The sequence below is a fragment of the Marmota flaviventris genome, chromosome 2 (assembly GCF_047511675.1).
Source record: "Marmota flaviventris isolate mMarFla1 chromosome 2, mMarFla1.hap1, whole genome shotgun sequence".
Classification (NCBI taxonomy): Eukaryota; Metazoa; Chordata; class Mammalia; order Rodentia; family Sciuridae; genus Marmota; species Marmota flaviventris.
In genome coordinates, this window is record NC_092499.1 from 20,222,635 (window position 1) to 20,294,723 (window position 72,089).

Genomic DNA, 72,089 nt, shown 5'->3' on the forward strand with positions numbered 1-72,089 from the left:
ATATGAATACTGTCCAAGAAAACCTGTAGATTTTTTGTTCTTTATCCCTCATATTTCTCTCATATTTCTTTATGTTCTAAAGCAAACTTTTTTTTTTTTTTTTGGCTGGTGTTGAAGATGGAACCCAGGGTTTCATACATGCTATCTTTGAGACAATTGTTGCTATACTCACACAAAGAATACCATTAACTGCATGCACTGTGGTTTGGATATGGTTGAACTATGTCCCTCAAAGGTTCATGTGCTGCAAGATTGGTACCCAGTGTGGAAATGTTGAGATGGAGTGGAACCCTGAAGAGGTGGGGTCTAATGGAAGATGGTGAGGTCACTCTGGGTGTTACCCTCAAAAGGATTTATTCAGTCCTTGCAGGACTCTGGATAGCTCTCATGAGAGCACTTCTTATAAAAGGAACTAGTCTGGCTATGAATCTCTCTGCCTTCCTGTTTCACAATGTGATCTCATCTGCATGTACTGTTCACCACTCTCATGCATTCTAACAATTGTGATATTATCTGCCATGAAACCTTCACCAGAATGAGCAAATGTTGGTACCATGTGCTTGAACTTCCAGAACTGTAAGATAAATAACTCTCTTTTTTTATTAAGTTACTTGCCTCTGGCATTTTGTGATAGCAATGAAAAATGAACCAATAATGCATGTTTATCAGTTACTGCATCATTGTGGGTATATACAGTTTCTATAACCTTTGGGGATCTGGACTATATTACTTAGAATGTGGAAGCAAAACAATTCTTCTCCACTCTTATGCCCCTTTTGCTCTACAGTTTCTAGATCACATTGTATGTTCAGGTTTACATTGTATAAGTTGTAATTATGTGAGATTTTTATATGGACAGTTTTGCAGCAGTAATCTCAGAACATTTTGCATTTGTTTGGTTTAAATTGTTTTTCTCTTTATCTTAGTTTTAATTAGTCTCCAAATAGATTAAAAATAGTTCCATATTATTATATTAAAACTTCTATATGCAGTCTTGGCTGGAATTAATAGTTTATAATATTTTAAGAACAGGAAATATAAACTTCCTAAACTTTTGACAAAAAGCTCCCCATCCTTATACGTTCTTTTCAGAAATAACTTCACTATACTTCAAGACAAAAGTATTTTAGATTCTTAATTAGATCCACCTTGTGTGTGCTATCCCAAATCCAAGTCTTTCTTCAGATGCTTTCTTTACACAAAAAGAATCTTTTTACTCTTTTGAAGCTGCTAACACAATAGTTGACTATTTCTTTCTCAGAGTATTTACAAAGGATATGCATTACAAAATAAAGGGCCATATGTTGATTGGTACCATTCCTAGTTTTTTGTTACATAGTAAATGCTCAATAAAATTGTTTGACTTGCACCAAGTTCCTCTTTACACAAACATAGCTGTTTGATTAGGTGCATGTCTTACCTTTAGAGCCCACAATGCAGATGCTTAGTAAATATTCAGTAAATAACAGTGGTTACTTTTGTCTGCCCTGAAGGTATACACATTTATAGAGAATTAGATCCTATCTTATTCATGGTGTATACTCAGACAATATTTATTCAGCAAGTGAATTCAGCCTAAGCATTCTTTTCAAGCATGTGCTTAAATCCAAGTCTAAAGTTTTATATCCTGTACAGAATTCTTTTATACTATATAATTTATATTTAATTAGGAATCATATTTCTAGAAGTGCTTTGGAAACAAGGGGCAAATATTCCAAAAGGCCTATCCAAACACAATAAATTTGAAATACATTTGAAGAGAATATAAAGAATCCCCCCTCCCCTCAAAAACCCTTGTCTATAATGAAGAACTTAATGTTCCTACCAGATAACTAAAAAATGTGCTGAATCCAAGGAAAGAATTTATGTGTGGCTATCTGAACTTCAAGAAATAATTGCTCTGCTAAGATTTATCTTTCCTACAATTGGGTTAATAGAAGGCTGCATTTTGGTATGCAAAGAATCCTTTTTTAAATAAAAAAAAATTACAACCTCTACGACGCATATCCCTCTAATCTGACAAAAAAGTTGCCCTCACATATAATCTATCATAGCCAAGTCTGCAATAAGACATTTCTAGTGATCCTTCAAATAAAATATATAAAGTAATTTCAGTAAAATTGCTACTTTTTGGAAATTGACAAGATGTGTCATATTATCCTGGTTATATGTTGTTGAGAGAATAAATGACTTCCCCTGGGGAAAAAGTTTAAAAAATTGCAAAAACAATGTATTAGCAAGTGTTCTCTGTAAGAGAAGATAACAATTCAGAAACAGGGTGTACAAGGATCTGCACTTAGGAAGAGGATTGCCAATTAGCTTCCCCTAAGCCTTTGTTTTATGATCAGAAAGCACAGCCTTGGTGGGTGGAATGAGTGTCATTTAGGTTGTAGATTAGTTGCTGCCCTCAAATCTGTCTTGATGGGTTTGTGTTAAATGACAAGGTTGTGAAATGAAATACAAATTAGGCTTAACTAGGATAGATTGCATTAAAAATCGACTTGACTGCACAGGGAAGTTCAACCAAAGTTCATTGGGTTCATGCCGGTGTGAAGCGAGAGGCTGGGCACCATGTCATGTCTGCTGTGGGTGGGATCACACTGAGACACAGCTTCTAACTCCTAGACAAAGCGGGTATAATGTGAACTCATACAAACACGGAGTTTCCAGCAGTGACTGACATCCTGCCGGATGCAGTTAATTTGAGCCACCTGAGGATAATGCCAGCAATTGATTTTCTGACCAACGTGCTAACTGTTGGTTAACACTAGTAACCAACATATGTTAACCAATTCTCTAAACTCCATATTTATCTGCATTATGAATAGATGCTTCTGATTTTAAAAGTTATATGCTCTTAAAATATCACATGCTTTGAAAAGTCATATATTTCTAAGCAACAAGATGAATTGGAAGGCATCAAAGTAGATATTCTTATTTTTTTCAACCATTATACATTTTCAGCATGATTGACTTAATTTAAAAAGAACCAAATCATTTTGCATATCCAATAAATATTATACCTTCTTTTAAATGCATACATTTAAAACAGATGATGTGTTCTTCCCAGATTTATGTGAAATCACTGAAATCTGATAACAAATTTTTTTCTTGATGTAGACTAGATCTAGAACTACTTGCTTGAATAAAAATGACTAGGTCATACAGCAGAAATTATTAAAGTACTTTTCATTCGCCATTTGATTTAATTGTCCAATAGTGTTATGATGGAATTGCTATTATTATCTGCATACCCATTCCATAGATAAGAAAGCTGAGACATAGAGATTTAACAATTTTCCAGAGAGGCTAAGTTTGCATTAACAAAATCAGCAGAGGCAGTCTGATGTCATGGTTTAAGATGACATGGCTTAAAATGACACCTTAAACCAGAGTACTGTGATATCTCACCATCTCATGCTTAATAAAAGGATAAATGGCTAGAATATTCAAGTGTTCAAGAGCTGGAATACACATAAACCACTTTAAATATGCAATCAGTTAAAATTGCTAATGGGTACAGGATTTCATTTTGTAGTGACAGCTGTGTTCAAAAACTGTTTGTGGAAATGGTGGTGGCCCAACTCTGTGAAGACCCTAAAAGACATTGAATATGTGTATTCATAGAGTTTAATTTAATACATGTCCTCTGACTGTTTTAGTTAATTTCTTAAACTATTATTGAACGTTTATTAGATCAGGAAAGGATACATTACCTCTACAACCTTACTTTAATATATTTAAAGTTAACCTAACATCATGCTATTTAGTTACCTTAATTGATTGGTCCTTCCACACCATAATTCTTTTGTGACCCATCAGTTATACAGAGTTGATTGTGAATTGTGACTTGTGACTTGCTTGTCACACATACATACCTTTGAGACCTGTGTGTGTGTAGCTCTTATGTATTTAGGAATCTTCTAATTACTCACAAAGAACCTTCATTTCTTTCTCATTTAAAACTGTCTAATTATAAATGAAAATACAGTAAAATATATATTTTTCAATCATTTTATTTTAATTTCAGTTTGATCTATGGGAAGTTAGAAAAGTCATTTTGGAGTGGGTTACTTCCTGAAGACCCTTACTGTTTGAAATAAATTGGATTTCAGCTGCTTTGGTCCTTTCTTGCAATTGGATGGGGGAAATCTACTTTATCAGCCAAAGCATTCTGTCCTCTATTTGTGATATGAACATACACATCCTAATATTCTTAGTTACATGTTCATATGCTAAAATTTCTGATGCCCAAGATGCAGAGGTAGAGGACAGCCTAATCCCCCAAAATATTAGCTAGTTTATAAAGCTTTGATTTGTGTTTTGTTTTATTTTACTTAAAAATATATTCTGTACTACAAATTTTGAAACACCATCAACCAAAAGTCCTTGCATGACATTCCATTTATGTTTGCTGTGTCTTGTGTTCTTTCATACATGTAATGAAAGGATCTTGTTGATCTTTATGTTGTAAGCCCCATTTAAAAATATACATTTAGACTTCAATAATAAACAGATTTATTCTACATTATGTTTTCTTTTAGCCGAGATCAGTAAAGTCATTTAAATAAAATATTTATTTGTAAAAGTGTGTGTTTTACTTAAAGGAGCTAATTATAAATTTGTTTGGGGTTTTAAGATACTTCTTTTAAAGAGGAATTTTTAAGGCAAAATTTCAAACATGTCTTCTGCAAGTGCCTCATGTTTGACTTGATATGCTTGAATTAAACATATTCAATCTATTTGAGTCTCTTCCTATTTGAGGCGAGGCATGGCAGTTAACTTCCTCTCTCGGTGACTTTCCAAGAATGAATTAAAATGTGTAAAATGATTTGAGATTCATGGTGAAAGGATTCTTTAGAGTGCTAATCCCCCATGATTTCTGCCTCCAGCATCCTGCCTAAATGAGCAGGAAACTTCTGGAATTGAACAAGCATTGTGGGTGGCCAGGCTATGGTTAACAGGAAAAGAGGGGAGATTTCAATTAAAGATGTGAGTTAAATCACATAAATACTATTATTTGTGTGTGCATGTATGTGAGTACAGGGCTGCCGGATAGAGCAGACAGACCAAGAGAGACTCAAAATTAAATTCTCCCATGTGTCAGAGAAAATGTGCTGGGGATAAAGTGGATATTTTCAGGAAATTATTTTGTGTCTCTTTCAGACTTTCGAGCTTTAAGACATCCTTAAATCTGGCTATGATCAGAATTTTAGAGATGTGCTGATAAGTTAAAGGGCAGCATTATGTTTTGGTTTATTCTAAAATTTCAGAGTTCAAGTTGTTTTTCCATTTGTATTTCTATGTTATGGGGTGGAGAAGGAATATAACATGTATTATTTTCTGTATCTGACAATGGGGGAAATTTCCCACCTTTTATGGACATGCATGCAGTTCAAATAGTATTGCCTTTAAGAGCAGAATTAAAAATTCTGTCTCAGATTATCAATGTAGAACTTAATTTACAAACTGATTTCTAGATTTCACAAAATTTTTATATTGGGGAATTCTGGCTAAGAAGTTTTGAAATTGGGTAAGGCCTGAAAACATCCAGCCATACATTCCTTAAGTAACAAAGTTCTTAAGTTGTCATTCAGGAAAATCTTCAACAATCCACTCTGGGATGGTTTGCAATCAGTTTTGCAAAAATGCCATGCTCAAAAGAAACCAGCTGGGGGTGGTCAATGACCTTTTGAAAGTCCCCCATGCAGAACACAACTCCTTGGAAAAGAGGAACAGGCACAAATGACCTGTTTGCCTATTCAAAAGAACCTTAAACACCTCTTTCTCACCACCCAATTAACAAGCAGCTTTTTCTCTTTCCCTTCCTATAACCCCCCCTCCCCCAACCAATGAGGCAGGAAGATCTGGGATTACAGTTCCATTCCGAAACCCACCCACCTCCAAGACCCAATAAACTTTTTTCTCTTTGCAAAATTCTTATGCTACAGTGCTGTCTGCTATGTGCATCAGGCATGGAGCCCTTGCTGAAATCAGTTTTTAATATTATCATTAACCATTATATCTACACATAAACATCTCTATAATTGAATATTTACCGGTAAGGGTTATTTGTCAAAAAAAAAAATTAAGATGAATTTCTAACATTCAGTTATTTCCAGGTCAAATTTAAAACTATGGCAATTGTGATCATTCAAGTAGTCTAATGTGATATCAGATCAAATCAGATCAAATTGGGTAGGAGGAAAACATTCTGTGAGGATGTGAATAATAAAGAGATGGGTGGTGATATCTTTTGCTATTTAATCTGACTATCATTTACATGAGGATATTCTGGTTTCTTTAAAGAGCTATGAGATTTGGAACCCTGGTTTGTTTTCAAAGTCTTACAGAACAATTGGAATCCTTGAACTTGTCAAGGTCAAGGGAAAAGGAATATGAAAATATGAAAGAAGTTAGGATGCCTGAAGGTTTCACTGGGGTTATTTTGTTTTTTTGGAGCTCACCTCATTCTGTGGGCTTAGTATTTTTTTTTTTACCATTTTTCATGAGTAATAAGCCTCTGCTGCTGCATTAGGGGAAGGGCCTCTTCTGCAGTCACCATGTTAGGGAATTGCCTGGTCCTATAGCAGACATCTCCTCTGATGTAATTAATGAAGATTGCACTCAACCGAAACCCCTAGAGGAAGTCAGTTTATAAATGAAAAGAACAATGTAATAATTTTTCTCCCTTCAGGCTGCCACTGGCTCTTTGGATGTGCACAGCATCCTATGGTAGTGTTTCTACTCTTTAATCTTTCGTAAACAACAATAGGCAATCAGTATTTTAGTGCCAGTGGTACAGCCAGGATTTCCTGTGAAGGTATTGTGACTTGCAAAGTCCCCTCTGTGTCCTGGACAGACTCAACTAGTGTGTTTATATGTTCATGCTTTCGTAAAATTTGAAAGGTGAAGTAGACTTTAGCCTCTGCCACTCCAACTCCCCCCAGGCTACCCTGCCTTTATGCCAACTGCCATTGGAATGGTCACAAGCAACTTATGATTTGGGAAAGGGGAGGGGAGTTGGATGTGAACTTAGTCTACTTGTTTGGAGATGAGTGTTTATCTGGTTTGTAATAACTTTAATGCATAGCACCCAGACCTATGCTTATGCATGCTTGTCATGATGCAAAGGAATTTGCCCCTAGAACCTGGAACTGAGTGCTTGTGACTACTGGGATAGATGTGCATATAGACACATGGAACTGGACGTTACCCTGTGGAAAATGTTCAAAAATCTGATGTATATAATTTTAATGGAGATTTTGGTTTTGAATTATCTCTATAACCAAAGTGGAAATTCTTTTCTGTTAAGAACATATCAAAATTGGTGGCAGCCAGGTGTGGTGATTTACATCTGTAATTCCAGTGGCTCAGGAGGCTGAGGCAGGAAGATCGCAAGTTCAAAGACAGCCTAAGCAACTTAGTGAGGTCCTAAGCAACTTGGGAAGACCCTGTTTCAAAACAAAAACAAAACAAAAATGAAAAATGAAGAAGGGCTTGGGTTTAGGGTGTGGATCAGTACTTGAGCATCCCTGCATTCAATTCCAAGTATCAAAAAAACAAAACAAAAAAAACTTGGTGACACATGTAAGTGTATAATTCATTTCAAATTTATTAATAGGAATGGCATATTTGTAAAAGTGTGATATAATTCTCCACTAAAAATATATTTTGGAACATTTCCCTAGAATTAGAAATAATGTATCTCTTATTGAACCTGTATGTCATGTTTCTTCTTTTATCATTTTAATCTTATTTAAAATTAGAAAATTTTCAGATAAGATGCATAGAATATGGACATAATTCTATAAGTATTGAAATTTGTAGATGTTTTATTCTAATATTGAAAGGAAATTGGAAATTGTAACCAAACATTTTATATTGTATCAAAAGCAGTTTTTTTTTTGTTGTTGTTTTGTTTTTTTTTTTTTTTTTTTTTTTTTTTAGAAAGAAGCAGGTTTTGAGTACAAGGAATAAATGGGTTTTCTGATTGTTGCTAATCTACCTAGAAAGAGGAACTTATTACATGAAATGTGAAGAAGAAAGATTCAGCTACATGATCAATAATAATAAAAAATTCCATTTATGCCATATGAAAAGCTGAATTGTCTATTTTCTTTAAAGATAGAATATTAAAACTGGTGCTATAACTTAAAATTATGAAATGAGAATATACATAAAAAATGTACACAAAAATTAAATAGAGTACATCAGGAAAAATTATAAGAAAAATCCAGTAGTTATTTACATTTCTGATTTTTATAGTATTTGTTAGCTTTTTAAAATTTATAAGTGATGATAGATTTTCTCATTCTCTAGATTATATGTATACACACAACTTCCTACCTAATTTTGTATTTATGATATACTTTTTTTCTTAAAATAGAATTTCACAATTATTTAAACTTCAGGCTCCTCTAAACTTGACCTTTACCTGGCAAGGAAATATATACATTTCTTTCAGGATAAGCAACATAAACTTGGTGTGTTTAACTTAATAAAAGACATTTGTAACAGAATAAAAGGAAAGACTGAAAGACTAAGATCAAAGAAATAGACATGAGGATTGCAGACAGAGATGGGTTTTAAGAGTATTATCTCAGAAAATACTTCTGTGGGAGATCACCATTGCTTAGCAGGTTCTCTGTTTCTGTAACTACACATCAAATTTAAATGACTGGGGATGTGGCTCAGTGGTAGAGTGCTTGCCTAGCATGTGTGAGGCTCTAGGTTCAATTCTCAGCACCACATAAAAATTAGTAAATAAAATAAAGGCATTCTGTCTACCTACAACTAAAAAACAAAAAAAAATAAAATAAAATATTTAAATGACCTGAAGGAATAGTCTAAGGGAACTTGAATCACCTAAGTGGAATCATTTGAGTGACAGCTACTAAAGCAGATTGGCAGCTAAGCACCAGGGAGATGTGCTAGTATAATAAAATGTGAGTTTGCCAAAACTAGATTCTATAATTAATGTTGGGGGTACATAGGAAAGACTGCAAGGGGACAAGACAGTTCCAGACTTTCTAACAATTTTCACTTTAGTGAAAGAGGTGGCTGCATAAGTAGATCGTTTGAAAACTATATTAAAAACTAACAAAACTATGCTCAGGGAAATTTGGAAGCATAATTTTTTGGGAAAAAAAAAGTCCACACCAGGCTTTCTTGGAAGAAAAAGTGACTAAACTGAATCTTAATTCTCTGTGTGGTTTTTCTTCTCTTGAAATAAGCAAATGAAAATCAAAATTCAGGATGTGGTAGTTAAGGGGAAAAAATGGTAATCAAGAGGTTCCAATTCATCCAGCAAAATATATTCCTTAGCCACAAGGAAACTGTGTCCTAGAGTCTCAAAATAATTCATAAAAGAAAATATAGCTATACCTGATAGCAAAACTTTACTGAAACCCAGGTCTTCGGAATCTTAGTCCAATGTTATATTCATCATTTTATACAGATGACAGGAATCCAGAGAACTTGCCAAACATCAAAGTGAATTAAACAGGAATTTATAGGCAGTCTCAAGGAAAGCAAAGATCTGGTACTTATAATTTTAATTCAGGAAACATGACTAAAGTTATGTGTACAAAAACTTCTAAATCAAAACATAGTAAGTATAGGTTAAAAACAACTTGCTGTTGGGAAAAGAAATGGGCATTTGATAATGGGAAGCCAAAAGCTGAAGTCCATGAAATTTTTAAGCTAATTGACAGCATGTTCAACAGTGAGAGCAATGACATATGTCAAATATCATTTAACAGGCTTTAAATCTGTGCTTAATAGCAAATGCACAACCCACTTAGACCCAGATTTCTGCCTTTGATTTCTTAAGAACATATAGACAAGTATACTTTATAACGTATTAAGATTCATGATTTATAACACACACAAGGATGATATTACTCAGAATTCAGGGTGGTGGATAATAGAAATTCCAGATCTGTAAGCACAAGAGTAATAGTGAACTTGGGGAAAAGATCAAGGCTGAAAGAAAGTGGGAAGGACGTGGAAAAGGCCCTAAACTAAAATTCATTCTTACTGTATTTTATAAATAGTATATAGCCTCGTTTCTTTCTTCTCTTCCTCGTCCTTTTATTTATTATGGTCCATGAAGCATTTTCCCTCTAAAATTCTGGCAATTTTTCCTGTCACTTCAAGGGATATGTTTTCCACTGTTGTATAATATAATTAAAATATCCTCCTTAGCTAGCACATGTAAGGGTTCACTGCCTAAATTCATTACAAGTAGATAGGATCCCAGGCAGATCTCAGGTGTGAATATATGAATGAAATATTAATGAGACATAGAGCATTATGATAAGAATATATGTTTTGTGCAGGATGGAGCTGAGTATGAATGTTCCTTCTATCACTTGACAACCTCCTCACCTTGAACAGATAGATATGGGAATGAAAGGTCTAAAGATGTAATAATAATATCATCTCATTGCATTATTTGGAGGACTAAACTAAATGATTAAAAGGAAGAGCTCTTGGTTCATCTTATCATTACTGTTGTCATTATTAGCACTAATAACCACAATTTTGGGACACATTTCTGTCTTTTGAAAGCAAGCATATATCACCATTGCTACTTCTGTACTCATCTGTAAGGATTCATTTGATTCACCTTTAATTTTTATTTTCAGAAAATTTTCTCTAATAATTTCTTTACACTTGAACTTCTTTTTTAAGCTTTTAATATAAAGCAATCAGAAAGGGAAGCCAAAGATGAGAAAATAATTATATGAAAATAGAGATGGAGAGTGTATATCTCAAGGATTAGTGTGATACAGCAGCCAGTGAATTTGAACTTATATTTCTTCCAGAGTATCTCTTTGCTGCCCTCAAGTACTATGTACAAAGGGCTAGGAAATTTAACCTTGCTGGTTGGAATCTAAGTACCTGGAAACATCATCTGATGAGCATGAGGGAGGCAGGGCTGAATTCAGGGGCTTGAGTAGACTGGATATATTTTGCAATAGTTCCTTTGGAAATGGTATAGAAATCCTACCATGAGTGAATAAAGGAGTGACATAGAAGAAGTTACTAGAAAGAGAAGGCTTTTTCAGTGGATCCACTCAGTCCAGTTACATGACTTTCTCCAACACAGCTCAGCAATGTTTGGTTTAGAAATAAAGGACAGAGCATTTGGGCTTAAAAGAGATGCAACAGTCTTACAGGTACTGTGTAGACTGAGTCACCAGATTTGCACATCAGTTATTCCAGTGTATGTAAATTTTTATGTTTTATATAATTAATGTGGTTTGGGTTTCAGACATTGTAAAATTTTCTTATTCTTTAAAAAAAATTGTTGATAAGCCTGTAGAAAGAAATGTGGAAAATAAATTATATGGCATTTAATTATATGTACCCCCAATTAAGAAATTGGTACATTGAGATTTCTGTGGGCAATCCTTTAAAATGAAGAGATAGAGAAAACAGTTCATGTGTATTACAAGTTAGTGATAATATAGTACAAACTGACTACCTGATAATTGAAAATATAATGCGTATAAAGTTTTTGTATTTTTATTTCTTTGCTACAATTAAAAATTTGTTTTAGTACTAAGATTGATCTCAGGGTGTTCTTACATTGACCTACATCCCCATTTCTTTTTAACATTTTTTATTTTTTAAATTTTTGATACAGAGTCTCACAGAGTTTCCAAGGATGTTTTCAAATTGCAGTCCTCCAACTTGCTGGATTCACACAATTTTATTTTAATTATGGGAATGTTCTTTAACTAAAACAAAAATGTTAATTAGCAAGTTTTATTTTATTTTTACTATTACATTACACATTTCATCTAATACTTTACAGATAATACTTAGAACAATTAATTACTATTCTGTGCATATTCCTAGAATACTTTCTCAATTAAATATATGGCTTCTTATACATTATCACATTGTCCTCTTTGAAAATGGTTGTAAATATATTTTCTTTGAATATGTTAACCTTGGTTAACATTTTTTAATGTGTTGTACTGACATATATCTTAAAACTTTAAACAAATAAAAACATGTATAGCTGTGTTACTTTTACCCAGAATTTTTAAAATTTAAAATATTTTAGTGATAAAATATCTTAAGCAAACAGGAGATCATAGGTAACAGTAAAAGACACAAATGTACCCATCACTGCAATTACATGAATAAAATATTGCCATGTGTTTAAAATCTCATTTTTTGTTTTACAAAATGAGTTAAAATTTATAAATACATATTGATTTAATAATCACATTTTAAAATACTCTTGGGAATGAGTGAGACTGGTCCTCTAATCCATTAGTGGGTTTTTTTGTTGTTGTTGTTTTTTACTTTTACCATGATTTGCATATTATTTGTTTCATTACTTCTTTATCTATTTGTTGAATGGACATAATAATTCTATCAGAAGTTGTTTCACATTATTTTAAAAAAATCTAGGTACAATAATTTTTAAAAAAAAATATGTGTAAATAAATATTACTGTATCTTCCAACCTGGCACTTATGTTAACTTAAGTAGTAAATTTTAATTTTTATATCATTTTTCCTTTTTGTATGTTTGTAAGATTCACGTATATCTATGTAATACATAGCGTTTTCTTTTCTCATTCTCTCATCATGACAGAAAATCACTCTAATATTTGCTTCTTTTTTTGAAAAACACATCAAAAAGCCTTTACAATTAATAACTATGTGTTCCCTTTAGTTTATTCTTATCACAAAATATTGTTTAATCTGAAAGTACAATAACAAAATCAAATTAGAGAATATTTAGCTTGCTTACAATATTTTTGCTACTAAAATTTTGTAATACATATTTCTATGAATAAATCATTACATATTAGAACATTTTTTCTACCATATACTCATAGAATATAACTCTATTATCAAAATACATTCTTGTTTTTAATAATAGCTATTTTCAGTACATGTTTCATATAAAGTAATATCATCATCAATAATATAAAAAAATGGACATGTGTACATATTGTAACCTACAATTTATGGAGTTTATCAACTATTTTCATATATTTTGACATGTTATTATTGGTTTGTTAAGTTAACTGTAAGGTTATAAAGTGATGGTGAGTATAACTTTGGCTATATATATATATATATATATGTAATTTTTTTGTTTCTATCTAAATACCTTTTTTAATATTCAGCCTTATTTGATTTTCTGTGTTCAATATTGCATTGGCCCTAACTCTTTATATAATTTTCACACTTCCTTACTATTTCTTAAGTTTGCACACAATATTTAATTCTTAATAAACATAGTATATGAAAAGATCTAGAAAGAACATTCTATAGTGTGCTTTGACTGCGTACTTCACTGCTGGCATTATAAGATGCTCCATTACCATCTTGTATGATTTCTGCTCCAGTCCTAGAAACAACTCTTTCTGAAAGAAACCCTCTTTCCTTTAAAAAAATTCAAAACCAACCTCCAGGTATTAGGTATGTGTTATAATTTGAATGTGCATCCCTCAAAATTTCATATATTGGATCTTAAACTAGTATGTAAATCAGTTATATTCTGTGTAGTGGCTTCAGAATTGATTACTCTTACCTCTGTGGGAAAGAACTTCACCTGCTAAAGTGCAGTCTATAGCCTCATTTACACAGTTATTTTCCTGGTTAGTCTTACAGACTCCATTCATTTCCAAAGTTACCAGTGTTAGTATCTTTTTCCTCCGTAATATTCAGTGCTCTTTTGTACATTTTATATATAGTTTGATTCTTCTTACACAAATTTCAATCTATCCTGGGTTATCCATGTCTTCTAAATTGTGTTTCTAAATTTGCATGCATTAATATTCCCTCTTCCTTCTATTTGTTTAGAAAGTTCTTACACCCCTCTTTATTTCTGATGATCTGCCTTGTTCGTAGTTAGCTTTGTCTGAAATTGATAGAGCTGCACCAAATTTCTTTTGAAAAGTGTTCACGTGGTATGTCTTTCTCATTCCTGTAAGTTTTTTTTTTTCCTTGCCCTTTACATTAAATCTATCTGTGGCTTTGCATTAAAATTAATTTCTGTAAGATCAAACATTTTTTTGTTTTGTTTTGTTTTGTACTCTTGTGGAGCATGGTGACTCGAACCCTGGTCTCTGTTTTCCTTATGGCCGCCTTTGCGCTGGGAGCTGACTCTGCGTAAGATGCCCCAGTTGCTATGGTAATGTCAGCCAGAGGTGACTAAATGCTAAGACTCTGACAGTTGGAACCTTGGTTTCAGATACCATTTCCAGATGGCACAGATTCTGAACATAACAAGATGAAGTCTTGTAAGTTTTGCTGCTTCCTTCAGATGGCCTGCTCTGCTAAAGCTTTCTCACAAATAAGCTTCTAATGACAAAGCTTAAATAACAAACATGTTGAGCTAGTTCTGGTGTCAGTCAAGCCTCACCAGGGCTTGGCTGAACCACCTCACCCCCATCTTTTTCTCTACGTGTGTCCTGTGTCTGTTTTTCTTTTCTTCATCCTGTCATTGCCCCTCTGGTTTCTGAATTAATTGTCATGCTGGTCGCAGCAGACTCTGTTATAGACATTTTCAATTCATATATTTAGACCATTCACATTTAAAGTAATCATTAATAGAATTTATTAATATATGCCATCTTTATAAATGTGTTCTATCCACTGATGATGTTCTTTGTGTTCTTTGTTACATTCTTCCTTATTTTCTGCTTTGTCTGATTTGTTGAAAAAATATATATATATGTACATATATATATATATATTTTTTTTTTTCAAGGGACTTTATTTATATGCAGTGCTGAGAATCAAACCCACTGCTTCACACTTGGTAGACAAGTGCTCTACAACTGAGCCGTACCCCCAGCTCCCGAACATTTTATATTACTTCATTTTGTCTCCTCTCTTAATATATCAATTATATCTGTTTTTAAATATTTGCAATGGGTGCCCTGGAGATTACAATATACATTTTTAGCTGATCCGGTTAACATCTTAGTGATATTATATTCCTTTATGTTTAGTGTTGATACCTCGTAATAAAATATTCTCCTCTCCTTTGTGACATTGTTGGCTTTCATTCCATTTATCCATATGCTACAATCAGGCATGTACTATTATTGATTTAAAAAAAATCAATTAAATACTTTTAGGTAACTTAAGAATAGGAAAAGGAAAGACAGTGGAATCAATCTGACATAATTTTCCTATGTACATATATGAATGAAGCACAGTGACTCTCACCATAGTATAAATCTACAAGAATGGAGTGGAATCCTAATTTGAATAAAATTTACTCCATGCTTGTATAATTTTATCAAATGAGTTCTATCTACTGTTATGTATAACTAAAGAGACCGAGACCCCCTCCAAAAATTTTCATTTGTTCTTTTCTGATGATCTACTTGCCTTTATCTGTATTTCTGACCTATATCCTTGAAGCGTTTCTTTTAAACTTTTTTTTTTATATATATATACGAAGAATTGAACCCAAGCATCCTTAACCACTAAGTCACATTCCTATCCCTTTATTATTTTTCATTTTGAGAAAGGGTCTCACTATATTGCTTAGCCTCTAGCTTGCTGGTGCTGGCCTTGAACTTGCCTACCCCCTGCCTCTCCATCTGGACTCTGGGATTAGAGGCAAGCACCACCATGCTTATCTTTTAAATTTTCTTGAAAGGTAGAATGGATAACAATTTTCTTCAGTGTTTGAGGAATTCTTTACATCTTCTCTTTTGAGAAATAATTTCACTGGATACGTAATTGTTGTCTTCTTTTCAATCCTTTAAATATTTCACTCCTTTCTCTCCTTGCTAGTGTAAATTACACCATTTCCAATGAAATCCTGCTGTAATTCACATTCCTGTCTTAAGAATATTGTGTCACTCCTTTTTTAAGAATAGTTTTTGTCTTTGGCTTTCTATAGTTTGAATAATATATGCTAAGCTATGGTTTTGGTATGTACTTTGGTAAATTTTCTCTGAATTTCCTGTATCTGTAGTTAGGATCTTTCATTGTGTGGAAAAGTTTTGGTAATTGTTATTTGATGTATTTCCTTATGTCTGTTCTTTTATCTTCTGACAACTTTTTGCAGTTGATCAGTTTTTCAATATTCTACTCTACTTTTTTTTTTTTTTTTTTTAAATTTTCCTTGCTTTTTTTGCATTTCTGTTTTGGAAGTTTCTATTGAGCTATCTGCAAGCTCACTAAACCTGAATTGAATCTAACAATAATTTTCAAGACTTTTATTTCTATCACAGTGTATTTCATTTTCAGAATTTCTTTTATATGATTTCTTAAGAGTTTCAATCTCTCTGTTTACACCACCTATCCTGTAGCTCTAACAATATCATTTTTTTTTCCTGAAGAATTGTCTGATCTTTTAGAGAAAAATCCAAATGTATGTCATAGTGATTTTTCTAACAATCTGCTTCTCCTCCTACCAGAACTGTAAGGTCAACTTTCTTGGATTTTCTTCATAAGAATATGTTCAAGTACCTAAGGTAAATCCCACCAAATTGTGCTCCTGACCCCAATGAATGCTGGCCCAAGGAGTTTCCCATTTCCATATTTGTCCTTATTTTGACACCTACAAATCAGCAAGCTCTCATTTTTATTTTCCTACTAGATTATGACTCTGGAGTCATCTTCTTCAAGAAAGCAGGTCCTCCTCTCTGTGTCTCTTTGGGTACGCTTGTCTGTCCAGATGTCAGTGTTGTTGCTTGCCCCATGATTTCAATTCTCTGATGAGTCCAAAAAAGCAGTGTTTACATTTTGTCTATATTTTCCTTCTCATAAGCACTTGTGTGGCAATTTTCAAATTCTAAAATTCAGAGCTGAAAACAGAAGTCATACTTAAAATTTTAAGAAACCTCAAAATATATTCTGCAACTTCCTGGAGTCAATCAGAAAGCATATTTTCCCTTTGAAGTGCAAAACAGAAAAAAAAAATAGTCTTAGCATTTTTCCAGTTAGGAAAGTGTTGTTTTTCGGTTTATGTCTATCCTTTTCAATCCTGCTTTGTGATTCCATAGCTAGACTCTAAATATTTCTCATTTGGTAGCTGGCAAAATACACTAGGTCTCAGTAGAGGGCACTGGAGGAATGCTACACAAGAAAGGAGCATCTCTTTTTGGTTTGGACACATTTCTTCTTGACTGTGGCTTAGAGACCCAAGATCTTTGCCAATGGTAAAGATGAGACCTAGTGACACACACTTCAGAAAATATCACTACAGTCTTACCAAGCATCCCCCGCCAATGCTACCAGCAACCTGAAAGCAGTTATTCAAAGCACTTTGGCAAAAATCCATCACATAATTTCAGAGTCAGCCATCTTTGCCTGTGGCACGTCAATAAATTTCATACACTGAGTCACAACCCTCGTCTTTCCAATATGGGAACTTTTGATCTTCTTCAAGATGGCCTCTTGCTTAGGTACTTTCAGCCCTAGAATTAGGACTACTCTCTGTATCCCTTAGATATTTTTCAAAACCCTGTTTATGCTTTAATATCCTTTAGTAAAAACACCACATTCCAATTACCACTGGGATTTCTGTCCCTTGACCCAATCTCAAGGGACAGAGCATTCTTTCACCATCTCATAATTAACATACTGAAATCATATAAAGTTTTAGAAAATGATCACTGCTTTATTTTTTATTTGTTGTTTTTCAAAATACATGACAATAGGATGTTTTTTTGACATATCATATATACAGGGAGTGTAACATATTCCAATTTTGCTCCCATTCTGTGGTTATATATGATATGGAGTTTCACTGACCATGTATTCATATATGAGCATAGGAAGTTTATGTCCAATTCATTCTACTATCTTTCCTATTCCCATCACCTCCTTCTTCCCCTCATTCCCCTTTGTATAATCCAATGAACTTTTATACTTCGCCTCTCTACCCTCCCTTGTTATGGGTTAGCATTCAAGTATCAGAGAAAATATTCAGCCTTTGGTTTTGGGGGGACTGGTTTATTTCACTTAGCATATTTTCCAGTGTTATCCATTTATTGGAAAGTTTCATAATTTCATTTTTCTTTATGGCTGAATAATATTCATTGTGTATAGATACCACATTTTGTTTATCCTACATACCTGGTGAAAGACACATTGGTTGGTCCCATAGGTTTGTGAATTGAGTAGCTGTAAGCATTAATATGGCTGTGTCACTTTGGCAGGCTGATTTTAAGTCGGGTATAAGCAAAGGAAACAATCAAAAACATGAACAGAGAGCATACAGAATGGGAGAAAATCTTTAATACCTGCTCCTCAGATAGAGCATTAATCTCGAGGATATACAAAGAACTCAGAAATCTTAACATCAAAACAAACAAACAAACAAAACCCCAAATCAATAAGTTAGAAAAGGAACTGAACAAACATTGTATAGAAGAAATATGAATGGTCAAAAGATATACAAAAAAAAATGTTCAACATCTCTAGCAATTAGAGAAATGCAAATTAAAACTACACTGAGATTCCATCTCACTGCAGTCAGAATGGCAATTATCAAGAATACAAGTAAAAATAAATGTTGGCAAGAATGTGGGAAAAAAGATTCATTCATACATTGCTTGTGGGACTGCAGATTGATGCAATCACCCTGCAAAGAAGTATGGAGATTCCTAAGTAAACTCGGAATGGACCTACTGTTAGACCCAGTGATTAATGATGCATCAATAACTATTAAAATTTAAAAGTTCATTGAATAAATGTTCTTCAAATAATTTCCCTAATATTTTTCAGAGTATCCCTCTTGATATTTTTTTCAGACTTTATAATTCTTTATAGATTTCTTAAAAAGTAAAACCAATAAAAAAAAATGTTGATTTCTCTGGGGCATATTGGGAACTGTAGTTTTACAATCATTTATCCATATAGCAACTGCCTTTCTTTTTTGAAAACTCTCAAAATCTTTTTTATATATACTTCGAATTTAGGCAGATAACAAAAATATACTTGTGGGCTTTTGATTCAGTTCCCACTGTGCTAATGTAGCCCTAGTCGTATTTTTTCCAACAATATAACATATATATATTCATAAACACCTAAAAATAAATGGAATCTGCTCTGCCTCAACATACATCATGATAGTACAGACTACTCTCTGAAACTAGGAATTCTGTTAGTTAACAAATTGAACTAAACCTTAAAAATATTACACTATTCTGTACATGTTATTGATAATGATGCATTTTAATACACACATGAAAGCATGTATTATTTGTAGATTATTTGTTTACAAACAGAGCAGAAATTGCCAGCTATTATCCAGTATCCATATTCTCTTTTTTCTATTTAGTAATAAAATGGCCACAGTTTCACTAAGTCCACATTTGCTCACGTAAAGTCTCTGCCTCCATTCTTCCATTTCAGATATTGAGCTATGTGACAAATTTCTGGGCAGTGGGATATAAAGAGAAAGTATGTTTACACATATTGCATTGCATTCTTAAAGGGAAGAGCTAGTTTTCATTTCTCATCTTTCCAAAGAATGAAATGTAGTTCTGGTGGCAAAATCTGAACTTCTGAGATCTAAATCTAATGTCACCCCATTGAGCATGAATGAATGTTCACAGGAGATTAGGAAAAAAGAAAAAAAGTGTATCTGCTTTAATCCACTTGCTATGGTGAAAGAAATTTCTTTTTCTTTTCTGTGTACACAGGATCCCATCCTGAAACGCTACATTGGAAACTTTTCAAATACATTCCTGGCAGAAAACAAAAGTGAAAACAGCTTTCATTTTAGCTCTTTGATCTTTATCTGATATAATAGTGTATATTTAAGTGAAATGTAATTGATGTTGAAATATGTAACCATTTTCACACAGTTGAAATATGAAACACCCAGATATTTAATAAATTAAATAAGTGCAATTTATTATCATTGCAATAATCATTTGTAGGCTTAAGATTTATTAATATGATATGCAGTTATATTTTGCATTTGATTCTCTACATTCATAGAATGCTATGATGGCCCCCATGTACCCTCAGCTGTAGGTTAGGGGGGAACAAAAGCAATGATAACAGCAAGACCAAACTTTGTTTAATCTGCATGCATTTTTTTTATATTTAACATTTTTTACTGTATATTTAAGTTTATCCTGTTCTTTTAAATTACATGTTTAGTCTTCAGGTTTCACTATCGGATGCTAACAGGGTGTCTTGTATAATCTTATGGCTTTGGTGGGAGAAACAGGGACCGGCTTGAGCATCCTTTCCCTGAATGTGGGCTGCATGTTTTCTGCTGATGTGGGAATGCTCATCACTTTCCACAGTGCACCTGGTTTTCTGTTGTTGATGTATTGGCTAATTAATTAACTTGTGCTATTTCTAAGCTCTGTCAGGGCCAGTTATGTCTTGCTGCCAATTTGTTTTCCATCAGACCCCTAACATTATCAGCTCCTCAGATGGTGAGGCGTGTGCCCCATTCTTGATCTTGTCCATTCGAGTCACAGTGCACAAGGTGTCCACAGTGTGAAGTCACCTCAGCTCTGCCAAAGGAGTCCCCACGATTGCTTTGAACGCTCTCCACACACTCAAGCCTCTTTCATATAAAATATAATGAAAGTTGGGGAGTGAACATCTATTTTTTCTGCATCCATTCGTGTTGCTTTCCTTTCTTGACTCTTTTGGAGCCTCTTCTGTGACCTTGGGGAAACCATTATAGCTACTTCCAGAGACAGAAGCAAAATTTTACCTCTGTCTTCTTCTGTCTTCTATAATTCCTGCAACCTACCCAGTGAACTCCTCCATGATTTAAGATATCATCCCCTGAGGTTGCAGACAGAGTAATGGCTTCCAATTTCCTTCATTTGTTCCATCTCCTTTGTTCTATGTCATCCCTCAAGTTTAAAGAAGCTAAGTTTTTATGTTTTGTTTTCCAATTTCTATCCCCTGACAATAGAAGTTAAAGTATATACAGTATATCATTTTTGTGTCCTTGAGAATGTCTAGTTATAGATCCCATTAAATTGCTGTTATTTTTATAAATGCATATTACTCCTATATTCCTATTTTTATATAATTTTCAACAATCATAATAACTATCTCAGAAAAAATTGAGGTTTTACATTAGTATATATAAACATAGATGCATATAAAAATATACATGTTACATTTGTATAGGAAGGTGAACATTGCAGACAATATTTGAGCAGGCTACTAAGTAACACAAGTTGTTTTGTGTGGAGAAAAATAATTTAATAACAGTCAAAGAATCCAGTGTGATAGGTGGAAAAGTTTTAGTTAGCATGTGTCTTGCCATTTCCATTATCTTGGATTATTTTATTCCCAGATTGGCTTCTTTGACAACCAAAAATAACCTATTTCAAAGCAGCAAAGAGATCTTGCTATTGCAGTCATATTGAATGCCAGTAGCTACATGAACTATTTATTAGTCTCTGAAGACTTCCTTGTTAGTAAACTCTAAAACACTGATGGTTTTATTTGTTCTTATTTTCAAGTTATATAATTTAATTAAATATCTTTCTCTTCCATCTATTATCAGGATGAGTCCCCAGTGCCCTGTAAAATATAACTTTAGCTTTTATATTGTCTCTATGTGAAAATTAAATGTTCTATGTACATGTAATTAATGTACTACAATTGCAGAATTGCCTTAAAAATAGTAGCTTTACATAAAAATGACATGAAGCCATTTCTGCAAATATAAAAAGTCTTTAGTAAAATCTATGTTAGTTCAAATATGCATGGTATATCTTGTCATACAATTAGCAAGAAAAGATATCAAATAATTAACTGAAAAATTGTTATTATTTCAATATATTCTCCATTAGATGTTAATTGTGAGAATGGAGTCTGAGAAGCTGCAGACTAAGCACATAATTGTTTTAAAGAAGAAATATTGTTCCTACAAAATAATCTACAACATATTTTGAGTGTAGTGTATTATTAGCTTTTTACACTGGACCATGATAATGTTATTGACACAAAAACTACTAAATAAAGAACCATCCGGAAATATCGGAGATAAACCCAAGAAGAACATCGTAGAAGGCTAAAATGGAACAATGGAGAAATAATGTATAAAAATTCACTAACTGGAGCTGATCCACACTAAAATTTGCAAAGGGCCAGTAAGTTTTAGAAGCCATGAAGAAGGCAGATATTTTTTTTGGAAAATTTGGTTATCTAGAGGCTTGGCAGAAGAAAGATTAAAAATTTTAAATATATCTAGATACAATATGAAATAAAATATAAAGGTAAGATATATTAAAACTTCAAAGGAAGATTTCAAGCACACTAGGGTTTTGTGATATTGCCTATGTTCAAATAACACCTCAATGCTAAAATTTCACTTTTATTCTTCCACCAGCAATGTATTTGAAAAATTTCAAATGCAGAGCTTCAGGATTGGATCATGTGTACATAGAGGGAAAAAAAAGAAGAGAAGAAGAAATTCCTTTTATCACAGCTAGAGAGAAGTAAGATATTTAGTAATTAATATAAAAATGGAAATACTGAATGTATGCATCAGTCACAGTTCCAAAAAAAAAAAAAAAAAAAAGCAGAAAACCATGAGAAAGGATGTAGAAACAGGATTTATTACAGTGATTAGCATTTTTGTAATGATGGAAGTTAGTCGAGATATTTATACAAGGTTTTTAATTTTCTCTAGCACTGGACTTGAGGTTGCCATGTTTATTGGATCAGTAGTTAGGAAAGAACTTGGAATTTGGTGAGGGTGAACTGAGATCCATAACAAAAGCTGGAATCTATAAAGACACATAGAAACTGGGTCTACCTCACTACCTCCAATCTGATGTAGCAGTTTTCAGGAAAAGGTGATGCTAGTCTTTGAAGGAGGGACACAAAGTTTGTGTGGGTATCTCCCATATGGATGAGAACAAGGAAGAGTCAGTACTGAAAAAAAAAATGTTTTCTCCTGAAGATTCTCAAATCAAGAAAAGAGAGGCCTGTAGTTATTTAAAACAGGAAAATACTCACTATATCTGGGATTGGGGGATTGGAACTCTATCACTGGAACCAAGCAGGCTGCCAGGGTTGATCTAAGACACAGCCAAGTCTCAGTGAATCCAGGAATAATGATAACTGCTTGATATTGTTCATTTGAAATACATATAAACCTTTTTGATTAGAGACAAATTTATTTATATTTTTACTTTAGAAGAAGAAAGTAGTAAGTAGGTAACCAAATATACTCAGACACGCAAATGTAGTTAATACAGGGAATGAAGGTCCATAGGAAAAGTAGAGAGAAAAAAATAATGATTCCTGAGAAAGAAAACAGAAAAAAAAAAAAAAAAGGAAAGAAGAAAAAGATTAAGGAAAAGGAAAGAAAAAAAGAGAAAAGGTTATATCAAATCTTTAAGAGATAGATATGTTAAAAATTCATTCATCTCTTCCTTTCAACAAATTTAGGGAACTATGCTCATTTTACAAATGAACAATTAGACATTCCTAGAGTTAAATAATTGACCTCAAAACATATAGTAAATGCCAGAGCAGAAATTCACATCATATTTCTCTTATTTCATTATCAATTTGCACTTTAACAACTTTCCTCAAGAATTCAGATAATTTAAAAGATGATTCTTATCGATATCTTCTGATTGTGGTAGTTTTTCTATACTACTTGGCGTGGCTCCAAAATTCTACTTAGGTCAGAAGTCACATATCCAATAAAATTAAGTGGCATTTATAAACTTCTGTCATTTTAAGAAAACTGATTGAAAAATAATGTAAAAACATAAACATATTTATAATAACATATAGTCTAAATATAATATGATATTAGAGTAGTATAAAACTACTCTTTGGAATAGATACTTGTTCTTTCGTCCTTGATATTTTGTCGGATTTGTTTCCTAGTGTTTGATAACATTTAAGGCAGAGCCCAGCAGTTTTGTTTCACAATTACATGTGAGAATTATATTAACATGCAATCATAAAGCATTCATTTAACATACACCTTTACATTGCACCCTATTAAAAGTCTTACCCTTTCTCCAGTTTAGAGCTCACCCAGTGCCAGATGTCCACAGCGGAGACCTGTGAAGGAAGAAATCTCAGGGACTGCTCTTCCCCTTTCCTTTCTCCAGCCAACCCCACCTCAGCAGGCTGTATCTTTTCTTTCTGTTTCACGCCAAAATCTATGAAAAGGGGTAAAAAGATCAAATTAATAAATGAATGACAAGTTCTTTCTCCTGGTATTGTGATACATGGATTATATGGAATGGTTTGTGGCATATATAGAAATAATGGGTATTTTCATACAGAAACTAGCAACATTTTCTACATCCAGAGAGTCCTTGCAAACTGGGTAACTGTGCGTGGCCATTTGAGGCCAGTGGACAGGTGGAGAGAGCATATCTCGCAGCCCTTCCTGGCAAGCAGGACTCCTTTCTCCCATGACTCTGCAGAAGCCCTCCTCATTTGGTTTGGGTAGCCAGGGAGAAGCGAACTAACTGGTTGTCTTATGAACACTCCACTCTTCCCAATGAACTTCATTGACCCTGATGAATATCTAGCCTCAAAGAACAAGCAGCAAGTGGATACTCAAGAAACAATATCGTTCGTGGTTTCGCTTTCTCACTGGGTTCTACATACCTGTCCAGCTTCTCTTTTTAAAAAGTCCTGATCCTTTAAAGACATTGGTTTCAGTTTGGGGTACTAGCCAAAATGCTAAGGCAGCAGAAAGTACCATTTAACATCTTGATACTCACTTTTGGTAATATTTGGAGAAAATATGCCATTAAATCTACTGATTTATGAAGATATAATTTCTGCTATTGGTTAAACACACATTATAAGCAAGCTCGTCTGAAATAAAAATAAATAACCACAGCCCTTTTTTTGTTTTGTTTTGTTTTGTTTTTGGTCAGCATAAATGGACAATCAAAATCACACCAAAAATAGGATAATTGTGCTTGCCTTAATAATATTCTCTAGCACTAGATCCTAAACAGTTTACAAAGCATTTCCAGATTGTTTTTGGAAATCTACAGTTTGTTATAAAAATACTGGCGGAATCTTAATTGTAATGGCGCTACTGGGCACAATTAACCTCTTTTCAGATACAGTTATGCGGAAGAAATGGTGACTGCAGACTATCAGTTTCCTAAATAAAGCCAGGTGTTTCCAAGTCCCTGCTGGCGTGCCTCTGCAGAAGAATCATTGTTCTGAAGCAGGCAAGAGAAAGGGAGAGAAGTGGAAGATGAGTCCATCGAATTACAGACCTGCTGAATGCTGATCAAAAGCAAAAGTTTCTTGTCATAAACGGAAAGTAAACAGGGACCATTAACAGCCCAGGGGTGAGGAGCAACACTGTGGGTCCCCCGGGAGGAGTTCTGCATAAGATTTTATGCATTTGGTTAATGAAGGAGTGAGCTGCATAACAGGTCTGGTTTTAAGAAGTACACATAACTTATACATACATGTATGAAGTTTCTCTATTTTCCTCTCCTAAAAGCATTGGGTGAATGCATTTTTGCTGGTTTTAAGATGCCATTGTAATTTGAAAAATCAGATCTGCCCACAAGCAAAAATAAAGTGAGACTTTCAATTCCTCTTTTGGAATATAAACACTTGTTTTATTTTCGTGAACAAGAAATACCCAGATTAAAAGCCATTAGACTAAAGATTAGTCCCAAACTTACCACACATAGCTGAATTTTTTTTTATTCCTCTCTTAATGTTACCATTTATAGGGAAAGGATAAAATGTTTGCAAGGATAAAACATTTCCACTGAATTACCTATGGTGTTGCTGCCAATTCTTTCATCCTAAGACCCAGATAACGCTGAATGCTAAAAGGTGCTGTTACAGGCTAATTGTCCTCCATAAACTCCTTTTTTTTCTTATTTATTTATTTATTTTAATTTATTGATTTTAGATATATATTACAATAGGGTGAATTTTAATTTCTTATATAGAATGCAACCCATTCAAATTTGGATCTCATTCTTGTGTTTCTATATGATGTGGATTTACATTGGACATATGTTCATATCTGAACCTTCCTTGTATCTAACTCCAACCCTGATGACATTACTATGCATGACAATCAGTTCTAGCCACTATAGGAATCCTTTCAGCATACACTTGCATTGCATCCTGGAAAACATGGTGGCATGCTTGCTCTCTCTTGCATTCTCTCAGCCCACTCCTCTTGTGGGAGTCACTACCATAGGTGGAATCACAGTATGCCTGGAAGGGGAAGGAAAGACTCTTCCCATTGTAAATGTTTTCTGACCTATTACTTTCTGATCAAGTGGGGAAGAGAGGTGAAAGGGAAGAAGTGCGTTGGGCAGAAAAGAAAAAATAAATCAATATTGGATCCTAGACATTTAATATGACTTTGCTTTAAAGAAGTTGACTTTACAAAAGTTTAATTTAAAAAAATTTTGGTAGCTATCTATAGTAAATTGTGATGCTAAATTAGCAAATAAGCAAAAGGTGTACAAGATGAATTCAATCTGGAATACATTCTTAAGTTCAGGACTATCAGATAGTGGCAGTACATACAAATCAAAGCACCCACGGATAACAATTGCAGATAAATATTCAAACAGCCGAATGTACTTTCGTTTTTTGTTACAGTAAAGCAGCCCAGATTTAAAAGGAGAAAGCCTCTAAGTCAAACCTTGATCACACTACTGGAAATGAGCCTTTCTTTGTGCTTGGGTGCTTAAGACTCGGGTCTGGAGACTTCATATGTGTGTGTTTTGGTGGTAGGGCGGGGGGCATGAAAGAAACTGGCTCTGAACCAGGGAGTTTCTCCTGCTTCAAATACTCCTCTTTCAAACACAATAAAGTTGTTAGCTGGTTGGCATTGGTTTGGTACTTCTCTCACATGTTTCTTTTCAATATACCAAGAGGATCACAGACCACAAACATGAGCCTCCAGACCTGAGTGATTAGGATTCTTTGATCAACAGCTTACAGCCTGATCTCTGCTTTGAGTTAAAGTATCTGCCTTGATGTAAATTGCAAATGAACAAGTGTATAGTATGAGATTGTCTTTTGTACCACTAGTTGGACTAAGAATAGAGAAAGGCTTACTTGTGTATACCTTAAAAGAGTCTTAATTATACCTGGGAGCATACTCAAGTCTATTTTATTTTTCGTTTTTGCTGTGTTCATTTAAAAGATTATGATTTGGTAAATATTTAAAGTATGTTTTTCCTGTAGAGATGATAAAATAACAATCTCTTAGTTTCACATTATACTGAATACATTCCAGGATATGCATGTGTGTATACATACATATGCTAATGTTTCCTGCAGTCTGTTGGGTATGGAATAGATATCCCCCTAACTCCCCTTCCTTCTATCTTCTCCCCATTCACTTCTCATGTGCTACATGGAAGCAAAAAGCTAGTGTCTTTTTTGGTAATGTGATGGAAGCCCACGTTAGACCAAATGTTTCCTGACTTGAAATAGAAAAAAAAAAATCAACTAAGAATTAGTGGAGGGATGGGGAATAAGAAAAAAAAAATGGAGATACAAATATACAAAGTAGAAACTTTGTTTTGGGGAAACACTGAATGGCTCACAATTTTCAAATCCAGACAATTGGAGGATGAAGAGGTAACTCAGTGGTAGAGTGCTTATCTATCATCCATGAGATTCTAGGTTCAATTCCCAGAACCACAAAAATCAATCCATCAACCAACCAATAAAATCTATTTTCAAGGCAAAATAAATTATAAATTTATACTTTGTATATACAACTGACTTCTGTATCCATAGGTTCCACATCCCCAGAACCTTCCAAAGAGTCAAAGATTAAAAATAATCTTTAAAAAAATGTTACATTGTCTGGTCTAACATGGTTTCACCTATAGTCAACACATATAATTTTTTTTTCTAGTCATTCCCTGCAGGATGCAGTATGATAGCTGGGTTCTGGCATTTATATTTTATCAGGCATTATTAAGCAACCTACAGATAATTTAAAGTATATAGACTGATGTGTATAAGTTGAAAATTCTACTTTTACATGAGGGACTTGAGCATCTATAGAATCTTGTATCTCCTGAGGTGTCCTGGAAACTCTCTCTCACAGATACTAAGGGATAATACAGACTTCAAAGAGAAGGGAGCTCACTGGGGAAGGTGGAGAAATGGAATCCATAACTTGTTCTTGTTTGTGTCTGGCAGAGTACAGTCCCTCCATGCATGTCCACTTCAGGGTGTGGACTGTGATTAAAATATGGTGGATTCATGGTCTTGGGTGAGTCTACATGTTAATATTAGCAGGAACGATTTCCTAACTGCTGTATCATAATTGAATTTTCCAGTTTAGTTAGAAATAATCAACAAGCATTTACTATATTGTCTAAATGTCTAAAATTGTTTCTTATATTGTCACAATCTTTTGAATTGAGCAGAGCAATTAACCTGTCTCCATGATGACCATAACCTTCATTATGCCACAGTCTCATTCTAAAGATCGTTATCATACCCTACACATGGCACAGGTGGAATAGGGGTAGACAATTGTCTGGGTGCACTGTGACTACAGAAACTTGAGAAAAATATCTAAAGTCATACAAACAGTAAGAACTCTTCAAAGGAATCATCATCTTCTAAGTTCCCATACTCCTTTAAGTCTTTATCACAATAAAGTATAGATTATTCCTTCTAACCTTTGCAGAAATAACTTCTAGAGGAAAAGAGCAAATATATATCCACACAATCTTAGAGCTTTTGTTTGCACTGTAGGAGATGATTTTTGCATTCCCTTCATATTGATGGCAGCCCCTGGCTTTGTGAAAGCTTCTGTGGGGTCCCAGTGTGCCATATAACTGTGCCTTTTCATGTGGGCATCCATGTCCAGTGTTTGGTCCAGCTACAGGGGATGGGGCCAAAGTCTCTGGAAAGTCTGCATAGAGCACTCTCACCAGCTCTCTGGAGCTGAAGTTGTCTTGAGATTTAATAGTTCTAGAAATTTTAAGTCAGCATTTTTTTTCTTCCCACATATGTTTCTTGGCTGTAAGTGGCAGAAAAATCTACAACATACTCTCAGAAGTATCTCTTAACACATTACCACATTTTCCAGGAGAATTATAGATTTGACAAAACTTTTAATTTTATAATTTTCCTGCCACAGATAGTTGATGTTGTACATTTAGTGTTGTAGAATACTAATATCTTCAAACTAACAACATTGAACATAATTCTAGAGTGATAGATGGTTCAAATTGGTGCTATCATTAATATGCTCTTTTATCATGAATATTAATTACTGCAAAATGAAAGATCCCAATAGTCTAAAAACACACCTGCTTTATTATTGGTGTCAATCTACATTGCTGCATGCTCATTCTTCGGTAGGAAATAGATCCTCAATTAGTATCAGCAAGAGTTAATAAATCTAAGTACTCTTCAAAAATGGTAGAGGGAGACTCTTCTAAAAGAAAGGGGAAAGAGAGTGTGTGTATTTGTTTACTCTATTAGTTAGCTCATCTTCACAAGGCAGGCTGTAGCGATCTGCTCATATTCCATACCCTGAGACCCTGTGGTTGAACGGTCCTGGGGATGGACACGCTTGTTTCATAAAAATGACATAACTACATCCTCAGAGTTTGAAATGAGTGGAGTTAAAATGTAGAGAAAAGTCACATCAGATGACATTTTGCAAGCCCTCCCCAGTCTGGTACCATCTTGCATCTTGCTTCCTTTTTGGAACATGCATTGGTTTATGAACTAGAGCAGGATCCCTTACTCATTCCTCAGGCTAACAACATATCACTTCATTTCATAGTTTGTGGAGATGTTCTGATTAAGTTTTGCATCACTATGTCAATCTCTTCACCATTTCTTGTTTCTATGATCATATCATAATTAATCAGGGATACAAGTTTGGTATTAAATCTGACACATACTCATTGCTATTTTTCATAACTTTTTCTGATACTGTTGCTAAATGGTATAATTTTCTAAAAATGCATGCCCCAGTTGTACAGATACATCATTAGTGATATGTATATCAGCTTTTGTATGTTTGAATAAGTGAAAGCTAATAAGGATATTTTAAAACATTGTACCATTTATTAATACTTGATAGTGGTTCAAAAATGTTAAAACCTCAATATATGATAGTGAGTACTGCCCTCATACAGAAGCAAATTTTCACAGTACTCCCTTCAGCATCAATAGCTTCAGTTTTAGACTTGTGTACAGATGAATGGAAGTGATCATTTCTTTTGCATTTTTTTCAACATGTACCCATGAGCAATTAAGGGTTAAAATGATTTTCTTAAATGCTTTCTGTATTTCTTAAATAAGCATGTGGTATTTACATTTATGGTTTGAAACTTCTGCATTGCTACAAGAATTGTATCTAAAGTCTTTCTTTCACTCCACAACTAAGTAAATACTTTGATCCCATTACAATCTAGGCATCTATAAACACTTGTATTCACATTGATTGGGGATTTTAGAAACTACTGTAGCTATATCTCTTATTGTTTCACATCATGCTATAATGATTTCTGGATAATTATAATGTTTTAGTGTATATCATTATATAATAGCATTTTTTATTGTCACAATAGTAGTAATTACTATTTTGTAGGTGCAACTGTCAGTTGGGGACTGTCTAGTAGGGCTTATGGCTTTAACCCACTGATTGCAGTTGTGAGGAACTAGCTGCTGCCTCCTTTTTGGTCTACTGATTTCTGTACTTGATCTCTTATAACTTAAAAAAAAAAAAACAGTTGATTTTTGTCTTAATTCTTTAATTACACAAATACTACAGTTTAGTGACTTTAATATAATGCAATTAAAATTAAATCTAGCTTCTCTGGCCTGAGAAGTTTAATATTCTGTGATAGCAACAGAATGTTCAGTAGTATGATACCTGAAGATAAGATTACTAGAAAAAAAAAATTTGTAGGTACCAGATCAGTTTGCAACTAAACACAGCTCTCCAAATAATAATTTTAATTTCAATTACATGTGGAAGATAAGATTTTGATAGTATTAGAGCTTGGGCATTCAGAGTACATTTTTTGTAGTTTGTGTTTTTTTTAGAAGCTTCTAGAAGAACAGTTTAGTTTAGACTGCACAGTAGAGAGATAAAATTATTGTTAATAATTAAACATGTGAGTGTTGGTATCTAACCACGGAGGCTCTTTTAGTTAGCTTTGCATTAAATTTCTTTTAAATTCCGGTGACTACACAGCATCTTAGACTAAAAAAGGATCATTGATAATCCTATTTTTACAGATCAGATATACAAGGTGAGCTTTAAGACATATCTTTGCCCAGGGTGAATCCTCATCACATCTTACCTTGGCATATTATGGAGTGGAACTACTGTGAATGCAGTTTGAAGATCACTTTTCATTTGTGGAATGTTTGTTACATGGCTGCTATGACACAGCTGCAGACATAAGGAGTGAGAATTTAAGAAACCTAAGAACAGTTTGACAGAGCCATGACATTCAATCACTGGACTTGTATATTATATGTCATTTTTTCACTTTTAATTTTTCTGGACGTATTATATTGTGTTATATCTGATAAAAATACCAAAACATAAAGAATAGGAAACTTTTGAAAAGAGAGTTTATCACAAGTTTTGGTTAGAAAAAACATCATTTGGTGCTTCATAAACAAGTTGAGCATTCCAAATTTTAAATAGCCCCAAATCTTAAACTTTCTGGGTCTCATATGATGCCACAAGTGGAAATTCCATACCCGACCTCATGCGACAGTTTACAATCAAAGTGCAGGCATAAGAAAACTATTGTGTAAAATTATCTTCAGTCTATGTATACCTGAAACATAAATTTCCTGTTTAAACCTGGGTCCCATCTCCAAGACATCTCATTTTGTACCTAAAGATATTCTAAAATATGGAAAAAAATAAAACTAAAAGTGAAACACTGCTACTTCCAAGCATTACAGATACATGATACTCAATCTGTATTTCTAATCACTGATTAGATTTCTAATCTCTTTTCATTTCTATCATACACACTTCATTCATTTACTTTTAAATAAAAAAATTACAAGTAAATATATAAAATTTTTCAAACCCCTCTTTAAACATCTCTGAATCAACTTTATGTACTAAGTAAGTACTATTATTCAAAGTGACATTTCATGCAATTACAGAGAAACTATCTCTCTCTCTCTCTCTCTCTCTCTCTCTCTCTCTCTTATTTTGGTATGTATTTAAATTATTAACAGACATGAACATCCTTTTTGATCTTGAGGAAATAAACTCATACACCATATTCCAGGGCTCTTGTACCTGTGGACCCCAGCCCACAGGGTCTGACATGGTAACTGCCTGTTCTGGATGACATTTTATGCATACTTGGTGTTCAATAAGTGCACGATAATTAAAATAGGACAGCTCAAACTGCCTGACTTTTCCAAAATCCAGCCACTTTTCCTAGAAATTAAAAGATTCCAGAGAAAATCCTTTTGAGGATTAGAACTAAGCAGAGTGTTGAGATTTCACATGAAGGGTCCTGAGAAATAAGTATGCTAGGGATCATTTGTCCCAGCAGAGAGGAAACAGCTGTGCCTCGTGGTTTGTTCAGTTACTCTGAGAAATGCTGCTCATTTTATAAATCAAATCAATTAGGGTAAAGTGCTACATAGAAGAGGTTGATATTTTTACCAGTAGGAAAACACAAATGGTCTTTGGTGCACACTGGGTATCTAGAGTATTAGTCACCAAGAACTTAACTTGAAGAAATGTATTAGGGAATACTTTTGAGCAACTCAGAATTGTGAAATATACCTAACAAACCTGGATTTGGCCTGTTGCTAAGTCAAACTTTTCCCTGGCCTTGAAAAGTTTGCAAAGAATGTGATTACTTTTAGTTTTATCATGATCTTTTCTAGGAAATAAAAGTTAGTAGCAACATCATCTTATCTGTTTCAGAAATTCAATTTTCTGTACAATTGTATGTGCTGCCATAGGCCCTCTGTATTCTGACATAATCTCAGGAGTGTTATTTGGTACACACATTTACTCTTGTGATGGACATTGTGGTATCTGTTGTGTTTTGGGCAGTAATAATTTTTGAGCCATGACAAATGATTTCGTGCTGGAACATTGCTCCAGATTCATAAATAAAGCTTTCAATATGTTTTCTTCTTTTCGTTTTGAGTGCTACAGGTGGGCCAATCATCCAATGTATTATGACCAGATGGAAGGAAAGGATCACAAAAATCATAGGTAGTAATAATTATTTAATCTATTGCACTCAGTCCCTGAAATAACATAAATCCTTGAGTTGAATTTTGTTTTTTTCTTTTCTTTTTTTTATTTCAAATGTTCCTGAGTAGGGTCTATAGAAACAAAGAATTATACTCCATGTACCTATAGAAAAGTATATTTTTAACTCAGAGCAATTATTAATGCCAAAGTAATTACCATACTTAAGTCCTAGGATCGGTGTAATAATATATTGTATTTCAAATGCATATTTTATACACATATGTTATTACTTTAAATTTTTCTCTTTCTACATTTCTCAGTGCACTTGCATCTTAAAGTGATAATAATTATGATGCTTACTTTGCCTTAAATTTTAACATCAAGGTAGAAATGTACTGTTTTCCACATTGATTACAAGATTAGTTCATCTGATCATTCATTCAACAAATGCTTACTGAAAATCTATCAATTGCAAGACAGTGTTCAAGGCAGTTAGCAAGCAACTGCGAATTTTGTTTTGAATTTTTTAATGGTGCATTATAAGATTTTTTTTTTACTTTTTTTACTTGTGCATCACACAGGATGTTGGGCTTCATTGCAGTATGTCCAGATTTCATGTAGTCTAATTTGGATGATTCTGTTCTCCAGTACCTCCTCTTTGCTTCTCCTCCTCCCTCAGCTTGATTCCCTGCACTGATTACAGCACCATTCTTCCTTTAATTTGCATGAGAGCCTCCCTTCTGTTCTTTTTTTCATTTTTTTATCTTTAACTCCCACATATGAGAAAAAGCTTGATGCTTGGCTTTCTGAATCTAATCACTATTTTTTTTTTTAAATATAATTGTCCTAAGTTGTAATGTCTTTTCTCAATTTAAAACAAAATAAAACATTTGGCTGGGTGCCATGACATGTGCCTGTAATTCCAGCCATTTGGAAGGCTGAGGCAGGAGGATCCTGAGTTCAAAGCAGTCTCAGCAAAAGGGAGGTACTAGGCAACTCAATGTGACCCTGTTTCTAAATAAAATACAAAATGGGGCTGGGGATGTGACTCAGTGGTAAAGTGCTCCTGAGTTCAATCCCTACTACCAAAAATATAAAATAAAAAAAGTAAAAATTGTTTGGTCTTTGTTTAATCCCTAAGCTACACCTCCTAAGTGAATTTTAGTCTATATACTTTGCAATGTGTTGAAAGAGCTGCTGAAACAAGTTCAAAAATGAAGAAGAAATAAGATATATGACTTCAAATGTGGAGTTGAATTCCAGGTATTGGCTTGTCTATTCCATCTTCGTTATGAATTAAATTGCCTTGTATATAATCATGCCATATAGCTCTGGTGAACTTTGAATTTTATTTCCAGCTCTGAGCAATCTCTATATAACTACCTATTCAAAGTTGTTTATATGTTATTTTTTTACATATGAAGTGAAGAAGGTTGCAAAGACTGTGAGCAATGTCACAAATAGTCACAATATAATTAGAAATATTGCTTTGAAAAGTAAAAGTTTATAAGGTGCAAATCATACATAAAGTCACACATTTAAACAGAAGATTATTTCTTTCTGTCTTCATTTAAAGCTAGTAATTATTAGCAAGTTCTTTTGATAGCTCCTTTCCAGAATAAGCTAACTAACTAGCAAATACAAATAAGTGAGTAAATGCATATATCAGCTCATAGATGCTCGAGTGTCTATTTGGTCAAAATTATTAACACAAAGAAATCATGTTATAAAGATCATTCTGCACCCGCCTTTTTTTTTCTTTTTACGAAAACATATATTAAACGTTACAAAATATGTTATATAGTATTTAATTATCACTTACAATTACAAAATAGATATATAAAGTATGCTCTAATATCTAAATGTCTTAAAAGATCATATAGGCTGATCAAACTGATTTGGACCCTCCTTTTTGTAATTCACACTACACTTTCTTTATATAATGTGGAACCACTGCTTTTGTTTATCCCTTTGTACTATGTAAATACGGCATTATTTACTTCTGCTGTCCTGTGTTAAGAACACCTCATTTTTCTATACATGTAACTATTTATTAATGAAGTAGACAGATAACTAAAGTAATTAAACTGTTTTGAGTATCTCAAAGCAAAATCCCCAATTCGTTTTTCATTTCCGTTCCTCCAGGGTTTGTCAATGTGTGCTTGGCTTTCCTTGGAAGACACTATAGAGGATGTCTGCACTGTTCTATAACCATCCTGGCCTTTGTGCATAGGAAGGATGCATACAAGGGCTGTAGGGATGCTCTGACTTTGCCTGTGATGGTTCAGGTTGGCTTCAGAAAAAAAAAAAAAAAAAGCATGCTAATCTGGTGGAACTAATCCTTCCTGGGGCCTGGCCCAGCACTGAGCCATAAAGAATCAACTCTCAGGTATCTGTGACAATGAATGATGCACTGTGGAGAGCAAAGACCCAGAAAGAAAATATTTACACACACATATATATATTCTTCATTATATATATATATATATATATATATATATATGTGTGTGTGTGTGTGTGTGTGTGTAAATCAGGCTTTAATCATATTCCCTGTCTAAACAGTGATTTTGCTCTTCACTTATATTTGTTCCTCTACAAGCTAACAGTGAAGTTCAAACTGAAAACTATTTTTTTTAAAAGAGGTCAGGAAATACAGCAGCAATAATGGGGATAAGGCATCAACTGAAGGATTTACTCCCATCAATGGAAGGTAGTAATCATTTACAGAACCCCACAGGAGCAGGGTGGTTTCCTGTGATTGATCACACACCCGTTGCTCTTCACTCTGGACATACTGGAATGTGATGAAAATACACTGATAAGGAGGCTTTGCTCCAAGGACATCTTTCCAGCTGCAGAATTCTCTGGGGTTGCAAGAAAATGAATGGCATGCTATTGGTATAAAGAACCATTGTGTCATAGAAGATTTGGAGATTGAATGTATCATTGAACCCAAAGGAATCCTTTGATAAGGGACTTGGTAGGAAGGGGCTGTGTTTGGCTTCTCTGTGCTGATGGCAGCAGCTTCTAGGAGTCCCATCTAAGTCTCTTCACACTGACCCAGTGATCATCCCTGTTGAGCTGGCAGGAATGGTGAGTCCCACTGGCAACACTCTCACAGTCACTTGCTGCCAGATATTGCTCTGTAACTACCAGGAGTTCACTATGCAGAGCTCAGTGTTAAACATTTGCTTTCTGGCACTCTCTGGCAAAGCCTAAAATACTTCATCTCCCAGTGAAGACTAGTTTGAAGTGCAGAGGTCAACAACAGGCAATGCTCTGAAGCTCTGCTTTAATAATATAATGTAGTCATAATCTTCTAACCTAAGTTTCAAAAATTTCACTTTTATTTATTCTGAAAATCATCCTCCATCTCATTCTTAGGACATGGAAAGCCAATGAAGCCTTACTTTCTACTTATTCGTTAATGTAGAAAAAAAGTTCAGATATGAAAGCATTATTAGAGAAAATAAAGCAATAAAACACACAGCTGTCTCAATGCTATTTTATGCACATTGTTAATTAAATTCATCCATAGTAGTGATGATAAAACACAGGAAGGACAAATAGCTCAGCAAAGGCACCCTTTATAAAGAAAAAACTTATTAATTTTACAAAGTCAAAAATGGGTAAAGAACAGTAGCCAACTATGCTGTTAGATAGCACTCAGAATTAATTTAGGAATATAAGTAACTAACTTCATGAAATAAGTAAAACAACTTTTAGACATAAAATAGAATTATAATAAAATGACTCCTTATGTTCTATGCATGCCTAAATTAGTTTCTTCTTTTTATTCAGAATAAAAGGTATGTTTCAAGTTTCTGATAATGATATAACTAAATTAATAATATAATTGAATAATTATACTTCCATATGCTTATTTAGTTGGGAACTTATAAGCATTCTATGAGTTCTTATCTCTTTAGGAATATTCTTAGGGGAATCTATCAACTTTCTTATAAACACTTTACCTTAGAGTAGTTTAACCAATGAAGAATTAATTACTCCGGGGGTACTAATTTTCACCCTGCTCATTGACAATTGCATGGAAATAGATTTCATGTAGAAATTGTATGAGGTTGTCTGTTTACCTAGTTAGTGTTTGTACATTCACTGTGTGTGTGGGTGTGTTATGAATAGGAAAGCAGAAATATATATGTCAATAATATTGGAAGACACCACTCAGGTGTGTTAATCATTGCTGCTCCTTATCAATAGGAAAGACCACGCACAAACAAAACAAAATTGTTCATTTTTCTCACAAAACTCATACAGAGTGGAAACAATGGTTAGAAAAGATGTTAGTTAATGCTCATATAAGCTAAAACAGAATTTGCTGTAAGCCACAGGGTACACCTGTGGGTCAATATTCCTGGGAATTTGTTTCAGAGTTCCCAACAGACACCAAAATTTTGGATGACACTTGCATATATACATCATCCTATATACATCGTCCTATATACATCATCTCTAGGCTACTCACAATTCCTAGTACCATGTAAATCCTATGTAAATAGCTTTTATAGAAAAAAAAATAAAGGGAAAAAAGACTGATATTCAATACAGACACAATTGTGAAAACAACTATTTTCCATTTGTAGTTGCTTGAATCTACCAATGTAGAACTGGAAGATATAGAGGACTAACTGTATATCTAAGTGTCCTTAAACTATTTTAGGAGTTACCAAAGAACACTTCTTAAAGAAAGTGATAGATGAGTTCCTGCACTTTATAATTACGATAAATCCCCAAATGCTTTCCTCCTCTTTCTAGTCCAACCCCTGTCTTCTTCATGTTCCCAAATAAATTATTATATTAATTTGCTGGGGCTGCCGTTTAAAAAAAATGAACCATCAAAAAAGAGTGCTAAGACAAGAGAAATTAATTATCTCTCGGTTCTGGAAGATAAAGACCTGAAATTTAGCAGTTGGATGGATCACGAACACTCTGAAACTTTCAGGTATGGATCATTTCTGCCTCCTCTAGCTTCTGGTAACTCCAAGATTTCCTTGGTTGGTGTCAGCATAATGCAACCTCTTTCTTCATCTTATCATGACTTTATTTTTAATTTTTTTTTGTATTTGTATATGGACAGCATGCCTTTATTTTATTTTCTTATTTTTGTATGTGGTGCCTCATCCATGCTAGGCAAGCTCTCTGCCACTGAGCCACTGCCCCAACTTATCATGACTTTATTATTTTCCATCTGAGAATTCATGTGTTATTGGTTCATAGTTTCTTGTTCATATCTTATTCTTGTACAAATACTAGTTATATTGAACTAGAGATCACTGTAATAGCATCATTGTAACTTTCTAAAAATCTCCAAAGATCCTATTTCCAAACAAGTTTGTAAACACAAATGTTAGGGTTAGTATTTTAATATAGCTTTTCTGGGAATGATGAGTCAGATTCAAACTAAAACATATAATACCTTTTTGTACCCACAGCAAAAGACTAACATTGCATGCCTCTTTTGATCTGTGCTCCATGTATTAAGATTCATTGAACAGTCACTGCAAAACATGAGTATCTTCCTTTCACTAATTTTCTCAGATACGTTGCTTTTGACCCAACACAATGCTTACTTGCTAAATACTGGGATGCAGGTTAATGTATAAGGGAAAGACATTTCATTTTCTAAAGTGGTTTTCAATCAATTTCAAAAGTATTTTGGAAAACACAGAAATTCCCTTCAGTTTGTGCACTGTCTCATAATAACTGCTAATTTGAAGGGAAAATACTAAAAGAATAGCAAAACTCCCAAGATGATAATATGAAATAGTCTACCTAATATATTATCCTGACAACATACCCATAGGCTATAAAGGAATATGAAATTCAACACGGGAAGATGCTCCACTGTGAAATCTTGATTGTAGAAGCAAGAATGATCACCTCCAGAAACTACACTGAAGACCATTCCAGCAACAGGGGAATTACAGGAGAGAAACATCATCTGTCAGGCTCAAAGCTAGATGCAGGAAGAACATTATATTCCAATGCAAGCATTTGAGTAATTTTCAAGAATAATGAAGAAATGGTAAGCTCATGCCGTCTCTATTTTAACACACACACACACTGTCCTAGAAATAACATTTTTAAAAATCTCTTGGATTTGCATTTTCTGTATATCACTTAAAACTTATACAATGAAATATTCTTCATATACTCTTCTAACTGTATTTGTCTTATTGGATTCTTATGGTGATGATACTAGAGTAAGAGGTCAGAAATACAAATCCTGTAACTGACACAGGATCATGTCACTATCCATTGAACCTTGATTTAAATTTTAGGAATAAACTACCTGTTTTAAGATGTTATAGTTTCATCAGACTGTTGTGACCCATTTATGCTAATTATCATGCAAAATTGAAATACAATAGTCAGAATGTCAATTTAGTAGCTTTTACATAACCTTACAATTATAATTGTATTGAAACTTGTTCAAATTCACCACTAACAAAAATGAAAAGTATTGCATCAGTCTGAAAACCCTTTACAAAGCTCTGACATGTCATATTTTTAAATAACACAAGGAAATAGGCCTTCAGGGAATTGAAGTATACTTCAAAAGCAGTATAATTTCACTGAAGGCCCCATTTGACTACATATACCAACAAAGTTTTAAAAAGCATATATTTTTGATTCTTCAATAAAATGTCTAAGAATTTATCTTAAGTTAATAATCAGACATGCAAAGATATATGCATAATAAATTTCATTATAGTATCATTTATAATAGCAGAAACTATGAAGTATTAAAATATCCATTAACATGAATATAGATAAAAAATTATACAATGAAATTCTATGTAACTGGATCTAAACCCAATCATTCACTAAACTGAATTTCAAATTATAGGAAATACAAGGCCACAAGAACATATTGAAGGATATCACAAAGATGTAATCAGCAAAATCCAATCTTGGGTAACTCTATGTAACAAACGATATGGTCATTTCTTCAAATGAATTGCAAAGAAAGAAAAAAAAAAGGAGTAAGGCAGTAAGAACCAAAAAAATTAAAGAGAACTTAAGAGATATAGTACAATGTTCAGTTGGTTTGGATCATTAATCAAATGAAGGAGAATAAGAAGACATTAATAAAACCTGTCAGAAAATTTAAACATTGAATGATATTTGACTATTTTAAAGTTTAATAATTAACCTGTTAGATGAGATGATGGCATTTTTATGGTTTATAAATGGACCCATTTTTGTGCACTGGTTACCACCATGTTGAATCCAGTGGGACATAACACTATTGTATGCAAGTTATAGGAAGTAGATTTTTAAATTACAGATGGGCATCAAAGGACAAGAAAATCTTAGTATTCCATCTGTTCACCTTTCCAAGGCTTAGGAAACCTATCCAGGGAGGATGGAATCTTTTCTACACATGCTCCACTGGTATTCTAGCTGAGGGACCCTGGAAAGCAGGATGTGCTGGCCATTTTAACGTCACCTGAACATGCTTCACTGGCTCAAATTGTTAAAGGACATCTTCCTGGAGGAACGTGAAATAAAGCCTGGGCAACTCTAGCCAGTTCCTCTCTGTTTCAAGATATTGCATTATCACCACATATTTTGCGGTTATTCTTGATAATTTAAGCAAGAATAGAGAGACAACTGGGACTCCTAAAGGCAATTAAAGACTGTTCTGAAATAATTTTTAGATAGATTGGTATAATATCTGGCATTTTTTAACAATGATTCCGGATCCAGTGTGGAAGTAAGTGGTGGGGATCTGAATAAAATATGATAAGATTGACAATGGTTGAAGCTTTGTGCTCAGAACATTGACGTTCCTCATTTTTCACTATTGTTATAAGGTTTTAGAAAAAACATTAAAAAGTTTAAAATCCAGAGCCTGCTGTGATGGCACATACCTGTAATCCCAGAGGCTTGGGAGGCTGAAGCAGGAGGATTGTTCAAAGACAGCCTTGCAAAAGCGAGGCACTAAGAAACTCAGTGAGACCCTGTCTCTAAATGAAATACAAAATAGGGCTGGAAATGTGGCTTAGTGGTCAAATGTCCCTGAGTTCAATCCCCATTACACCCCCCAAAAAAGTTTAAAATTATTTACAATTAAATGTAAAAGCATGTCAAAAACTAAATAAAATATTTCTTTCTTTGCATAAAAGATATGACAGTAACCACATATTTTGATAGAAAAAACTAGAAAGATAATCCCAATGTTAGTAATTATCTCTGGATGATGACATATATCAATGATCATTAACTTCATTATACTCTTCAGTGATTTGTGACTTATTTTGTAATTTTAAATGTGCAAAAAGGAAAATGAAATTATTTTCATCGTAAATATTTGTATTTACTGTACTTACCTGTGACTGAATACTCACATCTGTATGCAAAGCACAGTACTACTTGTATCAAAAATAAACTAAAATGTATTGGAGTATTTAAGAGATAGTTTATTTAGTGGCCAGCCCACCAAATGTCTTTCTAGTGCTTGTAATTATCTCCCTTGGAAGATGTGGATAAAAGCTGCCAAATCCTCCCTGCATGGTTCAACTTTTCTCAAAACTGCATACAAACCACCCCGTTTTGTTGACAGATTCTCTCTTCAAAACTGTTAGCCAATTAACTCAGCCAGGGTTTACTTTCCTTTTCATTCTGCAATAGCTTTGGCTTGGGAAATATCTAGTCCCCTGGGGATTTCTGTCTACGTTTAAGAGAAACCAATTTACATTGATTTCACAAGTTCAGGTTTTGGGGGCTGATGGTGCTTCTACATTTGGGAAATCCCATTTCATAGACTCCTAACTTTGCTATTTTTCTGAGTAACTAAAATGCGAAGTTGAAATGGATTATCTATAGCATTTTTGGTTTTCACCTGTGAGTGGTGTTTTTCCCTCTTATTTCACGTACTGAATTAAATGCATATTTTTCATACCTGGTGTTTATTTTTTCCCTTTAAGCATTCTATGATTTGATAATTTTCTCTTCGGTTCCCAATTGCAGTTACTTTCCTTTATCTTGCCTCTCTCTCTTCTACATAAATCATCAAAGCAACTCCTTCCCCCCTTTCCTCCCTCCCTCTCAGCCTTACTCAAGCCCTTCCTTTCCTTCTGTCTTCCTTCCTTCCTCTTTTTGCTCCCTTCTCTCTGTTTGCTGACTCTCACAAAGATCTATCCATTTTTAAATTTTCAATTGATTTGAATCGTTGAAAATAACAATGTAAGCTATTTAGATTAGCATGAAATTACTGATTAGGTCAACTGGTGGACCTCATGATAGCACTCTTTTTAGTGCTGTACTTACTCACAGGGTATCTCCCATGGTCTCATATATGAGTAACATATGACTCATCCAAGTTCATACAGGTTCCCTTAAGAACAGTGTTGCTTTTAAGGGGTGTGTTTCCACCACTTGTATGACCTACTGTTTATGTTTTGGGACAAAATGTGGCTCAACCTAATTGTATAGCATGAAACCAGAAATTGTAATATGAAATAGACCATCCTTTTATAAATGTGTATGTGTTTGCTTCAGGAAGGCTAGAAAAAATGTAGTAGCTCAGCCTCTGGAGTCAGTAAACACAAAGAATCAGGAACACAAGCTCCAAATGGGCATGATTAAAAGGAACTTTCATAAGAAGGCATATTCACAGTATCTGCATCATTTCCTAATTCCTGTTAAGATAGAAGAACCTCACAGATTACTCCTTGAGCACAGCTTCAGAGTTTTCCTATGAGTATGACAGGGAGAGTAGCTGAATTTTGACTCACACATTTCATCTTCAAAGCACAGAAGTCACATCTAGCTAAAAATCTACTACATTCTCTCAAGAATTCTGTTGGTTTATGAATCTCACAAACAATTTTACCAGTACTTAAAATACACAAGAGTTTTAAGACATTTGGATGGTTGGTTCGTGGTACCTGTAGGCTAGGTACTATTATTGCCTCAATTTTTGACATTAGGTACAATGGGGTTAAGTACCAAGCTGAAAGTCACACAGCTGCTGAGTGTTCAAGGTGACTTTGAAACCCAGGTGCTTTATTATCAGAGTCCAGTAAGTCATATTGGTCTCCAGAAAATAAAATTTAGAAAGAACTGCTCATAACATGTAAGTATATTGGTTTTAAATTGTTATTATCGGTGTTATTTTTATGCAATAAAGCATTAGCAGTAAAGTAAATGTCTTCATTGTCTGCAACCCTCAGACACATTTGACTCTCCCACTTCCTGGGGAGAACTAATTTTATGGGTCTGACCTGTCTGTTTCTAGTGTACTTTATACTTTTTATGAAAGTACAATAAGTACATTTCCATAAGCTATGTATAGCCTTGTTTTGAGTGCTTTTAAGGTAAAAGATGAATTTGGGGACATTGTCTTCATTTTTTTAAATCAATACTATGTTCATGTTGAAAATGTTTTCCATTCATTATCTGGTCTTAGGGCTGGAAGTTGGCATTTATATAATTATTTAAAAAATATTAAAAGCTTTGTGTAGGGGGTAAGGGGAAGAAGAACTGTGATTTAAATTGTAACTAACACAGTTAGCAATGTCAGAGAGCAAACTATTCTCCCTAGCTTTACAGAGAATCAAAAATGTTTTCAAAGCCAAGGCTAGGACTTGGTCAAAGCACCTGGACTGGTGCCTTTGCCAAGGGTGTTCTCAATCAGTGAGTAGAGCACACCAAGGCATGGAATGAAGAAGAGTACACTAGAAGCCACTAATGGGTTCCGCCTGATGGACTAGTTTATGAGAGAAAGTGAGGGACACTTTAAAATGAATTTCAAGATGCTCTGAAAATATCTAATTTGGGGAAGTTTTTCAACTAGAGTCCTAATGACAAAAATGAGGTCATTCAGAAAATGCAGAGGTGACATTAATTTATAACCACAGACTAGTGAAGCCTTCCTTATATACCCAAGCTCACTCCCTTGGCTCTTGGCTAGAAGGATTTTTCTCAGACATCCAGAATAACTTATTATCATGCCTACATCCCTTGAGGATCAGTAGACATGTTAGCAAAGACTAATTTACACATCACTGGAGCCATGGGAGAACAGGGACCCTTCTTTAGAATTTGGAGGTCAGGTGGCTTGGAGACTGGGGACTCTAAGAAGAAAAAACTTACCTATGTGAAGATCAATGATAGGGAATTGGTCTTTAATGCTCATAGGTCCTCTTCATAATTTCATTTTAAATCCATACCACTGATACTTAAAATGCAGAGAGTTAAATGTTTATTTTAACCTACAATATATCTCATAGTTTTCTGAAATGAATGTACTGATATTCAATAGAAGCTTTCATGTCAGAGAAGTCAATTTTCCCAATTTGGGGGCCATCCCTAGGTTGTTATGTATCTGGCATCTCCTCAACCACCTGTAAAACTTTCTAAACTTTCATTTCACAAAACCTAGGCAGTCTTTTTATACACTTAATAAAGTCAGACAAGGAGAACTTCAGGCTTTAGGGATAGAAGAATAGGGGAAAATTAAGACAGGAAAATGCATATGGAAAAAATAACACTGGGCTGTTATTCTAGTAAATGGTAACATTTGTTTTCAATATGGTTTTGAATTTGGTGTGCAAGATTGAAATTTGACTTTTCTTCGAAGTCAGTCTCAACCAGGCAGAGAATGGAAGAAGTTATTGAAGGATGCAAAGAATATCCGGAACAAAGTAGTACTCAGATATGAGCAATTTCCAAAACATTACTTAAGTTAATTTGGTTACATTTTTCTCAAGGGTAAAATAAACATAGCAATAATTGCCATAGCTTGGCATAGAATATTTTCAATAAAAAGTATTTCTTTTTTAAAAATTCTGGCATTATAGGTAATGCCTCTGATATTTTAGTTAAGCCTGGTTTTAGTTGAAGACTGAGGTTGTGTGTTCACTAATGTCTGTAAAGGAAGAAAAAGTGCCTTTGATTCAAGAGGAACAATAATTCTGATGAGAAACTCCAGATAAATTCTTCCCAATGATATTTGCTCCTTTGCCACTCTTTTAGGTGCACTTGTTTTTGATCATGACAGAGCAATACTTAGCAATGCCATATGAAAAAAAAAATCCTTGGACACAGGGATTTCCTAAAGAAATTTGAAATCCATTTTATGAATATGTTTTAATAGTTAACCTGTCCAATCTATAAATACCTTGGGTGTGTTTAGTGATCCCTTCCCCAGACCAGGATGCAAAGCCAAGCTTAGCTGAATGACTTGGCATAAGAGCTTTGGCATTTGGCAGTTGAATTTCCAGACTTTTAGCTAACTGGCATTTTCCTCTACAGTTTACTATGGTATTTGGGGGAAAGTATATGTCAAGAAATAAACTGCCAATTTGAGTGTGCCTAATTGCACAATTAGGTGAACCATTGCAAACTTTATAGCATTACTGGATGAAAGCAATTACTTGCTGCTCTGTAAGTGCCGAGAGATGGAACAACAACAACAAAAAGTCTACAAAGTCAAAATGGGAGGAGAATCAAATTTGCTGTCTGAGGGATGTAGAAATGCAGCACCCCTCACAAAACTCCAAGTGCCAGAGAAGTGAGTTTATGGAGATCAAGATTTTGGGGGTATAATATCTAAGTGAAGGCCATGACTCTATCTTTAGCCAAGAATAATTGTGTGGCTCCTACATATTAAACATTAAATATTATTATAATCTTTGCAGGACATCTGCAAGATGCTTGCTGATGGTAACTAATTGTTAAATAGAAAGGGTTAATTAACTATGATTATCAATGTAGTGTGATACAAATTTCTATAATTTCTCTTATGTACTTAAAAAAATATCAACAAAGAAAATTGAAATAAATTTCATCCCTAAATATTGAGACTCTGCTGATTTTGCCAATTTTTAGTTTTCATGGTTAAGTGCATTTATTTTTCCCATATGTTTTATTGATGCATTATAATTACACACAATAGTTGTATTTGTTCTAACTTATTCATACATGCACATTATATAAAAATAGAATTTGGTCAATATTGCTAAACATCTGTCATTTATCTCATACACACACCAGCAGATATACACACATTTTCATGCAGTGGTACAGACAAAAATTTCACTGTGAATAATGATGGAAGTAGTAAAGTGAAATAATTGAGTAGAAGGAGATGTCCAACTGGTATCAGAAGACCTGGTTCAAATTTTGTTGCGTTTCTGTAGTTCCTTCACAGAGCAATGGAAGCCAGTAATGCAGGTCTTACAAAGAAATTCTCAATATACGCCTGCCTTTCTTCCCCCCTTCTCATATTCTGATAACTCCATTCCATATTCATCCTTTGGTCCTATGACTCTCTGTTTTGTGTTATGCAATTAAGCATCCTAGTATATTTTACCATATCCCTCTGCACGTTTGCTGTGTAGAGCAGCTCTTGACGGAAGAATGAAAGCACAAGTCCAGGCCAATTTGCCATCAAGCTCATCATCTCTACTACTCTGGAACAGCCACTGCTGTCTTTCCATGGCACTGTGAGAGCTCAAAGGATAGCCTGGAAACCAGCCTTGTGATCAGATATCAATAAGCTATTAGAAAATGTTTCAATATATTTAGGATGAGATGACCCTTCTTAGAGTGATACACAAGCCAGAAATCTGGGAATGTTTATATGATTGTTTAATTAAAGTTTGAATATTTTTAAAAATGTTGTTTAGTTAATACACGAATCATGCATATTAAATTATAACTAGAATATTTAAATCATTTTAGAAGCAGATAAAATTTTGAGCAAAATACATTCACAGTGCACATGGCAAAGATGAAATATTCATTGATTACAAATGATACCATATATCACGTCATTGCAGAAGGTCCAATGTACTAATGGTCAATAGGCAAAGAGCATAATCAGTTCATATAAATACTCTTATAACATAAAAACTTAAATATTAATGATGAAAGTAATGAGAATAAAAAATTATGTTTTCCTCCTTTAAATGTGGTAAACACTAAAATCATTAGTACTACTCATTGTTGGCAATGATAACAACTGAGCCAACTTAGAATACAAGTAAGTTCATTCACATTTCTGGTTGATAATTTGTTCATACATACCCACCATCACACATACACAGGCAGAAAATCTACTCCCAGCAGCACATGCAAAGGGCAGTCCAGAAGCATAATCATGCAAAGTTGGGTTTTATTTCACTACTGAAATGTTTAAAATACCAAAGTCTTATAAATATTTCAAATTGTAATTAGTTTTAGACAAATTATACAAAAGAATATCCACCTAGCAAAATATTATGTAGAAATATTGTTTTTGGAAAAGCAACTAAAAACTTTCCTGTTCTTATTATTTTTGTTAATTTTAGTTACACTACTTGAGGGTACAGAGTGCTAATTTATATTTGTAAACAGTATGTAATGATCATATTAGGATACTTAACATTTCCGATTTCTTCAGTTTTTTTTTTTTTTTTTTAATTCTGATTAACACATGATCGCACAAATCCATGGAATAGAGTATAACATTTCTATACATGTACAAAATATATACTGACCAAGTCAGGGTAATTAACATTTCCTTCCTCTCATTATTATTTTATGTTTGGAGGGTTCATGCTCCTCTCTTCTATGTATTCATAAAACATGATATTGTGATCTGTAGTCACCCCAATGTGCTCTAGACATATGACTTCTATGTGGTTTAGTACCCATTATCCTGCCTCCTTCTATTTCTAGCATTCATTATGATACATTCTAATAAACTTTTTTACATTCACATATGAGAGAGAAAATGTTGTATTTTATCTATGTCTGACATATTTTACTCAATAAGTGTCCTCCAGTTTCATCCGTTTGGCTACATGTGATAGATTATCATTATTTCCATTACTAAATAATACTCTGATGTATATACATATCACATTTTATTTATTCATTCATCCATTGATGGACATCTAGGTTGATCCCATAGTTTACCTATTGTGAACAGTATAGCATTAAATGTGGGCATTCAGGATTCTTGATGATATGCTGATATTATCTCCTTTGGTTCCCAGAACTGGGATAATTAGAATACATGGTAGAACTATTATTAAAGTTTTGAAGAACCTCCACACGATTCTCCACATTGGCTGTACTATTTTATATCTCACCAAGAGTGTGTAAGAGTTCACCTTTATATACATCCTCATTAGCATTTTTTTTTCCTTTCTGATAATGGTCTTTTCAAATGAGGGGATAAAAATCTCACTGTAGTTTTAACTTGCATTTCCCTGGGAGCTAATGAAATCCAGCATTATTTAATAAATGTGTTAGCCATTTTAATTTCTTCTTTTGAAACGTATCTACTCATATCTTCCCAGGATAGGAGGAAAACAACAAAAAAATTATCTCGATACTTTCATCATTAAGAAGAAATTTAAATGATTAGTATCCTGATATGATTGTTGCATACTGTTTACAAATAGAAATTAGCACTCTGTACCCTTAAGTTGTTTAACTAAAATAATAATTAATAAAAATAATAAGAGGAAAGTGTTTAATTCTTTGTCCAATGCCCACATTTAATGTCCATTTTTAAACTGATTATTACTGTGTTTTGTTATTGCAATTTTGAAAAGAAAACTAATTTTAGTTTAGTTTTTAATTTTGTTCTTTTAAGATACATATGGCAGTAAAGTGTATTTGACATATAATACATAAATGGAGTATGACGTTTTCTAATTAGGAACCCATTATTTTAGTTGTAAATAATGTGGAGTTTTACTGGTGAAATATCCATATATGAACATAGGAAAGTTATGTCTGATTCACTGTACTGTCTTCCTATTCCTATGCCCCCTGCTTCCCTTCATCCCCCTATGTCTAATCCTCTGACCTTCTATTCTTCCTCTCACTCCTTTGTTGTGAGTTAGCATTGGCATATCAGGGAGAATATTTGACCTTTGTTTTTTGGGGATTGGCTTATTTCACTTCTCATGACAGATTCGAGATCCATCCATTTGCCAGCAAAAGTTACTATTTTCTAAGGCTGAGTAATATTACATTGTGTATAACCACATATTTTTTATCAACTCACCTGTTGAAGGGCATCTAGGTTGTTTCCATAGCTTAGCTATTGTGAGTTGATCTGCTATAAACATTGATGTGTATAGTGCTGCTTCACTAGAGTATGCTGATTTTAAGTCCTTAGGGTATGAAACAAGGAGTGGGAAAACTGGATCAAATGGAGGTTGCATTCCAAGTTTTCTGAGGAATCTTCATACTGCTTTCCAGGGTGGTTGTACCAATTTGCCTGGTATTGAGTTTTTTAGTTCCTTATATGAATTCCTTGTCCATGATTAACTTTCAAGACTTTTTCCCATCATATCAGTTGTCTTTTCACTCTCTTGTTTCCTCTGCTGTGTAAAAGCTTCTGTGTAAAAGTTTGATATAACCCAACTTGTCTATTTTTGGTTTTGTTTTCTGTTCTTTGGGTGGCGTATCCAAAATACTGTCACATATACAGATAACCTGAAATATTTCTCCTATATGTTCTTGTAGTAGTTTCATAGTACCTGGTATTACGTTTAAATCTTTGACTAAACTGGAACAAGACATGGATGCCCTATTTCACCACTTCTTTTCAACACAGTCAGTCCTTCAAATTCTAGCCAGAGCAGTTAGGCAAAAGAAAGAAATTAAAAGGTTATGAATAGGAAAATAAGAGCTCAAACGACCCTTATTTGCTGACAAAATGATCCTATATTTAGAAGACTCAAAAAAAGTCAACCAGAAAACTTCTAGAACTCATAACAAATTCAGGAAAATACTAGGATACAAAATTAACACCCATAAATTTGTGTTCTATACACCAATGATGAATCAGCTGAAAGAGAAACCAGAAAAACTATCCTATTCACAATAGCTTCAAAAAAAAAAAAATAAGGGACTCAAACAAAAGAGATGAAAGACCTCTACAATGGAAACTAGAGAACACTAAAGACAGAAATTGAAGAGGACATTAGAAGATAGAAAGATCTCCCTTGTTCTTGGATAGGCAGAATTAATATTGTCAAAATGGCCATACTACCAAAAGCACTCTACAGATTTAATGTAATTCTTACTAAGTTTCCAATGACAATTTTCATAGAATAAAAGACAGGGACAAACCTACATAAATAAAGTTAATTCATCCTAGACAAAGGTGCCATAAACATACATCAGAGAAAAGATCAAACAATGGTCTTAAGGAAACCAAAAATCCAAATATAGCAGAATAAAATTAAACACATGCATCTCACCCTACACAAAACTTAACTCAAAATACATCACATACCTAAGCAATAGACCAGAAACCCTGCATCTACTAGAAAAAAATGTAGGCCTAACAGTCCATCATGTTGGCTTAGGAATGAATTCCTCAACATGACTCCTAAAGCATAAAAAGTAAAATCAATAATTAGTAAATGAAATGGCATGAAACTAATTTATGTTGATTTTTCTATAGGGTGGAAGATAGGATCAACTTTAAATTTTCTGCATGTGAATATCCAGTTTTCTGGCATCATTAATTTAGGTTTTTTTGTTTGTTTGTTTCTCCAATATGTTTTTTGGTACCTTTGTAAAGAATCAGTTGGTTGTAAATGCAAATGGTTATACCTGGGCACTCTGTTGAGTTCTGTTGGCCTATGTGTCTGTTTTATGCTAATACCATGCTTCTTTGATCTCTATAGTTCAGGTAGAATGATATATCTAGCTTTTCTCTTTTGGCTCAAAAATGCTTCAGTTATTTGGGGTTGTTCATACTTTAGCGTGTTTTTTAGGATCATTTATCCTAGTTGTGTGAAGAAAGTCATTAGTATTTTGATGGGGACTGCATTGAATCTATAAATTGCTATGGATAGTATGGGAATTTTAACAATATTTATTTTTCCAATCTATAAAAATAAGAAGTTTTTCTATTTTTTGTGTCATTTTCAATTTCTTTCATCAGAATTTTTTATTTTCCCTGAAGTCTTTTTCTTCCTTGGTTAAATTGTCTCATAGGTTTTGTTTTGTAGCTATTACAAACAGGACTGCTGCAGTGATTTCTTTCTTACCAATCTCATTATTATTGTAGAAAAAAGGCTATTGGTTTTGCTATACTGATTTTTTTTTTTATCCTGCAACATTAGTGATATTGTGATGGGATTTGGGGGTTTTCCTACATATATAATCATATCTCCAAATAGGGATTATTTCACCTTCTCCTTCATTAATTGCATGATTTTATTTTTTCCTCTTACCTAATTGGGTGGCTCAGTCTTCCAGTACTATAATGAATGAAAAGTGTGAAAGTGCACATCCTTACCATGTGCTACATCTCAGTTTTTCCTCATTCAGTATGACACAAGCTGTGTGTTTGTCACATATAATCTTAATTATGTTGAGGCATATTTTTATATACCTAATTTGCTCAGTTTTTTAATCATGGTGGGATGTTGAATTTCATCAAATGCTTTGACTACATTTATTGAGATACATAATTTTTGTTCTTCATTTTGTTTGTGTAATGTATTACATTTATATATTTGTGTACATTGAACCATCCTTGAATCCCTGAAAAAAATCTCATGTGATCATAATGGATGCTATTTTTGGATGTATCTTCACTGGAGATGTTAGATGTTTAAGCTTTATCATTGTTGTTGTTGTGTTTTCATTTGGTTTAACCTGAGAGTTAATACTGGTCTTATATAACTTATTTGAAAGTATCCCCTTATTCTTATTTTTTAAATTAGTTTGAGAAGAACTAGTATTAGTTCTTATTAATGTTTAGTAAAATGTGTCAGTAAAGCCAGCTGATCCTGAGCTTTTATTTGTTGGGAGATATTTTATTACTGATTCAATCTCATGACATGCTGGGGCCTGCTCAGGCTTTGTATTCAACCAGATACTTTGAGGAGAACTATACATGAGGAAGGAGACATAAAATAACTAGAAGATGAGCTACTTGTTTTCAAGGAAGATAAAAACCTTATTGCATTTTTCCTCATGGACATGGGTTACTAGAATAAAAATGTCAGTCTTTTATAGGTATATATTAAAATTGCATCAGTATTTTGAAGAGAAAAAGAGAGAGATTGAGAAAGAGAGAGTAAAGCAAAAATATGAAGAAAAACATTGCTTTGAGTGCTTGTAAAGAAGGGAGAGAGTTGATAGAGAGGCAGTACTTATCTGGTTTTGCATAGTTTTTTAAGGGAATATTACTCATAATGAAAATGGTAAGTTAAATACATAACAGAAAACTAATTCCTGATTATAGAAATATTTGTAAGAGAGCAATAGGTACCTTTAATGAGTTCAAGTTTCAAGTGAAAATTACATATTAAATAATGTGTGTCTAGGATTACAAAGACACTGTCAATATTTCAAGGCATTATCAAGTACGAAAGATAAGCAAATATACCAAAATTTAATAAAGTAGTAAGAGATTAATTTTGAGCCTTTTAAACCAGTAATCTTGTTGTCAGTATCTCAAAGATTCTTGAAAGTCTCATTTAGTAGATACTTGGGGAGTAGTTGGCAAAGAAAATTGAGATGTAGAAAGGATAACAGAGACTCAGTCATCTTTCAAACCACAGTTATAAATATATCTTTTGAAAATTATGCATCTAGGAAAGCATAAATGAAAGAGAAAAAAATTAAAAGGATAAGATCGTTCCCTTAACAACAGCACAGTCTGTTTGGAATAATGATATATGCTTGATAGATATATAGACATACATACTAACTATATTATAATACAAGTTAGATTGCTTGCAGAAAAAATGTAAGAAGCATCATTTATTTTGTTAAACATTCTCTGATAGCCTTAGGGGTATGATTTGGATGTGAAGGGTCTCCCAAAAGCTTATGTTAATATGGAAATATTCAGAAATGAATAATTGGATTGTGAGAACTGTACCTAATCAGTCCAGTCTAGTTTAAATGGACTGACTGCAAGCAGGTGGAGCATAGCTGGAGGAGGTGGGTCAGTGGGGGGCAAGTTCTAAGAGGAAGTCTCTTCCTTGCAGCCTCTCTGTCTTCTCTCTGTCTCTCTCTACATCCTGGAGACATGAACAGAGCTGCATTCCTCTACCATACCCTTCTTTCCTGATGTTCTACCTCACCTTGGGTCCAGAGTTACAGAATTAGACCACTATGGACTAAACCTCTGAAACCATGAGCCAAAACAAACTGTTCCCATCTTTAAGTTGGTCTCATTGGGTTTTTTCATCATAGCAATAAAGATACTAACATGCATGGTTGAAAATATATCTATATCTATACCTATATACATATATACACACACACTATATATATATATATATATATATATATATATATATATATATATATATATATATATATATATAATTTGTGTTCCATGAATCATCACTTTCAATTTGCATTGGAATTTAGGGATATTAAATATATGAATAAATAAAAATTAACATATCTTATAGATAAATTAAACTAATATAAAATTACATTGAATTTTATAACACACAATGATTTATAAATGTCCAATGTGATCCAATAATAATGCTTATAAGTGAAGTTTTATGAAATGGAACATAAAAGGAAGGTAAGAGCAGACTGAGAGGCTTTCTCTTGTAGACTGTGATTGTGATAGAATACAATGGAAAGAGAAATATTTTAGAGATGGAGTGGTTTTGAATAGCAACTAGTAGACTAGTAAACTTAGGCAAACATCATCAATGGAGCTCATCACCATCTAAAATAGAGATGGAAGAGGCAATGTTAAACATGGGAAATCACTGGGATATTTTCCAGAATAAAAGTATGACATGCTAAATAATTAGAAATGTTCAGGTAAAAACATATTTGCATGGAGTTGGTCATTCTTTTTATGACTATGAGGAATAGACCCCTTTAGGACATTGTTGAAAATAAAAGTCATATACAGTAGGGAGAGCTGTTTTGATTAAGATGGACCAGGTGATGGTGTCAAAGAAATAACCACTATAGCTCCATGGCCTAACACAATACAGTCACTGTGTATTTCTTACTCACATTGCGTGTCTAATCCTCCAACAGAAGTCAGAGAGAGAATCTCTGTAGGAGCTTAAGGATTTAACTTGATGACAACTCCTGTTCCATTTTATTTTTTTTTTATTTTTATTTTTTTTTTAATTTTTTATTGTTGGCTGTTCAAAACATTACATAGTTCTTGATATATCATATTTCACAATTTGATTCAAGTGGGTTATGAGCTCCCATTTTTACCCCATATACAGATTGCAGAATCACATCAGTTACACATCCATTGATTTACATATTGCCATACTAGTGTCTGTTGTATTCTGCTGTCTTTCCTATCCTCTACTATCCCCCCTCCCCTCCCCTCCCCTCCCCTCTTCTCTCTCTGCCCCCTTTACTGACATTCGTTTGTCCCCCTTGTATTATTTTTCCCCTTCCCCTCACTTCCTCTTGTATGTACTTTTGTATAACTCTGAGGGTCTCCTTCCATTTCCATGCATTTTCCCTTCTCTCTCCCTTTCCCTCCCACCTCTCATCCCTGTTTAATGTTAATCTTCTTCTCATGCTCTTCGACCCTACTCTGTTCTTAGTTACTCTCCTTATATCAAAGAAGACATTTGACATTTGTTTTTTAGGGATTGGCTAGCTTCACTTAGCATAATCTGCTCTAATGCCATCCATTTCCCTGTAAATTCTATGATTTTGTCATTTTTTAATGCAGAGTAATACTCCATTGTGTATAAATGCCACATTTTTTTTATCCATTCATCCATTGAAGGGCATCTAGGTTGGTTCCACAGTCTAGCTATTGTGAATTGTGCTGCTATGAACATCGATGTAGCAGTGTCCCTGTAGCATGCTCTTTTTAGGTCTTTAGGGAATAGACCGAGAAGGGGAATAGCTGGGTCAAATGGTGGCTCCATTCCCAGCTTTCCAAGAAATCTCCATACTGCTTTCCAAATTGGCTGCACCAATTTGCAGTCCCACCAGCAATGTACAAGTGTACCCTTTTCCCCACATCCTCGCCAGCACTTGTTGTTGTTTGACTTCATAATGGCTGCCAATCTAACTGGAGTGAGATGGTATCTTAGGGTGGTTTTGATTTGCATTTCTCTGACTGCTAGAGATGGTGAGCATTTTTTCATGTACTTGTTGATTGACTGTATGTCCTCCTCTGAGAAGTGTCTGTTCAGGTCCTTGGCCCATTTGTTGATTGGGTTGTTTGTTCTCTTATTGTCTAATTTTTTGAGCTCTTTGTATACTCTGGATATTAGGGCTCTATCTGAAGTGTGAGGAGTAAAGATTTGTTCCCAGGATGTAGGCTCTCTATTTACCTCTCTTATTGTATCTTTTGCTGAGAAAAAACTTTTTAGTTTGAGTAAGTCCCATTTGTTGATTCTAGTTATTAACTTTTGTGCTATGGGTGTCCTATTGAGGAATTTGGAGCCCGACCCCACCGACTGTAGATCGTAGCCAACTTTTTCTTCTATCAGACGGCGCGTCTCTGATTTGATATCAAGCTCCTTGATCCATTTTGAATTCACTTTTGTGCATGGTGAGAGAAAGGGATTCAGTTTCATTTTGTTGCATATGGATTTCCAGTTTTCCCAGCACCATTTGTTGAAGATGCTATCCTTCCTCCATTGCATGTTTTTAGCCCCTTTATCAAATATAAGATAGTTGTAGTTTTGTGGATTGGTTTCTGTGTCCTCTATTCTGTACCATTGGTCCACCCGCCTGTTTTGGTACCAGTACCATGCTGTTTTTGTTACTATTGCTCTGTAATATAGTTTGAAGTCTGGTATCGCTATACCGCCTGATTCACACTTCCTGCTTAGCATTGTTTTTGCTATTCTGGGTCTTTTATTTTTCCATATGAATTTCATGATTGCTTTCTCTATTTCTACAAGAAATGCCGTTGGGATTTTGATTGGCATTGCATTAAACCTATAGAGAACTTTTGGTAATATCGCCATTTTGATGATGTTAGTTCTGCCTATCCATGAACAGGGTATATTTTTCCATCTTCTAAGATCTTCTTCTATTTCTCTCTTTAGGGTTCTGTAGTTTTCATTGTATAAGTCTTTCACCTCTTTTGTTAGGTTGATTCCCAAGTATTTTATTTTTTTTGAAGATATTGTGAATGGAGTGGTTGTCCTCATTTCCATTTCAGAGGATTTGTCGCTGATATACAGGAATGCCTTTGATTTATGCGTGTTGATTTTATATCCTGCCACTTTGCTGAATTCATTTATTAGCTCTAATAGTTTCTTTGTAGACCCTTTTGGGTCTGCTAGGTATAGAATCATGTCATCTGCAAATAGTGATAATTTAAGTTCTTCTTTTCCTATTTTGATGCCTTTAATTTCTTTCGTCTGTCTAATTGCTCTGGCCAGTGTTTCAAGAACTATGTTGAACAGAAGTGGTGAGAGAGGGCATCCCTGTCTTGTTCCAGATTTTAGAGGGAATGCCTTCAATTTTTCTCCATTCAGAATGATGCTAGCCTGAGGCTTAGCATAGATTGCTTTTACAATATTGAGGTATGTTCCTGTTATCCCTAGTTTTTCTAGAGTTTTGAACATAAAGGGATGCTGTACTTTGTCGAATGCTTTTTCCGCATCTATCGAGATGATCATATGGTTCTTATTTTTAAGTCTATTGATGTGGTGAATAACATTTATTGATTTCCTTATATTGAACCAGCCTTGCATCCCAGGGATGAATCCTACTTGATCATGGTGCACAATTTTTTTGATGTGCCTTTGTATCCGAGTGGCCAGAATTTTATTGAGGATTTTTGCATCTAGGTTCATTAGAGATATTGGTCTGTAGTTTTCTTTCTTTGAAGTGTCTTTGTCTGGTTTAGGTATCAGGGTGATGTTGGCCTCGTAGAATGAATTTGGAAGTTCTCCCTCTTTTTCTATTTCCTGAAGTAGCTTGAAAAGTATTGGTATTAGTTCCTCTTTAAAGGTTTTGTAAAACTCTGCTGTATACCCATCCGGTCCTGGGCTTTTCTTAGTTGGTAGTCTTTTGATGGTTTCTTCTATTTCCTCAATTGATATTGGTCTGTTTAGGTTGTCTATATCCTCCTGACTCAATCTGGGCAGATCATATGACTTAAGAAATTTATCTATGCCTTCACTATCTTCTAATTTATTGGAGTATAAGGATTCAAAATAATTTTTGATTATCTTCTGTATTTCTGAAGTGTCTGTTGTGATATTGCCTCTTTCATCCCGTATGTTAGTGATTTGAGTTCTCTCTCTTCTTCTCTTCGCTAGCATGGCTAAGGGTCTGTCGATTTTGTTTATTTTTTCAAAGAACCAACTTTTAGTTTTGTCAATTTTTTCAATTGTTTCTTTTGTTTCGATTTCATTGATTTCAGCTCTGATTTTCATTATTTCTTGCCTTCTACTTCTTTTGCTGTTGTTTTGCTCTTCTTTTTCTAGGATTTTGAGATGAAGTATGAGATCATTTATTTGTTGGTTTTTTCTTTTTTTAAGGAATGAACTCCAAGCAATGAATTTTCCTCTTAGAACTGCTTTCAATGTGTCCCATAGATTCCGATATGTTGTGTCTGTGTTTTCATTAATCTCTAAGAATTTTTTAATTTCCTCCTTGATGTCTTCTATAACCCATTGATCATTCAGTAACCTATTGTTCATTCTCCAAGTGATATATTCTTTTTCCTTCCTTCTTTTATCGTTGATTTTCAGTTCCATTCCATTATGATCAGATAGGATGCATGGTATTATCTCTACTCCTTTGTATTGTCTAAGAGTTTCCCTGTGACATAATATATGATCTATTTTTGAGAAGGATCCATGTGCTGCTGAGAGAAAAGTGTAACTGTTTGATGTTGGGTGGTATATTCTATATATGTCAATTAAGTCTAGGTTATTAATTGTGTTATTGAGTTCTATAGTTTCCTTATTCAACTTTTGTTTGGAAGATCTGTCCAGTGGTGAGAGAGGTGTGTTGAAGTCTCCCATGATTATTGTATGGTGGTCTATTAGACTCTTGAACTTGAGAAGAGTTTGTTTGATGAACATAGCTGCACCATAGTTTGGGGCATATATATTTATGATTGTTATGTCTTGTTGGTGTATGGTTCCCTTGAGCAGTATGTAGTGTCCCTCTTTATCCCTTTTGATTAACTTTGGCTTAAAATCTATTTTATTTGATATGAGTATGGATACTCCTGCTTGTTTCCGAAGTCCATATGAGTGATATGATTTTTCCCAACCTTTCACCTTCAGCCTATGTATGTCTTTTCCTATCAAATGCGTCTCCTGTAGGCAGCATATTGTTGGGTCTTGTTTTGTGATCCATTCTACTAGCCTGTGTCTCTTGATTGGTGAGTTTAAGCCATTAACATTTAGGGTTATTATTGAGATATGGGTTGTTCTTCCAGCCATATTTGTTTATTTATGTTACTAAACATGGTTTGTTTTCCACTTTGATTATTTTCCCTCCTTTAGTGCCCTACCTCCCACTGTTGGTTTTCATTGTTATTTTCCATTTCCTCTTCCTGTAATGTTTTGCCAAGGATGTTTTGAAGAGATGGTTTTCTAGCTGCAAATTCTTTTAACTTTTGTTTATCGTGGAAGGTTTTAATTTCATCTTCCATCCTGAAGCTTAATTTCGCTGGAAACACAATTCTTGGTTGGAACCCATTTTCTTTCAGTGTTTGAAATATGTTATTCCAGGATCTTCTAGCTTTCAGAGTCTGTGTTGAAAGATCAGCTGTTATCCTGATTGGCTTACCCCTAAATGTGATCTGCTTCCTTTCTCTTGTAGCTTTTAAAATTCTCTCCTTATTCTGTATGTTGGGCATCTTCATTATAATGTGTCTAGGTGTGGGTCTCTTATGATTTTGCACGTTCGGCGTCCTGTAGGCTTCTAGGATTTGGGGTTCTGTCTCATTCTTCAAGTCTGGGAAGTTTTCTCGAATTATTTCATTGAATAGATTGCTCATTCCTTTGGTTTGAAACTCTGTTCCTTCCTGTATCCCAATGACTCTTAAATTTGGTCTCTTGATGTTATCCCATATTTCTTGGATGTTCTGCTCATGGTTTCTTAACAGTCTTGCTGAGCTGTCTATGTTCTTTTCAAGTTGAAATACTTTATCTTCATTGTCTGATGTTCTGTCTTCTAAGTGTTCTACTCTGCTGGTAGTATTCTCAATTGAGTTTTTAAGTTGGCTTATTGCTTCCTGCATTTCTAGGATTTCTGTTTGTTTGTTTTTTATAACCTCTATTTCCCTGTATAGTTGATCTTTTGCTTCTTGGATTTGTTTATGTAATTCATTGTTGAAGTGATCTTTCATTGTCTGATTTTGCTGTCTGATGTCTTCCTTGAGACTCCAGATCATCTGAAGCATGTATATCCTGAATTCTTTATCTGACATTCCATCAGCTGCAGCTATTACCTCTTCTAAAGTTGAGTTGACCTGCAATGCTTGTGGTCCTTTCTTTCCTTGTCTCTTCATACTGTTCGCGTTCCTTTCTTCTTGGTGAAACTGTTGTGCTATTGAATTTTCCCCCTATATATTTATATTGGTCTTGTATAGTTGCAAAGTCTCCCTCGCAGGCGCGGGCGGCGGCTCTGCCCCTCCGCCAATTGGGGCAATGTGCCTACCACGCCGGCAGGCCGCTGGGCCTGCTCTGCCAGTCGGTAGCAGGTCCGCCGTCCTTGCAGGCGCGGGCGGCGGCTCTGTCCCTCTGCGGGCCGCTAGGCTTGTTCTGTCGGTGGTCGCAGTTCTGCCTACTTTGCAGGCGCAGGCAGCGGCACTGCCCCTCTGCAGGCCTCTGGGGCTGTACTGCCAGTGGGTCGCAGGTCCGCCTACTTTGCAGGCGTGGGGGGGGGGGGGCGGCTCTACCCTTCCTCAGGCCACTGGGCCTGTTCTGTCTCTCGGTTGCAGGTCTGACCTGTTCTGATGGTGGTCTCAGTTCCGACTACCTTGCAGGCGCGGGGGGGAAGGGGCGGCTCTGCCTCTCAGCAGGCCGCTGCTCCTCTTCAGCCGGTGGGTCGCAGGCCCGCCTACCTTGCAGGAGTGATTGGAAGCTCTGTCCCGCCTCGGGCCACTGGGCCTTTTCTGTCAGTGGTCACCCTTCCCCTACCTGGCAGGCGAGGGGGGTGGGGGGCGGCTCTGCCCCTCAGCAGGCCGCTGGGCCTGCTCTGTGTTTGGTCCCAGTTCCCTCTACTATGCCGGCACAGGGGGAGGGGGCGGCTCAGCCTCTCAGCAGGCGGCTGCACCTCTTCTGCCGGTGGGTCGCAGGCCCGCCTACCTTGTAGGAGTGATTAGAAGCTCTGTCCCGCCGCGGGCCACTGGGCCTTTTCTGTCGGTGGTCACCCTTCCCCTACCTGGCAGGCGAGGGGGGTGGGGGGAGGCTCTGCCCCTCAGCAGGCCGCTGGGCCTGCTCTGTGTTTGGTCCCAGTTCCCTCTCCTGTTCCATTTTAAACACAAGGCATCTAACATTCATGTGCTATGGAAAGATACAACCTGAGGATCTCCGTGGTCAAGCAGGCAAAGTATATTTCTCTTATTTAGAGCTAGTGGCCAATTAGACAATGATCTGTGTCTTTTCCGTCTTGAAATCCATTGGCATTGCTGAGTCTACAAACGAGCATATGTGGAATATGACCCTTCCTAACTGAAGGAGAGCTGGCAAAGTTCAGAATAGCCCCTAGATTCACAGGGAACACAATAGATCTCTGAAGTAAGAAGTCGTGAATAAATCAATCAATCTATTAATAGTGAAAACAATAGTTATTTCTGATCTATGAGAATAAAACAGGTAATGTGGAATGAGAAGGATGGCCAAGGAAAGAAGAGAGTGAAATGCATCTCTGGATTTACTATGGGAATAAAAACCAATGAAGGATATTAAAAGAGACAAAGATGCAAGTGGTGAGCTAAGAGAGGCCACAACCATGGAAATCAAATAAAAACAAACAAATAAAAAATTTCAAACCAGTGTAGGGGGTTCAGCAATAAGAATAAGAATAAGATTGTAAAGACAGAGAGGAGATATTTGGATTTTGCAAATACAAGTTAGAAGAAATATTAAAAAAAAAAAAAAACGTAGAACTTTCATAGGTGACATTCAGGTTTCAGACTGTGGATGACCTTGGCAATGAATATATCAATGAATATAAGTTTCATTTTCTCTTGATAATTCCAGCAAACCCCAACAATATGAACCCTCAGGTAAACATCTTCATTTCTTCTTAATTCTGTTTTTTTTTTTTCTGTATTGTTAGAATTTTAGAAGAATTTAATTCTAAGCTTACTCTCTGCTCCAAATACAATGTTAAACAACAAAGGCAGCAGCACTAACAGTATTCACCTATTTATTGACAACTGTGTTTCATCATGTACTACACATTTTCTATGCTTTTTGTAACTGTCCACTCTAATCTACAATTCTGTCTTCTGGAGTTAGAACAAGGAGATATATGTATAACTATAAGCTGTGTAATGAAACAGAGTTACCATTAAAATAACCGATTTTTACAGAATTCTATAAAGAGCATAGTTATTTATTATGCAACTTGGGTCACTTTGGATAGAAAATAAAGGTTCTTTTAATAATTATTCTCAGCAAATATATATAAACTAGAACTGTCTCAGGAGAATAAGAATTTTCTGTCTTATTAAATTCTTTCACTACTTTATATTTCATGTGTAAAATACATTTAAAGTACACTGTTAGCCTTTCTTATTACAGATAAAGAATCTGAGATCTAATAATATGCCCCAAATCACACTAACAATAGGTAGAAGCCAGAATTCAAGTTTGACTTCAGTGTCCAAACTTCTTTTCCTTCTTTATGCTGCAACTCTAAATGTATTGTTCTTTTGATATTTATTTTGGTGATTTATTTTCTGAAAGACTATACAATCACACCTGTTAAGAAAAAAGTGCAGAAAAATCCATATTCTATGAAGGACAATGATCTGTGTCTTTTCCTTCTTGAAATCCATTGGCATTACTCAGTCTACAAATGAGCATATGTGGAAATGAGAAGAGAAGGACAGGGGAGAACTGAAGGATTCTATAATGTCATATGAAGCAGGACCTAAAGTTTCCGTAAAAGAAGGTCCAAAGTATATTTAATTCACCATTGGCCAACCATACCAGTCAGTAGTATGTCCTAACTGAACATGGTTAAGTAAGTAAATAAAAATCTCATATAAACAAAATTCACTTTTTTTAACACTCAATCCCATGTAAAAAGCCTTCTTTCCCGGCAAAAATCCAAACACAAAACCAAAATTGTACCAGTGATATTGATTTGTTCATTTTCATTTTTAGTATCTTCATCTCTTATCGCTAAATATTTTCATGTATGAGTTAGGTGCATGCCACAGAGTCTGTCAATCTGGTTTGAGTCTATTCTCTGCTCCTTGAAACTGTCTTGCTTCAGTTCAAACTGAGGCTTTGCCTGAGCCTCAGTTTACTAATTTATAAAGGAGAACATGAAAATATCTCCTACTTTTCAGAGATATTTTGGGAAGTAAATCATTCAGTACAACATCTGACATAAAAAATAGCATTGAATAAATTTCAATATTTATATTACTATTGGCATACACAAATTTATTTCACATTTTGTCCCTATACTCCTCTGCTTCAGTATAATACATTGTAATCTCTCTTTATCATGCTTGGAGCAATGTTGTGTCAAGATAGAAGAATAGAACAGGTTGAATGGTGTTGATCTGAAAATCTGTTCTGAGTTACTGTTGGATTGATTTTAAATATAGCATGGGTGGTGGTGCAGGCCTGTAATCCCAGAGGCTCAGGAGGCTGAGGCAAGAGAATCACAAATTCAAAGCAAGCCTCAGAAACTTAGTGAGGTTCTAAGCAACTCAGTGAGATCCTGTCTCAAACTAAAAATAAGAACAGCTGGGGATGTGACTCAGTGACTAAGTACCCCTGTGTTCAATACCTGGTTCAATCCCCACTCCCACTTTCACCCCCCAAAATAAACCAGTCTCTAATTTCCTGTGCCCTCTGTATTCAATGGTGCTTGTTGGAAAAAAATATGTCAAAGATGAAGAAAATACTTATAGACCAAGACAGGAATATAGGAAATGCCACAACTTTGAACAATCCATGTTGGACATTCTCCATACAAATTACCAAATGTTTCCTGACTCAAATTAGCTAGCACATATCCCTTCCAACTTTCAGAAGTACTTAGCACTAAAAAAAATTTTGGATCTGTAGTGGAAAATTTTAAAAGCTGGAATCCAATCCTGTGCGTCATTTCTGAATGGAGAACTCCTTGTAACATCCAGGAAGATGGGTCTCAGTTGGTACTGTGATAGTGAGGGTTGTCTTTTCTCTAAGGAATTGAAAAAGCCTTTACTCGACCAAGAGTGATGCACTGTGGAAGCAATTGAGGAGGTGACCTGTAAGGTATGCCACAAGCTTGTTTCTTAATAGTTTGCATCTCTTTAAGAGATAAAACTGAGACGTATCTACATTGCTCTTTTAAATAAATGCTACCTTGTTTGGAAATAAGAGAAATTCATGAACAGGAAATCAATGTGGGCAGAGCAAGAACTGAGGCAGACCTTGAAAGTGGATATCATTTGGAATAGTAGCAAAGAGAAGCTGAAGTGTCCAGTTTCCTCCAGGGGTAAAGATACTTGATGACTGACAGCCTCAAAGAGCCACCGATTTCCCTGACCTCCTTTTTGTCTGTTCTGTCTTCCAGCCATCAACCAACAAAGTGCAGTTGCTCTTGACATAGAGAAGTATATATATATATATATATATATATATATATATATATATATATATCCCCACCCCCACTTTCATACATATATACATATATATGTATGTATTACATATATATGTCTGTATTACATAACATATGTATGTATTACACATATATATATATTAGTTGAAGATGAACACAATAACTTTATTTTTTTAAATTTTATGTGGTGCTGAGGATCAAACCCAGTGCCTTCCACATGTGAGGTGAGCACTCTGCCACTGAGCTACAACCCCAGCCCCAATATTTTTATATTTTAAAATATCTTACTTTGTCCTAAATAAAGCATGAATATAGAAATCAATGCTCCAAAAGTGTAACTTAACAAATTTTAAAAGAAAAAAAAATATCAGTGAGATAATTTCCATTTTACTGGTTTTCAGTTTAATTTTACTTATGCCCTACAGTTGCATTTCATTTAGGGGTCAGATTTGAGGATAAGAACATTGTCTTACAACATGAGCTAACTGCCAACCCAGGAGGAATTTGTCTGGTTAGTGGTCTTTTATGTAGTTATTTATCATCACGATTTGAGCACTTATTTTAGAGAATTAACTATTGGTATTTATCATTTTCATTTCATATTTTAAGGATATATAACTTTGCAATTATAGGGGGGGAATTATTTTAGCTTCAATAATCAGAAGAGGGAAAGGTGTACTTTTCTTGGTAGCCTGGAAAGTGTTTTTTTATCTGTACTCACAAGACTCATTTATCAATTTGCTATAATTATACTGAACTGGGCTATTATGCATTTTTCTATGAGTTCTTCAGAAACTCATAGAATCCATAACAATACCCCCCGATAGGAAAGCAAGTCACGCACAGTCTTCATTACATATTTGTAAAACTGCAAGTTAGCTGCTCTTATTAAGTTGCATCTATTCAATTAATATTTCACTTTATTTTCTTTCCAGAGAAATCTTGACAGAAATTAATCCCTGATGACAGATCCCCAGGACCTAGCTGATGATTTATAATGATGACAATTGCTTAGTAGACGTTAAATTGCCCATTCCTCTGGGGTCTAAAATGAACTCAGGTCTTGGCTGTCTGGATCATAATCCCCTTTATAGGTGATTCAACAAACTACAGTACATAGGCTGAATTCCATTTGCTGCCTGTTTTATTAGAGAAAGTGAACTAAGAGTGTTTTTCATATTTAAGTGGTTAAAAACTAAAAAGAGTATAAGACATTCAGTGCACATTAATAAAGTGTTTTCACACACAGCATCACTCATTGATTTCTGTGCTGTTTGTGCCTTTTTTTATGCCTCAATAGCAAGTCAAGTAGTTGTCATGGAGAATATATGGCATCTGAAATTTTTACTATTTGGTCCTGTATAGAAAAATCTTGCAGACAGGGCACTGAATTTGAACTAGATTCAGAAAATTTTAAGCCTAATTCTTTATCTGTCACATGCTACATATGTATCATTTGGGACAAAAATTTAATCTGAATGAAATTCATAATTCTCATTTATAAAATGAGATAGGAGATAGTGAATCTAAAATTTTGGGAGCCTAGTAGCAAAAGTGCATGGTAGATCATAAAACAATGTAGAGTAGAAAATAACACACATTATTAGAGACATATATCCATTTTTGCCAGGCAATAAAAAGAATGATGGTATGGTCAATGCTTTCCACATGATATGCATTTAATTTTAGAAAAAAAAACTATTTGAATACAATGGAAAAAATAAAGTATCTTACAGATTTCAACCAATTTTAACTCGTAAATTCATCTAGTACAAGGAAAATTGCAACTTTCTTGATCTATCTAAGGACTCTGCAATCAAATTTTTTGGAAGTAAGTGGATAGAAATGCTAGCTTCACCTTTTCACTTCAGACATGATAAAAGATATACGTGTCTAGGTAGCTAGTGTGTATGGACATTTTTTAACATGTGCACACAAAGGTACACTAGGAAAAATACCAAAGGGACCTGCTTGTCCTTCATGATTCTAAACTTTCTCTAAATAGGACAACTGTCAGTTTGGAAGTGACAAAGTTGGAAAAAAAAAAAAAAAAAAAAACACAGGAGGATTCACTTGGCAGCAGCCGGCTAAGGGCAGGGCTTTGTGTCTTTAAGTGAGCATTGAACTCTGCATGTAAGGACAATTGAAGGAAGCTCGAGGAAGCCTGGATGGGGACCCTCAGGGACCACTGGCAAGAGGCAGACAGGCGGCCCGGGCTTTCCTGCACAATGGTGGCCTTTCCGGTGACATTCCACTTTACAGAATGATGCCACTTCTGTCCGGGAGCCAAGTCCCCAGCTCAGGAGTGCCAGTCTGCTCTGAACAAAGCAAAGCACCTGGGGCATGCCTGTTTTCATAGTCTGCCTGGCTCCTTGGGTGGCTGGTGGCCAGACAGGATTTGGATAACAATGGAAATAGAAGGAGAATGCTCCTTGGTTGGCTCTAAACTTAAGGCAAAATTGGAAGATGATGGTCTCATCCGTGGGTCAGAAGTGACCCCTAGTGGGGTCTGCAGCTTTCTTCTTTTTGGTGAAAATAAGCTCTAACTTAATATATATCTCAGGTATTGTTTGATGAAGGCAGGGGGGAGAAAAGCAAATGAAGAAAAGTAAATATAAAAATCAAAGTAAAAGAAGGAAAAAGAAAGAAAACATTGAAAGATAAGGAGAAAGGACACATGAGAGAAGGAAAACAAGCAAACAAAAAAACCAAACTATCTAAGAGGTGAAGGTTACGAAAATCTGTATGGTCTGTCTGAGAATTTATTTGACTTGGTGAAATAGACATTGACTACATACTGAAATAAATAGGATCATATCAATCTCTAGTTTTAAATTCCCATAGAAATTGTCCTTAGTCTTAACAATAGGACCCATACTCCACTATGAAGCCTGCAGGATCTTCTCTGGGCCAGAACATCAACCTTTTCCAGCCCCATTTGAACTTGTCTCCCCCTGGTTTTCTAGTGATGTTTATTGTCTTACTGTTTTTTGGAACACATACTTTTCTTACTTGGGACTGGGGCCATGGCTCAGTGGTAGTGTGCTTGTTTAGCACATATGATGCATTAGGTTCAATCCTCAGCACCACATAAAAATAAATAAATAAAATAAATGTCCATCTATAAATAAATTTTTTTTTTTAAAGCTGTCTTAAGCTCTTAGCATTCACTGTTCCTCAGCCTAGGATGGCTAGGCCCCATGGCTAAGCCACCCTCGGCGTTTTTTTCTCAGCATCAATATCACCAACCTTGAGAGTGTTTCACCATCCAACTGAGTTGAAGAATTTACCCTGGGTCATCATCATCACTGCAACCTATTATACTCCTGTCATGTAATTTATTTATCTGATCATCTCATGTGGATAAGTCTGGTTTTATTTGTACTATTGTCTATAACAACTATGAAAAAAGTAAAAAAAAAAAAAAACAAAAAAAAACCCTCTGCATATCAACTCCTAGAAACATGCTTACCATAAAGCAAGCATTCAGTCTTCATTTGTTGAGTGAATGGATGAGTAAATGCTTGGAAATACTTGCTATCGTAGACATTTTTGAAGTTGGAGTGGACTTATATCACTTCTATTTACATGTTCATATGCATATGTGTATATATCTGCTGAAGAAACTAAAACCCCTAGATGTTCAGAAACTTATACAAGGTTATATGTTATCTGTTATCTGTGGAAAAGATTGGTAGAACCATAGCACTGCACTCTATTAACCTATTATATCTATCTATCTATTAACCTGGTCCAGATTGAATGCTGAGTTTCTCATTCCAAAAGTGAAACTGACTAAATGGTTCTTTATAAAAACAAGCATGAGGCTCTGTATAAACTTGAAGACAGGTAACATTGTAATTTGTATCCTTTCTATAGATACAATATGAAAAAAAGAGTATGTTTGGCCAAATAGAGTATTAGTTATATTTAATTCCAGACAGGATTTGTTGAATGCAGATGGCAGAATATTGTTGGTGTCATGATTCTGACACTATCAAGTTCCCAGAAGAGGCCACCACTAACATCAGCAGATCCGGGCAGATGAAAAGGCAGCATTTTGTCCTGATATTCTGTTGTCTTAGACTACATTATAGATAGGTGAAATAATGACTTTTGTTACAAGAGTGGAAATGAAATATCCAATGACTGGATTTCCCACTCACATGGCAGCTGCCCAGGTATAAGAAATTGATTTATTCTTTTAAAATATGTAGAGAAATGTCTAATACTAATTTAAAAGCAGAATCTGTGTCAGCAAATGTGCCCAATTTTTAGGGCTGCCAATAACAATGTACCACAAACTGAGTGGCTTAGAACACCAGAAATGCATTGTATCAGTTCTGGAAACTGGAAATCTGAGATAAATACATTGTCCTGGTCGATTTCTTCTGAGAACTATAAGGAAGATTCTGATCCATGCTCTCCCCTAGCTTCTGGTCATGTGCCAGTAACAATGGTATCACTTGGCTTCTATTTATAGAAGCATCACCATAGGCACCTGTATGCATATGTCACATCTGCATGGGTCCATCTCTGAATCTCTTCAGTCATACTGAATTAGGACCTACACTAATGAGCTCACCTTAGCTTAAAAATAATTGCATCTTAAATATTCCTCTTTCCAAAACATTACATTCTGGAATACCAGGGCTTATAATTTTGACATGTGTATTTTTGGCAGAGATGACGGTGAGGTTGATTTCAACCAGTCAAAGGACCAACTACCAAAGAAAGGCAATCTAATTATAAAGTAGCATTTATTGGAGGAAGGTTAGGTTTAGAGACCACTCCCTGAAACAATCTTTTATTTAAACTCCTACAACTTTTTTATTACACAAAATTGCCTTTATACTGCAGATACAATCTAGTAATATAGTCACATGATTTTTTTGAACTTCTATTCTTACCATATACTGTGCTTAGGTCTTAGAATTAATGTTCAAAAATAATTTATTTTCTTGTAGGGGATAGAGTATTGCCCAACTTTTTTCTTCCAACTAAATATATAAAATCAATCAATATTCTTGGGACTGTGATTACAATATGAACAATGGGGTCTCAGAGCAAAAGATACTGGGAAGACTTCAGCATATGGCCATACATGAGATGAATACCTGAGTAATAAATCAGCTGTGATGGTCCTTTTGAAATTACTTTGACCCATCCAGACATACCTTTTTAGTTATCTCCGAAAACAATCTATCAACTATGAAGTGTTTGGGGTTTTATCTTATCACAGAGTAGCTTTAGGAATGCCCTTGTACTTCAAAACCATGTATTGCATCTGTGTAGCTCTGTGTGCCTGGAGCTCCCAGTGCACACCTTCCCAAGGCTGCTGCTGGCTGGGTTTTGTTGTATTTCTATTCCTCTTCATCTCCTGTTTACTAAAAGCCTTTTCAATTCTTAATGTGCATTTATATCTAAGATCTCCTTCCCTCCAGTGGAGGTAGCCGAATGTAATCCTGCAGGGAGACTGTTTGTTAAAGTTTAACCTGTATCACAAACATGTTTTATCTGGTCGAGTGCATGCTGTAGAGTCCAGGAAGCTCTAAGCCATTTGTCTCTGTAGGCTTCTCAGAGTATTGAAGTAATAAGCCATCACTGGGTCACAGAACAACAAAGAACACACCTCCAAGGGATTTGTAGATGTGTTTCAAAACCCTCAAGGTGCAAGCAGGAGTGCTCTACTTATAGGAGATAACACTAGAAGCCCTATAGAAGGCTTTATGCCTAGAGTGAATGTCAGGATTGGGTAGGCATGAAAAATTGCTTACCTTGAACTCCTTGAATTACACAGAGGTAAATATGTGAATAAAGAAAAGCACTTGCCTGGGACAGGAAATCCTAATGCTGCCATTCTGCTGGCACATGAGGCCAGTCAGTTAATATCATTTAATATATGAATTGGAAAGACTGACTAGATTGGTTTCCAAAAATTCCTATTGCCAGTAACCACATATATCATTCCCCTGCTTGCCCAATAGATATCAAGGATGGAAATTTATTTTTACTCACTTATGAGTCACATATTTCAGTTTTATTTTTATAAAAATCAGAGAGCTACAAGTTAGATACTACTGAGCACAAAATTATTAGCATAAAGAGCGTTACATTGTGGAATCCTAAAAATTTCAGGCAAAAGTAATGAAATTTTGTTATCTTATTTGAAATTCTGCAAAGTTTTACAGGCCACCATAGTTTCCAGATAAGGATCCTTGGGAATAGAACAGGCCTATGATGTTTTCAATAGAGCTCAAACATTTTGGTCATTTACAAACTTCCTGTCATGGTAGTGAGAGGCAAAATATATGTAGATTATTGCCTTGAGAAATGGATCATGTATAGCTCCCATCATAAGTACCTTGAATAATGACATTATTTGGACCTTTTTATTACTCAGAACTAAAATTATATTAGAGTAATTAGGACATCACCTTTCAGGTACAACTGAAAAAAAAATATGGCAAAACCACTGAATAACCAACACTACTTAGAATAGTACAGAAAATTAAGGATTCCCATTTGCAATGACCATTAGTATATTTCTAATGTATGATCATTTATATAACAAATATTTTTTTTCATGGCACATTAATTACTTCTAAAGCTAAAAAAAACAATTATTAAACATAATTATGGGCCAGACTGCAATAAAACCAGAAATAAAGGAGTTCTTGTTCTTCTTTCAGGATGTTTAAATTAAAAAAAAAATTGAAAATCAGCCAAATGGTAAGGCATTGAGAAATTTAAAAGAAAAATCAGATGAGGAAAAGAAAAGTTTGGAGTTCCTAATGAAGAATACCTGTGATGAAGAGTAGAATAAGAATGGTCTGGAGGGAAAGGGACAGAAAAACATGTAGAGAATATGAAGATAAAAACATAGAGGGAGGAGGTGACAGAGGACACAGTCTAGAAGCAAGGATGGATTGTTGCAGCAAGTCTAGAAAACACTTCTGCATTATTTTCACAATCACTGACATTCCACATTACAGTCCTCTCTCAGTAGGGGTGTTTGTTCCAGGACTTCAGGAACACCAAAATTTTCAGGCATTCACTCAATTCCCTTAAATAAAGTGGGGTAGTATTTGCATATAATCTACTCTCATCCTCTCATCTACTCTAAATCATCTCTAGATTACTTATAAAATTCAACACAACTTAAATGCTATGTAAACAGTTGTTGTAAAAAAAAAAAAAATCTGTGCATGCTTAGTACAAAAGCAGTTTTTAAAATAGTTTTGATCCATGGTTGTTTGAATCTGTGGATGCAGAACCCGTGGATACTACAAGCCAACTGTACTTCTGAAAGCATTTAAATATTACCCTACTCTCTTGTTCTGAGTTGTGACTGTCCCCTGAGAAGCAGTACAGTGCAGGTACTGTCAATCTACCAGCTGTTGGAAGCACTCACTGCCAAGACAGTGGTTCAATTAAGGAAATAAATTCAGGTGTTTCATGAAATAAACATTCTTTCACTATGATTCCAGAAATGCACATTCATCATGGAGTAGTGTCCCCTGGAACTTTTATCTACCTTACAGATTCAACCACAGCATCTCGATGTTTATGTTATAAATCTAACGAAGGCAAGCAACAAAATGCCTCATTTTCTCCTCCACTGGATATATTTGGAATTAACTAGGAATCCAGAAAATGAAGAGGCAGCATAGTTTTCTGAGGGGAAAGAGAGTTTGGGATGGAAGTGAGACTATGTTTGCTTTAACCTGTCTCTGCCTGCAGATGGTTCCTACAGGATTTTTTTTTTTTTTAAAGCAAGGTAGTATCCTCAGTCTCTCTTTTGAAAAGTAAAAAGATTGAAGTTTGACTTTTAAGGACACATGTACCTATATCATTTTGATTCTGGATGCTGAAAATTCTCTTATTTAGCTGATAAATATTCCCAAGCCTTTACAAGGAATTTCCTGTTCATGGAAGTATGCAAGGAATTATAACAAGACAGTCAGATTACAGTATATTTTCAAATCCTTGCTTCCCTGTGCACTAGGACTTTATCCACACTGACAGAATCATCAATGTATGTACCTATAGGTTGACATAGAGGGCACACTGATTAATTTCAGCAGATCAAGAATCATTATAATGCACAGGATATATGTTCAAAGGTATAAGATTTTGGAAAGGGAAAATGTTCCCTGAAATGATGTGATGGGACAAGTTTG